The 71,443-nt window shown below is 42.2% G+C and overlaps 3 protein-coding genes across 8 annotated transcripts in view; 1 reads left to right on the top strand and 2 right to left on the bottom strand.

Moving 5' to 3' along the window:
- ADNP (activity dependent neuroprotector homeobox) overlaps positions 1–21,858 on the bottom strand; it is a 36,227-nt gene extending 14,369 nt beyond the window's left edge. The window contains exons 1-3 of one of the 3 annotated variants that reach the window (XM_060185323.1): positions 21,020–21,858; positions 17,883–18,986; positions 16,858–16,911 (exon numbers count right to left, since the gene is read on the bottom strand). In XM_060185323.1, the coding sequence (XP_060041306.1) occupies positions 16,858–16,876 (19 nt within the window). In that variant the 5' untranslated portion in view covers positions 16,877–16,911; positions 17,883–18,986; positions 21,020–21,858. The remainder of the gene's footprint in view (positions 1–16,857; positions 16,912–17,882; positions 18,987–21,019) is intronic. The other 2 variants (XM_060185315.1, XM_060185331.1) reach the window with 2 other exon arrangements.
- A 3,845-nt stretch (positions 21,859–25,703) lies between these two features.
- DPM1 (dolichyl-phosphate mannosyltransferase subunit 1, catalytic) lies at positions 25,704–46,784 on the bottom strand. 4 transcript variants are annotated; one of them, XM_060185298.1, is made up of 9 exons: positions 46,592–46,782; positions 45,515–45,614; positions 41,796–41,829; positions 39,825–39,901; positions 39,713–39,738; positions 36,485–36,580; positions 31,730–31,798; positions 26,785–26,894; positions 25,704–25,875 (listed from the first exon to the last, which is right to left on the bottom strand). In XM_060185298.1, the coding sequence occupies exons 1-9, from the start codon at positions 46,750–46,752 to the stop codon at positions 25,841–25,843; spliced, it is 708 nt and encodes a 235-aa protein (XP_060041281.1). In that variant the 5' UTR covers positions 46,753–46,782; the 3' UTR covers positions 25,704–25,840. The 4 variants fall into 4 exon arrangements, with proteins under 4 accessions (XP_060041281.1, XP_007533143.1, XP_060041287.1 ...); XM_007533081.3 differs by having other exon boundaries at positions 26,780–26,894; positions 46,592–46,780; XM_060185304.1 differs by lacking the exon at positions 31,730–31,798 and having other exon boundaries at positions 46,592–46,784.
- A 204-nt stretch (positions 46,785–46,988) lies between these two features.
- On the top strand, positions 46,989–48,546 carry MOCS3 (molybdenum cofactor synthesis 3). Its single transcript, XM_007533093.3, has one exon. The coding sequence runs from the start codon at positions 47,048–47,050 to the stop codon at positions 48,422–48,424; it is 1,377 nt and encodes a 458-aa protein (XP_007533155.1). The 5' UTR covers positions 46,989–47,047; the 3' UTR covers positions 48,425–48,546.
- Positions 48,547–71,443: the final 22,897 nt, after the last annotated feature.

The following is a 71,443-nucleotide window of genomic DNA, read 5'->3' as shown; positions in this document are numbered from 1 at the left end:
CCACAGATGATGATGTGGTGCTCTGATGTTTCCTTCCCTCAGTCATCAAAAAGTAAAGTCAAGTAAAACCAAGAAACACAGAACCCAACTGTAATATACAGTAGAAATGAATGACCCTAAATAACCACATGGTCAGGAGGTGGTGCAGTGGTTTAATTCTGTATTTCCAAGCATGAGGTCCCCAGATTGAACTCTGGCATTTCTCTCTCATGAAATAAATCTTAAAGCACACTATGTTTTAATGCTTTCTACATTTCTAATAAGAGTATAAGGTTAAGAATCTAATATGCTAGAAAACTCTGAAGTCAATGCGATAGTGTGTTTTAGTTTTCATCAGTGAGTTTCCCTGCTTACTTTCTAATGTTTTGGAGGTGAAATCTGAACACATACCAGTATCCTAGTGAAAGCAAATATTTAATTTTCATATGAAAAATATATCTAACACCCACTGAAAGCAAGAAAAAGGGCGCTTACTTATTCTTACTAAGAACAAAATGTGTCAAAGGTTTTTAATATTCACCCCCTGCCCTATTATAAAGGAGTGACACCTTTATTTCTAAAGATACTGTAACAAAATATATATTTAAAGATACTATAGTTGAAATACAAGCTCAGGCTGAAATGGAGAATAGGAAAAAGAAAAAGTTCTGCTCCAAGTTATCTCTTGGAAATAGCTAGTAGTTAAACCAAACCCACAGTGCAATTTAAGTCAAGGTGGCAATCTACTGAAATCAGAACAGCTATCACCAAAACATGAAGTTTGATTACTTAGCTATAGCAACATTCCAAGTTTACTGAAAAATCTTTCCTCAATAAAATTACAGTCTGGGGAGTCAATGGTAGCACAGCGGGTTAAGTGCACATGGCGCAAAGTGCCAAGGACTGGCATGAGAATCCCGCTTCGAGCCCCCCAGCTCCCCACCTGCAGGGGAGTTGCTTCACAGGTAATGAAGCAGGTCTGCAGGTGTCTTTCTCTCTCCCTCTCTGTCTTTCCCTCCTCTTTCCATTTCTCTCTGTCCTATCCAACAATGACATCAATTACAACAATAAAACAAGGGCAACAAAAAGTAAGTAAATAAATATTAAAAAATCTTTTAAAAAACCATAGTCTGACTAGAATATGATTATAGGAAGCCAATAGTAAGTCTAAGAACTAGAACACAGCGCTATTTTGCTAGCCCTGAACATCATCTTTTAAACAGTGAATTTTATACTATGCCTTATGAACATTAGTGCTCTAACGGAAAATACAGCCTACCCTTTACTTGGGGAGGAAGAAAAAAAGAGAGTGGGGGTGGGGAGAGGGGCTGGCAATGATGCTATTGCTCTTGTTAGAGAACCAGACATCATTCTTGTACATGTGCTGCCAGGGATGGAACTCAAAGACCTCAAGCTTGAAAGTCTTAATGCTTTATCCACTGTGCCACCTCCCGGACCACTGCAATTTCATTTTTTGGTAGCAACATTAACTGAAATTAAAATGGAAGAAATTCAGCTCCTTGATAATTAACACACAAGTACGTCAATTAATGTTGATGCAAGTGCACTGGAGTTTAAGAAAGAGAGATTTGTGGTGTTTCTTTAAGCCACTGAACAAAAACAAACAGACAAAACCCATGTAAAGTTATCTAACACATTTTCTAAAAGGAATAGGCATTTAAAAAAGAATCTTGGGGGAGGCAGGCTGGGGAAATAGTATAACTGTTGTGCAAAAAATTTTTTCAGTTAATGTCACAGGTCCCCATCCCCAACCCCCATACCAGTGCTAGTCAGAGCTGAGCACTGCTCTAGTAAAAAATAATAAAATAAATCTTGGAAAGAGAATCAAAATACCAGGGAGTTGGGTGGGGATGCACCAGTTGAGCATATACTCCACTATGAGTTTTAGCCTGGGGCCCCCCACCTGGGGGGGGAAAGTAGGTCTATAGGTGTCTTTCTCCCCACCTCTCATCTCAGTTTCTTTCTGTCCTATAAAAAAAGGGGGGGGGGGAGAATATGAATCAAAATATCCAGCTGCTTCACTGATACCCATGATGGTACCTTTTGTCCTTTCTTAACTGATTTTTGAGATATTTCCATGAAAACATTTAGGATCTATTAGCCAAGAAGAGAACACTCATATTTATGCACTCTTCCTCCTCCCACTAACTACCCAAACCTATTTAATACTTAGTAATATTATTTACTGTATAAAGTAGTAGACATCATAAAACTTTTTTTGTACAACCAGTAAGTACTCATCTTTTCAAAAACTCTAAGGGCATAACTAAATTCTAAATTTAAATTAAACTAGTTGTAAAAAGGCTAACATAGGAACTGGTGGTGGTAATGGCACCTGGTAAAACATACATACTGTCATGCACAAGGACCTACATTCAAGCTTCCAGTTCCCACCTGCAGTACAGTAGGCAGAGTAGGTAGGCGTCTCTCCAAACAAAAGGCAAAGTTTGGTTTCCCCTAATCTGATCAAATATGCGCAATATTTGAGGCTAAAGCACACACAGTGTGTATATGGGGCTGGCAAGGAAACTTCATGGGTAATGAAGCAGAGCTGCAAGTGGCTCTCTCCTCTCTCTGATATCAAATAATAATAATAGATGCTGGGAACAGTGGAGTTATACTAGCATCAAGCCCTAGCAGTAACCTTGCTGACAAAAAGGGAAATTACTTAAAAAAGACTCATTTAGGGAGTCGGGCTGTAGCACAGCGGGTTAAGCACAGGTGGCGCAAAGCACAAGGACTGGCATAAGGATACCGTTCGAACCCTGGCTCGAACCCCGGCTCCCCACCTGCAGGGGAGTCGCTTCACAGGCAGTGAAGCAGGTCTGCAGGTGTCTATCTTTCTCTCCTCCTCTCTGTCTTTCCCTCCTCTCTCCATTTCTCTGTCCTATCCAACAACGACAACAACAATAATAACTACAATAAAACAAGGGCAACAAAAGGGAATAAATAAATAAATATTAAAAAAAAAAAAGAATAAAAAAAAAAAAGACTCATTTATGGGGGTTGGGCAGTAGCGCAGCAGATTAAGTGCAGGTGGCGCGAAGTTTAAGGGTTGGAGTAAGGATCCTGGTTCAAGCCCCCGGTTCCCCACCTGCAGAGGGGTCACTTCACAAGTGGTGAAGCAGGTCTGCAAGTGTCTTTCTCTCCCTCTCTCTGTCTTCCCCTGCTCTCCCTGTCCTATACAACAATAGCAATGACAACAAGAACAACAACATGGGCAACAAAATGGGAAAAATGGCCTCCAGGAGCAGCGGACCTGTAGTGCAGGCAACGAGCCCCAACAATAACCCTGGAGGCAAAAAAAAAAAATTTGAAAAAGTAAATATATATATTCATTTATTTATTGGTGAGGGGGGTAGTAAGGGGGAAAGGATCATAGCATCATGCTGGCACCTGTGCTATAGAGGACTGAACTCAGGATCTCTTGCTCCACAGAGGCCAAGGCTTTACCCACTGTGCTTTCTTCCAGGTGCAAGAAAGTACTTTTCAAATGACGACAAACTTGTACTAAAATCTGAATTTGAATAATGAATGTCAATTACATTGCTTAGGATAATCATATCACAACACTGTTAGTAAAGATCAGCATGCAGGAAATGCAACCAGTATCTCTTCTCCTTTCCTTCCTCCCTTAGACAGAGAGGAAGAAAGAATATGAAAGAGACCACAGCACCAAAGTTTCCTTCAATGTGGTAGGAGTTAGCCTCAAACCTGAGTTAGACACATGACAAAGCAGCACCCTATCCAAGAGAGTTATTTCACCAGCTCTGTTTTCTTTGTTAACTACTAAGTTGTATTCGATGTTAACTACTTTCCTAGTTTGAAAATAAAAGACCAATTAGGTAAAATGTCAAATGCAAAACTACTACTCCCACAGAGAAGAAAATACTTGATTTTTCAGTTTTCAAAATATTAAATACTTTTCTATAACCATTGTGGGGGTCCACCCCCCCCAACTCTGCTCTAAGATCTATCTCTCACCAACAAGGCAAGGAGAGCACAAACCCTACCAGGGAATCCAGTCTATATTGAATGGCTGCTCACAAGTTTACTGCTACTTCTTGATCTCTCTCTCTTTAAAAAAAAAAAAAAAATTTATTCCCTTTTGTTGCCCTTGTTGTTTTATTGTTGTAGTTATTATTGATGTTGTTGTTAGATAGGACAGAGAAAAATGTAGAGAGGAGGGGAAGACAGAGAGGAGGAGAGAAAGATAAGACACCTGCAGACCTGCTTCACCACTTATGAAGTGATTCCCCTGCAAGTGGGGAGCTGGGGGTTCAAACCGGGATCCTTATGCCGGTCCTTGTGCTTTGCACCACGTGCACTTAACCTACTGTGCTACTGCTCGACTCCCCTCTCTCTTTTTTAACATTTTGTTTATTTATTGGATAGAGACAGAGATAATTTGCAAGGGATGGGGAGAGAAGGGGGGAATGAATGACACCCCTGTTTCATAGCTCATGAAGCTTCTCCCCTCTATAGGTAGGGCCTGGGGCTTAAACCTGTGTCTATGCATGGGAACATGTACACTCAACCTCCAATCATTTCACTACCCCTTTATTATAATCTTCAACATCAATAATTTAATTTTTCTGCATATGTGTTATCCTTTTCATTATTAGCTGACTCAAGTGAAAAATAAAGTGGTGGTAGTTCCACGATTTTTAAAAAAGATTTTATTTATTTATGAGAAAGATAGGAGAGAGAAAGAACCAGACATCACTCTGGCACATGTGCTGCTGGGGATTAAACTCAGGACCTCACGCTTGATAGTCCGAAGCTTTACCACTGCACCACCTCCTGGATCACAGATAGTTCCATAATTTTGTGACTGTATTTAAATATCAAGGAATGTGTATGCTTAAAGTTTCATGTTGTCTATTTTAACATAATAAAATGTTGTTTTTGGAGGTTGGGCGGTGGCACACTGGGTTAAGCACACATAGTACAAAGTGAGAGGACCTGTGCAAGGGTCTGGGTTGGAGCCTCTGGCTCCCCACCTGCAGGGAGGCCACTTCACAAGTGGTGAAGCAGGTCTGCAGATGTTTATCTTTCTCTCCCATCCCTCCCCTCTCAATTTCTCTGTCCTATCCAATAAAACAGAAAAAAAAAAAAAAAAGCCAACAGGATTTGTAATGTTGGCACTGAGCCCCACCAATAACCTGGGAGGTAAATAATAAAATATTAAATTAAAATAAAATGTTGCTTTGAGGCTGGATGGTGGCACACTTGGCTGAGCGCACGTATTACAATGCGCTAGGACCCAGGTTCAAGCCCCTGTCCCCACCTGCAGGAGGAAAGCTTTGAGAGTGGTGAAGTAGTCCCGCAGGTGTCTCTCTCCCTCTCTATCACCCTCGATTTCTGGCTGTCTCTATCCAATAAATAAAGATAATAAAATAAAATAAAATGTTGCTTTTTAAAATGACGAACTGCTTGTTTCTTATCCCTGAAAATAGGCTCCGACTGAGGACTGAACAAAACTGAGGCACTAATAAAGAAACTAGTTTCTTCGAGGAGTATTAATACAGAGTTTCTCTTTGCAGAGACATCCTTAAAGACCTATCTCTTAGGGGCCAGGTAGTGGCACACCTGGCTGAGTGCACATGGACCCAAGTTCAAGCCCCTGGTCCCCACCTGCAGGGGGAAAGCTTCACGAGTAGTGAGGCAGGGCTGCAGGCGTCTGTCACTGTCTTCCCCTCCCCTCTCAATTTCTGCCTGTCTCTATCCAATAAATAAATGATATTAAAATTAAGAAAAAAAAAAAGACCTAGTTCTTTTGAGCCAAGCACAAAACTGAGAAAATAGATATCTGCACTGAATCATGTTTGGTTATAAGGAAAATAATTACCAATAATCTTTAATTGTCTTTCTAAACTAAAGGGGTGTGGACACTGATAGCAAAATGGAAAAACAAAGCAAAGCCAAAAGTGGGGGGCAAACAAGTGTCCAGCACAAGTCTTAGGAAAGACAAGAGACTGGCTTATATTGCAAATAAAAGTGTGAACTGAAGTGTTATGAGAAAGGAGAACTTTTAATCACCAAGAAAAAAAAATCCATGAGTTGCCTAATCTAAACTCTTCTCATTTTACAGATTAGCAACAGAAGTGAAACAACAGCTCTAAGAACAATCAGCATGCTAGTGACAAATCTGGGCCTCAATGTCACCTACCATCTCTCCAGGTCTATGATGTAGTGCTTCTGCCATTACCCAAATCCAAAGCTCTGCCCCTGACATTAATTAAAAGCAAATAACAGTAAGTTACATTTATATGCCTGAAAATGTCAGAATTTCAATATCCAAGGTTGAAATGACCTTAAATCCAGCCCAAACCAGTGTTGTTGGATACGACAGACAGAAATTGAGAGAGGAGGGGAAGACAGAGAAGGGGAGAGAAAGATAAACACCTGCAGACCTGCTTCACCACTTGTGAAGTGACCCCCTTGGAGGTAGGGAAGCGGAGACTCGAACCGGGATTCTTATGCCAGTCCATGTGCTTTGCGCCATGTGCGCTTAACCCGCTGCACTACCGCCTGGACCCCCTTAAAGTATATTTTTCTGAAAAGTGTTCAGGAGAGTCAAGATTCTAGTTCTTTTATCTTCTGGAGGATGGGGGGGGGGCACAGAAAACTAGTCAGAAAATGACAATTACTGTATGATTCCACTAATAAGAGCTACTAAGAATAATCAAATCACAAAGAATGTAGGAGGGCTGCCAAAAGAAGAATGAGAATGTAATGTATAGTGGGGAGTTTCAGTTTTATAAGATGATAAAGGATCTGGAGATAGTGGTCTGGGACCCGGTGGCAGTGTGGATAAAGTACTTAACTCTCAATATGAGGTGCCTAGTCTAATCCCCAGCAGTACATGTGCCACGGTGAAGTTTAGTTCTCCCTATCCTCCTATCTTTCTCATTACTAAATCTTAAAAAATCTGGAGATGAAGGTAATAAAAGTACAATGTCACAGAACTGTGTATGTAAAAGTGGCTATGAGAGGGAGTCGGGTGGTAGCACAGCAGGTTAAGCACTCCGAAAAGCTCAAGTACCATTGTTAAGGATAGCTGTCGGAGCCCCGGCTCCCCACCTGCAGAGGAGTCACTTCACAGGCGGTGAAGCATGTCAGCAGGTGTCTATCTTTCTCTCCCTCTGTCTTCCCCCCCCCCTCCATTTCTCTCTGTCCTATCTAATAACATCAATAACAACAATAGCTACAACAATAAAAAAGTGGCTAGGACAGTAAACTCTTGCATTTTTAAAGATTTATTACACGAGAGTGTAACACAAGGCAGACAAAAACCAACGCACTATTCCAATACACACGGGTGCTAGGAATCAGAACAAAAACCTCAGGCATGACAAACCAAAGCTCTACCAGTTGAGCTATTTTTCCAGCCATGTTATGTTTATTTCACAAATATATATAGTAAGCTTTGCCAACTGCAAAATTTAAAGCAACAGTCATGGATGTGGACTTAGGAAAGGTTTGCCTATAATGTTATCAAGTGTTACTAGATTCAAAATTAGTGATATTCATCACTGATGGTGTCCTTGCCAAAACTATTAACATAAAGCACACGTTAAGAGTTCTCTGAACAGGATATACCCTTTAGAGCAAGTTCTGGATGTACTATAGAAACTGTGGAAGGCGGGAGTCTGGCAGTAGCGCAACGGGTTAAGCGCACATGGCACAAAGCCAAGGACCGGTATAAAGATCTTGGTTCGAGCCCGACTCCCCACCTGCAGGGTAATCGCTTCACAGGCGGTGGGTGAAGCAGGTCTGCAGGTGTCTTTCCCCATCTTCCCCTCCCCTCTCCATTTCTCTCTGTCCTAACAATGACATCAATAACAACAACAATTAAAAAAAAGGCAATAAAAGGGAAAATAATAAATGTAAAAAAACTAAAAAAAAAATACTTTGGAAGGCATTACACAATTTCCAATCATTTGTATACTATTAAATGAGTGGCTATGGTAATGGATCAGTGGTCCCTAAACTGTTAAAATGCTTAAAATCTTACTGAAATTCATTTGTCTATCAAGTTTGTTCTACTTCCAAGAAGGAAAGAACAGTGTACTTACTGAAATACTTTTTTTTTAAAAATTTATTTCCTTTTGTTGCCGTTTTTCTATTGTTGTTGTTGATGTCATCGTTGGATAGACAGAGATAAATGTATAGAGGGGAAAACAGAGAAGGGGAGAGAAAGATAAGACACCTGCAGACCTGCTTCGCCGCTTGTGAAGCAACTCCCCTGCAGGTGGGGAGCGGGGGGTTCAAACTGGGATTCTTACTATCGTTCTTGGGCTTTGCGCCACCTGCACTTAACCCGCTGTGCTACCTCTTGACTCTGTGTAATACTTTTGTCAATGTAAAAAATCCTATGTCAGGGCTGGGGAGACAATGTATTAGTTATACAAAAGACTTTCATGTCTGAGGCTATAAGGTTCCAGGTTCAATTCCCAGCACCACAAGCCAGAGTTGAGCAGTGCTAGGGTCTTTATCTCTCTCGTTAAAAGAAAATAAATAAACAAAAACAACCTGACTCATGTTGCCTTAATAGATTTTATTCAGCTGGAGTAACTTTTTTTGTATTTATTTTCTTTCAATGTTGCATACTTGTAGGATTTCACTGCTTTCAGGGGACATTCCCCCTTTCAATCTAAATCGAAATAAAGCAAAACACACACACACACACACACATATACATGCACACGCAAGAACACCACTTTGGCATGTGAAGTTTGGGTACCTAAGACCTAACTCAGAACCTCATGCTTGTAAGTATATGGTTTATCATTGTGCCACCCCCAGACCCACAGGAATTTTTTTGTTAATGTTGCACAGAAGCATGAAATTAGGATTTTGCACAAGGGAGATACTACAGATGAGCAGACTGCATGGGCCCCCTTTATTTTCTTCCATTTTCTTATTTTTGAGAGAACAAGAGAGACATTATAGCACTGGTCCTCCCGCCCTCACCTAAGATTCATGACGCTGGAGCTCAGGGCTTTAGGTGAGCTATTTCCCGCTCAATAACCACCCCCCCATTTAGGGTACCTTTAATGAGTTCAACTACTCTTTATTTTGCAAAACCAGAAATGAATTCTTGAGCATGTGGCAGCAACATTTTCATGGATTTCCCATGTATTGCAACTCCAACCCATCTAATATATCTTGAGCACATGCTCAAGGATCTTGGTTCAAGTCCCTAGTCTGCATCTGCAGGGGTTTCATGAATGGTGACGCAGTGCTGCAGATCCCCTTTTTATTACCTTTATTTATTTATTGGATAGACAACCAGAAATCAAGAGGGAAGGAGGTGAGAGACAGACACCTGTACCCCTGCTTCACCACTCATGAAGCTTTCCCCCTGCAGGTGGGGACTGGGGCTTGAACCTGGGGGCCTTGCACACTGTAACATGTGTACTCAAACAGGTGTGCCACCACCCGGCCCTTTGGCTCTCATTTCTTTTTTCTTCTATAAAAAACACAAAAACCAGTGTCTTAAGGATAGAAATAAAATTTAATTTTTAGTACTTTAAGCAAATTTTGTCTTCTTATGTGTTGATGTGGCTCATTAATATCCAAACAAAAATCTAACAGAAGATAAACACACTGGTCCATCACATCATTAGTCACCAAAATTCTAGTCACACCATGACTTTTAAGTTAATTTATTTTTAATGCTCAACACAGATGAATTAAGAGATTTAATAAAATTATGACCTCAAGCTGTAATTGATAAAAGTATTTTGTTAGATACAGTCACTTTAAGTCAATCCTTCAGCAGAGATCAATTTTTCTAATCTTAACTCATGAATGAAGTTATCAAAATATGCAGGGTATTGGTGTATTACACCAAAGTAAAAGACAGGGGGGTGGTGTCCAGTCCTGGGACATGACAGCAGAGAAGGACCTAGTGTGGGGGGGGAATAGATAGCATAATGGTTATGTAGAGACTCTCATGCCTGAGGCTCCAAAGTCCCAGGTTCAATCCCTTGCACCACCATACGCCAGAGATGATCAATACTCTGATAAAATAAAAAAAACAAACTGGGAAATGTTATGCATGTACAAACTATTGTATTTTACTGTTGACTATAAACTATTAATCCCCAACAAAGAAATTTTTAAAAAAGACTATAATATCTTAAAAAAAAAAAAAAGCAGGGTACACCAAAATAAGGCACATTTAAAAGAACGTTCTTTTCTGGATGAGCCAGGGTATGATTTCAAAGTTCCCACTTCCTGCTGCTTTTCACTCAGAAATGCCACTCAATGGCAAGGTAGGCACTCTACCCAGTGAACTCTCCAGCCCTCAGTCTTCAACCCCACATAAGCCTAGCATTCACATCTGTGGCTGGCACATAGTAGGCTGAGTAGTTCCTACTTAGAAAGGGTTTACAAATGATACCTGATATCTACAATAGTTAAAAAAATATATATATCATAATAAAATGTGCATTGTGTCACACATTTGTGTCCTAAGAGGAAGAGATCATTATTAGCACAGGTGAGGATAGGGTGGGTCAAAGTAGCTGCAGAACAGGGGTCACTAAGTTGAGAATATGCATGTATGCAAAGAATTAGCTGGCAAGGCTCCTGAAGTAGGTTAATGAGGAGGGGCAGAATGGCTACCATGTTGAGCTTGTAAGTAATTAGTAATAAAAACAAGGTTGGAAAGGGAAGTTGGAGACTGGGTGGAGGCCTTGGTTGGGCATGAAGCTAGAGCCCGAACCGTATCTGGTAATCATTGAGGAGATGCTACAGTTTGAGGAGATGCTACAGTATGGATGTAGAAATATGACACAGAAAATCCAAATAGAAATTTAATAATTAAGCTGCTTCTGCTGGGCAGGTTTCATTAAAAAAGGTCTGGAAGACCCGGTGGTAGGGCTCAGACCTTGCATGCTGGAGGCCCCAGGTCCCGTCTCTGGCACTGCAAATACCCAGAGCTGAGTGGTAGTCTAGTCTAAATAAAAGTTTAGAAGAAGCTGATGACAAGTGGGTATACTGCTTTGCAAATTATTAGGATTACCTGAGGACATTCATGACCATCCTGCACATTCCCAACTGAAAGATTACCAGAGTCATACAAAGATACTGAATTAACAAAACAGAATATGGCTCAAAGGCCTGAAAGATAATGCCATCAAAAGCGCAACAGATCGAGGCACAAAAGGTCCTTCCTAGGTTCAATCCCTGGCACCACAACATGCCAGAGCTGAGCAGTTTTCTGTTGGAAAAAAAGGAAGGAAGGAAGGAAGGAAGAAAGGAAGGAAGGAAGGAAGGAGAGAGGCGGGCTGGTGAAATAGCTCACTTGGATACTATGCTGCTCTGCCCGTGTGTGACCCAGATTCGAGCCCGGCCCCTACTGTGTTGAAGGAAGCTTCCATGCTGTGGTCTCTTTCACTTTCTCTCTGCCTCTTTGTCCCAACCAAAATAAAATATAACAAACCAATCTGTTTTCCAACAGGACTATATATTATCTTCCTTCTCTTCCTCCTTTTTTTTAGAGGTTGCTGGGACTTCATCATTCCAGGTAGAGATAGGGACAGGAAGAAATACATCATAGCACTGAAGCTTCCCCACTGTGGTGGGGGGTGGGCTTGAAATTGGCAGGGCCTTACGTAGTTGCTAAGAATATAGTTATAAAACTGGAGAGACAGATCTGCATTTAACCCTATGCTGTGCCACTCATTAGCTTTACAATCTCTACAATATTACCTAACACCTGGAGGTCAGATTCCTTATGGGCATATACAAGCAGGACACAGTTCCAATGTTCATTATTAGAATGATCATATGAGATGATGCTAGCTAATGTGCTTAAAAGTAGCTATCATTATTACTTACCTAAAACCAGATCAGATACTAGAATAACTACTTTGAAAATCCTGAGTTCAGTGGCCTGGGAGGTGACACGGTGACTAGAGCTCTCCAGTATCTCATAAGCCATCTGGTTAGAGCAAATTCTGCAAATTCAAAGTTCTACCAGGGCATAGTTTGGAAAAACCTTGCCTATTTTATTATTCCCAAGAGTCAAATATGGTTGCCTGGTTGCCAAAGATCTGTTCACACACACAATGTGCATTCACACTTACATACTTATATTTAAAAAATATATATATATATTTTAGAGAGGAAGAGAGACAGACACTGCTCAGCTTTGGCATATAGTAGTGCTAGGGATGGAAACTGGGGCTTCAGGCATGCAGATATGCTGAGATATCTCTCAACACTGTACAACACTTTAAATTCATTAATGTGAAACATCTCTGAATTAGCATATTCTCAGCTTTACAAATTCAGTGGCACTCAAAGCTTTTTCATTCTTTTTATTTCAGATAGAGGCAGAGATGCCAGAGCACTACAGCTTTCCCTAATGCCATGCCACTTCATGGGGTGCAGGGGCTTGAAACCAGGTCACACACATTAGTATGACATGCACTCTACAGCATTCTAGTGAGGCAGGAAAACATTGTAGAGTGAATCCAGCACTTTGTTGCCTAAACATGCACTCCATAGACTCAGAGCTTAGTTGTCAATATAGGTCAATCATCTGACTTATGAAAATGTGAAAAAAGGAAATCAATTTATGTGAGGATACAATTTCTATGGAGACATCAGTAAATGTCCGTTTGTAATAGTTCCAAAAGCACACCAATTATTTTGCACCTAGTGGAATAAAAAGGACATTATCTTATATTCTTTTTTTATTGTTTAATTATCTTTATTTATTGGATAGACAGAAATAGAGAGAGAGAGACAGACAGACATTTGCAGCCCTACTTTACCACTCACAAAGCTTTCTCTCTGTGGGTGGGGACAAGGAGCTTGAACCCAGGTCCTTGTGCACTGTGTATGCTTAACAAGGTGTGCCACCGTCTGGTTCCTTATCTTATATTCTTAATTAAACTTTTATGTTTTGCTTTTATCAAACCTACTCAGAAAGAACTTTACCATAGTAATTGGGATATGGGCTTTTCCCACCATTTTTGAATAACAGGAAAAGTTCCTTGATTCATCTTCAAGTTTTCTTAGGGTCAAAAGTTTAACCAAAATATTTTTTGCATCATGTTTTGTGACAGCTAAATTCTTATATTTTACCCACAGATTAAAAGTTATTTAAATGACACAGACACACACCCACACACACCCCTACCTACCTCAGCTGACTTATGGTGCTGATGGGACATTGGGAGTCTCAGGCATGAAACTCTTTTTGCATAATCACTATACGGTTTCACTAGCCCTACCCACAAATATTAGCTGTGGAAAATAGCTCAAATAAGTGCACTACACAAAAGACTGGAGAAGGCACACATTGAGACCTGGTTCATAATGGAGGGATAGGGCTGAAGTTGGGGATGAGAATATTTTGCAGACTCCAGCCATGCAAAATGAAAACTGCACCTGTGTGTTAACAACTGTACTGTATTATTTATTTTAAATACATCTTTTATTTGATAGGTGAGAAATTAAGAGGAGAAGGGGGATGAGGGAGGGAAAGAGACAAAAGAGATACTTGCAATACTGCTCACTATTTGAAAGCTTCCTCATTGCATGTGGGGACTAAGGATTTTTTTTGTTTTTGTAAATACTTATTTATTCCCTTTTGTTGCCCTTGTTTTTTTGTTATAGTTATTGTTGTCGTTGTTGGATAGGACAGAGAGAAATGGAGAGAGGAGGGGAAGACAGAGAAGGGAGAGAAAGACACCTGTAGACCTGCTTCACTGCCTGTGAAGCGACTCCCCTGAAGGCAGGGAGCCAGGGGCTTGAACCAGGATCCTTATGTGGGTCCTTGTGCTTTGTGCCATATACGCATAACCCACTGTGCTACTGGCCGACTCCCGGGACTAAGGATTTGAACCTTAGTCCTAGTGCCTGGTAATGTGTGCACTCAACCAGGTATGCCACCACCTGCCTTCTACTGTATTAGTTATTTTTACCAGAGCACTCCTAAGTTCTGGCTTATATAGGTGTGGGGGACTAAATCTGGGCTTTGGAGCCTCATGCAGGAGAATCTCTTTGCATAATCATTATGCTATCCCCTCTCCCAACTGTAAAACACCTCCCCCATTAAAAAACATAGCTCAACCGGTTGAGCGCTGGATGTGCATGATGAAATCCACACTTTGATCCCTGGTACCACATACACCAGAAGGGAGCTGTAGCTTGTATGAAACTTTCTCATATGTAATAAATGAGTCATTAAAAAAATAAAACAAACCCAAATTAAATTCTAATAAATTCTGACACTGTCATTACAAGTTTCTTCAGTTATGCCACCAGGTTTTAAAAGAGATCACTTTACAAGAGATTATCAATTATCAACTTGCAGCAGAAAACTTTTAGTTTTTTTAAAGGAAGGACAGGTTTCAAATAAACTCTTAAATAAAGCACACAAGGCTCAGAAAAGGAAATAAAAAAACACAACAAAAACAAACACAAAAGGAGGGGGAAGAGATGCAAAAGGAATAGGGAGAAGGGCAAAGCCAGCAATTATCTGCTTGAGTAAAAATAACTACCCAGAGAAGGTACAAGACTGTCCTAAACCTAAGCAGTGGGGAAAAGCAATGGGACCATAAGCAATATGTCTTTTTATACTGTCAAACAACTTCAAAACAGACACATGCTATGCTACTTCAACCAACCACAATTTTCACCAGCACTTTTCTGTTTGGGTGTGGCTAGCTTCCATTTGTAATCTTTGGGTATCAGCTGATTTATCAACAGAAACACAAAACATTACTACAAATGAAAGCTATGAAGCATTCATTTGAGCCCTCATTAGCCAAACAGTGCACAGGAGCACTATAAAAATCCTTGCCTAGACACAACTGCATATGGTAGTGCCTTGATTTCCCTACTTGGAAAGAACAGTCCTGGGAGACTGGAGAATGCTTATAAAGTGCTAGGGAAACCAAAAGGAAAGTTTTTTTTTTTTCTTTCCCCCATCTTACAACACCACAAAAGCCAGCAAGGGTGGGGGAATGTCTTTAAACTTACAAGTCATCTTTATCCAAGATATCAACCAAATCACACAAGTAACACATACACACAAATCAAGAGATAAACAACTCAATTATAAATCTTTATTGAATTAAAATGTGTATTATTACATATTTAATTTTTTTTGTTAAGAGTCAGCGTTTCATCACTGACAGAAAAGGAGACAGAGAAAGGGAGGGAGACCACAGCACCAAGCTTCCCCCAGTGTCACAGGGCTCAAATCTAGGTCAGCTGTATGACAAAAGGGGGGAGGCGTCTTTCCAGGTGAGTTATCCTACAAACCCAGCACATGAACTATATTTTTGAGTTAAATCTTAAATTGCAGTGCATGTTCAGGACAGTCTTCTTACTAAGTCTTTCATGTTCTCCTGTTTCCAAATCTCTATTTCTAGAACACTGTTGGAATTCCTGAAAGACTGCAGAATTTTTTTTTTTTTACCTCTATCAGAGAGAGTACCGCTCAGCTCTGGTGGTACTGGGGATTGAATCTGGGATTTCAGAGCTTCAGGCATAAGAGTCGTTTGCATTACTATTATGCTATCTTCCCAGTCCAATTCAAAGATTTTTCTACCTACAGTCTTACAACCAAGGTAGGGACCAATAAAACTAAGGAAGTTTGTTAACTGCCATCTCAATGAACTTGTAATTGGGAGGACAAAGAGTGCATACAAAGAGATGAAGGAACAAAGAACTGAAAAAGTTAAAGGAATCGGGGTTCAGTGGCAGCACACCTTGTAAAGAGTATATACATTACAGTGTACAAGGAACCCAGTTCAAGCTGCGCCCCATTCCCACTTGCCAGGGTGGGTGGGTAGGGAGCTTCATGGGTAGTGAAGCAGTGCTGCAGGTCCGTCTTTCTTTTTGTATTTCTTCCTTTTTGTTGCCCTTGTCGTCATTGTTGGATAGGACAGAGAGAAATAGAAGAGGGGAAGACAGAGAGAAGGAGAGAAAGATAAGACACCTGCAGACCTGCTTCACCGATTATGAAGTGACTCCCCTGCAGGTGGGGAGCTGGGGGGTCAAACCGGGATCCTTACACTGGTCCTTGTGCTTTGTGCCACCTGTGCTTAACCCACTGAGTTACCACCTGATTCCCTCCATCTTTCTTTCTGTTTACCCCTTCCCTAGTCATTTCTGTCTCTCCAAAATAATTACGTTAAAAAAAACACACCTGGCGGGAGTTGGGTGGTAGCACAGGGGGTTAAGTGCAGGTGGCACAAAGTGCAAGGACTAGAGGAAGGATCCTGGTTCGAACCCCCAGCTCCCCACCTGCCAGGGAGTCGCTTCACAAGCAGTGAAGCAGGTCTGCAGGTGTCTATCTTTCTCTCCCCCTCTTCATTTCTCTCTGTCCTATAAAAAAACAAAACAACAACAAAAAACCCACCTGATGATATATATTCCAATTTAAGGAGCCTGGTAATGTGAGAAGAGCTCTCTCCTTCCAATGAAACAGAAAATGAATTCTCCCATTGACAGCTAAGCTGTCAGATAAGCGAACTTAACATGATGAAAACATAGATACCAAGACACCAAGAGAATGAGGAAGCACAATCCTCCTGTCCAATATTAACAGGGTCAGAAGAGCAAGTCATAAAGTTACAATGGCCACTCAAGCCAGGCAAACCCTGATGGTTTCTTTTATAAATTGTCTGTCACCAATGTAGAAAATGAAAATATACAAGTAAGCAGCTTTTACACTCAAAATATCAATCTAGTTGATAAATGAAGGTGGGGATTTTAGTTCATAGCAAATTCAAATGCCGAGTTTCAAAACTAACAACATAAAATATGCTGTTAGTGTGCGTGTCTGTGTATATATATATAAATATAAAATATATTTACCATCAGCAAAATACAGCATTTGCTTCAGGCCTAATACTGCGAGGCTTTGCAAAACTATGGGAGGAAAAAACTTTGTTTAAAATTTCAAAATACTTAGATTTTTAATAACACCTTTAAATGTGTAAGAAGCAACAAAGAAAGCCACAATTTCATACATAGCGAACCTTAAATAATTATGCACTTAGTAATGACACACATATATATGGATGTTACAATGAAAATTGACTGCCAAAACCCAGGAGGTGGCAAAGTGTTTGATAAAGCCTTGGACAACCAGTGATGCTCTGGTTCTCTCTCCCTTTCTTCTCATAAATATATCTAAAAAAAAAAAAAAAATTAAAATTAAAACTCTTTTAGTTAACAAAGGCTCAATCATTATTTGGAAGCAAGCACATTTTCACAAAAAGATCTGCTTTGATCAAAAGAACACTTATTGTTTACTTATTCATTATTTTTAAAAGAAATCACCAACCTTGAGATTGGTTCTGCAAAACAATAGCAATTAAGAACTTATTTGAAACTTATTCAGGTCCACATAGTGACTACTTATATTATAGTCTAAGTAGTATTAAGAGCTTTTCCTATACTCTGGTTTTAAGACAAAAAAAGAGATTTTAAGTAAAACCAAGTCTCTATGTTTAAAACCATCTAAGATAGGTCAGTGCTCTAGAGGTTTACTCAGTGTGATACATATACTTACTGAGAATCAGAACATCACTCTGACAGATGAGATGATGGGGACTGAACTCAGAACCTCATGTTTCACAGTCCAAAGCTTTGTCTACTGAACCACCTCCTGGGCCCCCAACATACTATATTATTAATAGATTATAAAGAAACAAACAAAAAAAATTAAAATTAATTTAATGTAGACAAAGAAGCTTCCATAAAGTAGTCTCCAGAAAGTTTTCAACGTGCATCAAAGTAGAGAAGAAACAACTTGTGGTTTGGGAGGTGGCGCAGTAGATAAAGCACTAGACCTTCAGACAAGAAGACCTGAGTTTGATCCTCAACAGCATATGTACCAGAGTGATGTCTGGTACTTTCTCTCCTATCTTCCTCATTAATAAATAAATAAAATCTTAAAAAAAAAGAGAGAGACTACTTTAGTATCTAATACCTATTCCCTACACTCCAAGTGAAGCTGTTAGCAATCTTTCTTCACAGTTCATCCAAATCCCAGTCTTTATGCTTATTGTTTAACCTTTTTTTTTTTTTTTTTTTTTTTTTTTACTTGAGAGTCAAAGCTAGGAAATCTTTGAAACTCTGTAAGATATGGACTTTCTAAGGACTCGGAGAAAGTTTTCCTAAGTAGGGGAGAATAGCTATTGGTACTAAGGACATCAGTTTTTAACACTATCTTATGCATAATTTGCTAAACCAAACAAAAACACCTTTGTAAACTTCACCTCCACATACTCCCAAATAAGCTGTCTTCAAATTACTCACTTAAAAAACTTGACTAACTTCTGAAGAACAAATACAAGTCAAAATTGGATCAGCTTATCTAATACTAAACAGTACTCAAAGTTAAAAATACTATTTTAGATTTACTATCTGATTCTGTTTACTAAAAAAATTACAAAAGCAGTATAGTCAGTTTCTAAGGGACTGTTTTAATCAAGCTGCCTCCTTTTCACTGACAATGTTATCTGGTGGCAAATGCTCAATGAAATAAGGACCAAATGGCTATCTGAATATACCCAACTAAGCTTGCAAATTAATCTTGATATATCTATTCAGTTATTTGTAACTGAGAGTACCAACAACTGTCAACTGTTGGTAGCAAATACGCGTTCATGGAAGAGCCTGTTCAGAGCAGAGAATCTTTCAAGTGTTTAGAAGCTCAGTAACTGTTGAGATATAAGTTGCAATTTCTCTGTTCAGAACCCACTAGTGTAATCAGCTCCAGTGGATTCCTGGAGGAGTGAGGTTAAGTCACCATTTTGGAAGTGTTGGCTTTGGTAATGATAAAGGAGGAAGAAGTCTCTGAGTTCCCTGTGGCTGCAGTTTCCAACTTCCAAGTAAATATATCCACTGGTGTGACCTGACAATGTGTTCCAAAGAACAAGGCAGGCATGGAATCCAGATCGTCAAAGTGGTAGTTCAGGGCATAAACACTAGGCCACCTATGAGTAGAGTACAAAAAGTATGACCTTGTGCCTCAAGGTGCAAAAGTTAGGTCCTAGGTTTCACACTGTGTTATCTATCATCTGTGGAAACAAGAGGAGTAAATTCTATAGAAATCAACACTCTAAGAAGGTGGGTGGCTTACAGAAGACTGGTGCCAACACTGAGCTAATCAGATGCTGAACAATGATGATGAGCCCTAAGATAGAAGAAAACAAAATTTTGCAATCAACTGTGTTGAGTTTGACAATGAAGAACTCAACATGGGCTTGATGTTTACCAACAAGACTTGGTAAATCATGACACTTTTCCACATGCTTATGAAAATTATCCCACAAACATCTAACATCTCTCAAGAAGCTCTTAACTCTCAAAGAGTTGAGAAGATTTGGGTCATGAAGAAGGGATATAATCAGCACTAGCCCCAAACCCATTCTCAGGCTTTCCACTTTCCCTTTTACTACCTGACCCTGGAAGGTGATGACATATTCAAAGTTTAAGATGAATTTACTGCTGAGGATAAATCTGTGTACCAAGGATGAGTCAAGGTGATATGTCAAGAACAAATATGGGTCAAGTTTTGATTAAGTAAAGAGACAAGTTCTGAAATACAGGGTGGATTCCTTAAAAGAAGAAAAATCACTGCTCTCGACTCACTTATTCCTTCGCCATGTTGCTGTCAGCTCTCCAACTGAAGAGTGCAGAGAGTGTGTCTTGCTGGGCCCATTTTCCCATGGTCTGTAGAAGGCGCTGTGAAGCACATCCTGTTCTAGCTCTGGGGCCCTTCCCCCCATCTGCAGCCTTACCCAGTGCAGGGAATGCGCCCCCTACTGATCCCAACACTCATCGCCTTTAGCCGACTTGGCTGCGGTGCATTTTGGGTGGGGGCTGGTATTTTCTTCATGGCCATAAACCAGAAGCAACAATGCAGATTTCTAAAGAAACTGTATCAAGCCACCCAGAAGTAGTAGTACTTGTCACGATCTGAAGGCTGAAGACACTGGCACAAGAAGCTTCTGGGATAGGAACTGGGTGTGTGAGGATGAATAACATTAAAATGCAAGCACAGAAAACAGTTTGGTTCTTTTCCCCTCCTAAGCCTTTGTCTGAGAAATGGGATTATGGCAAGAACTGTCCAAAGGAATGGGTGAATGCAAGAGCACCCGGAAGACTTAGTGTGGGTTGTGTGTAGCTAGAAAGGATCATTAGACGTTAGCGCCAGTCTCGGCAGAAGAGGAAGAGAAGCACTCGCGCCTTTTCCAGCAGACAGACATCCAGGTTGGGGGGGAGGGGTGGGGAAGGCAGGCAGGCAGGCAGCCCGAAGGAAAGAAGAGGTGAATAGAAGATACTCGAAGAACTACTCCCCTTTCTTTTCATTGCATTAAAAACCAATCTCTCCCAGCTCTCTGGGTCGCCGTTTCCTATCACCTAGTTACAAAGTTGGGCTTCAGGGTGCTTTGTAAGAAAGCGGTCGTGCTGATCAGGTACTAAGCCTGAGGAGAAGGGGGTGGTGGAAGTCTCTGGTCAGGGCAAAAGGGGAGCAGGTCTGGAGAGGAGAAGGGTCGCACAGGCGAGGCGAAGACTTTCACTCCAAGCCATGCATGCTCCCCGCCCCCCGCACCCCCCCAGCTAAGGGTGGGTAGACCTGGCGGAAGGCTGGTCCCAGGCACTGGGGGTGTGCGTGGGGGGCTCGTTTTCGGGGGGCGGGAGGCAGGGATTAGTTTCTAGGGTGGGAGAAGCGTTTGCTGGGGGCGGGGTGGAGGGAGATGCCATTAGCGGCTCAGGCTCGGCCGGCGGGGCGGGCTGCCGGCCTTGGCGGGCTGGCGGGGGTCGGGCTGCAGGAGGCGGCGGCCGGCCCCCGAGGCGGCCGGCAGGTAGCGGTCCGCGCGGGGCCGTGCAGGCGGAGCCGCGCGCGGCCGCAGGGCTGCGGACGGACAATGCGCGCCGCGCCGCGCCGCGCCGGGACGGACGGGCGGGCGGCTGTGGGAGCGGCTCGGGCGGCTCGGTCCGCGCGGCGGCCGCCGGGGCTTACCTTCAGTCGGCCTCGAGGCGCGCGCGGGGCCGGCGTGCTCGGGGGCCGGGCGGCGGCGGCGGGCGGGCGGCGGCACGGCGGTGGCGAGGGCGCGCCCGGGGCCTCGGCGGGCGCCGGTTCGGGGGTCTCGGCGGACTCCGGCTCGCGCCGCGGCCGCGGCTGCTGCCGGGGGGCGCGGCGGGCGCAGCAGAGCGGCGGGCGGCGGCAGCGGCGGCGCGAGCGGCTCCCTCCAGTCCCCGCGCAGGCGGTGGCGGCGGCGGCGGCAGCGTCGTCGAGCGGTGCAGACAAAGGAGGGGCGGAGGGAGGAGACGGAGGGTGTGCGCGAGGCGGCTTCACCGGCGCGGGCGGGCGGGCGGCGGCGGCCGCGCTCCTGTAGCTCCTCAGCAGCCGGGGCCGAGAGAGGGAGCTGTGTCTGAGGAGACGCCAAAATCCCCCTTAGCGCTGCCTGCGGGAGGGGGAGGGGGCACAAGATGGCGGCGGCCTTGTGGGGGGGGCGGGAATTCAGCTCATGGATCCCGGCGGGCGGCGGAGGGGAGACCGGGCCGGCGGAGGCGGTGGCGGCAACGGGCGGGGGAGGGGGCTGATCCCGCGTCTCCCCTCAGCAGACAATACAAGCGTCTCAGAGCGAGTTCCCGAACCTGCCCTAGCCAAAATGGCGGCCGAGAAAGAGCGGAAGTGACGTAAGCGCTCATTAGCATAAGAGGACTCATTGTCCAGCTAAGTAGGGGGGCAGTGGGGGCCAGTACCCTTTCCCTCCCTGTAGCCCAGGAACAACTTTCTTACTCTCACCTGTGCTTGCACCTAACTTTCAGAGGAAGGGTGGCACCAACACTCCCACCCCACCTAGGGGGGAATTATATAATACCCACTTGAGAAGGAACTCTCGCGAGAACCAAAAGAATTTGCCATTGACCCACTAGGAGGCGCCGCGGATAATGGCCGCAGTGCGCTTCCCGGGCCGGTGTGCACAGCAGACGCCTTCTTCTGGCCGCAGCGCCGGCGGCGGAGGCACAAGCAACGAGCCGCAGGACGCCCTGCACTCAGTCAGGTGGCCATGCTGGAGATCCTTGCGCGGGCCCAACTGGGCCTGGACTACATCTGGCGGGAGGGGGTTGTGCAGGCAGCCGGGAGGCTGCACGTGCTGGGAGGCTGGAGTTCTCACGGGCTGGACAGCAGCGGGAAGGGGCAGGGACATCCTCATGCCTGAGGCCTCCTGCCATAAACGAGGTGTGAGGGCCTCGTGCCTCACACCAACTTGTGACACCACCTCAAGGACACCTGTCTCATTCCTAATTGGGCGGACAGGGTCTGGGTTTTGCAGAAGGCAGGCTCTAAGTAACCCTGGGGCTTGACTTGTAAGAGCCAGTCATGGGTTCTGGAGGGAAAACAAAAAAAGGAAACCTAACATTTTGAAAACACAGAACTGGTGAAGCCTAATGACGAATGATGTTGTCAAGTGGTCTCGAAAAGTCTATAGTAGTGCCCCCCAAACTGAACAGCACATTTTATGTTTGTAAAGTTAGGTCAACCCCAACCAGCCCATTATCTCAACATTTTTGTTTGGAATACACTTTTCAAAGAGTACAACACAATTCTGCCAAAGAATATGAAAACTGAACATAAACTGGGGAGAAAGTTTAAGTTATTGACTTTCATAATTTAATCCCTGGTTCTAGGTTCAACGCTCCGTACACCACAGTTTAAACAGTGTTCCGGTTTAAAAACAAAAGAAGAAATGTTAATGACTGGGGTCCCAAAGTCAATAAAATGAAATAAAATGAATTAAATTAAAATGAAATAAAAATACACTTGTGTGGTCCGGGAGGTGGCGCAGTGGTAAAGCTTTGAACTCTCAAGCATGAGGTCCCAGAGTTCTATCCCCAGGGGAGCACATGTGCTTCCTTTCTCATAAATAAAATCTTTAAATATATATTTAAAAAAACATAAAAATTGCAAATTTATACAAATTTTCAAATTGTGTTTACTTATAGCTCGGTATCTATGACTTTAGCAACTTTGAAAAACTGTTCCATCCAACACAGTATTGCACTAATTTTTGAAACTGCTAAAGTTTAAAATGAACAAGATGTAGAAAAAAGAAATCTAGAAGATTAAAAGGGAAAACAGTATCTGCAAGAAAGTAGGGGGGCATCTGAATAAGAAAGATGAAATTATTATATGTTGGAAATAGGCAAAAGCTAGGGCCAGGTGATGGCCCACCTGGTTATGTACACACATTACAGTGCATAAGGACCAAGGTTCAAGCCCCCAGTCCCCACCTGCAGAGGGGAAAACTTCACAAGCAGTGAAGCAGGGGTGCAGGTGTCTCTGTCTCCCTCTCTATCTCTCACTTCACTCTCAATTTCTCTTTGTTTGATCAAGTAAAATAAATAAAAAGATAAAATAGGCAACAGGAATATGAATTAAGTTTTAATTTTCCTTAGATCTCATAGTGATAATACAAAGGACATCTGGATTTCACCTTTGGGCTCATTTGCAAAGTAAAAATCAATGCTGGATCCATTCACATGTAAATGTTTGAAAAAAATTTACGGTATTTTAAGTTGCCAGATTTTCTACGAAAACTCATCCAAGTATTGCAAATTCTTTTCTAAACAAATTTCAAATGATGGATGTCCTCATTGCTCAAATACTTTGCTGTACATTCTAATAGTGATAATATTGTGATGTTTGTGAGGTAAGAATCTAAACAAGTAAAAAGGCAAAAAGAAAGGTGTCTTCTAGTGAGGACTGAGGAAACGATACTTTATGATGTTTCACTGAGGTGGTTGATCTTCTCCACAACTTGACAAAGAAAACTTGTGATTTAGATGAAAAATAAGGACTTTTAAAAAATAGTTCATTTCTATTATGTTAGCTCAGTTCTAATTTTGCATCAAATAGTGATAAATTTTGTAGTTATTATTAATGATGAAAGTAGTTATTTCCCCAAAGAAGGTTTGTCCCTGATGAGTCGGTTGCAAAGCTGTGGATTAAAGTGAAATAGAAATTTGGAATATGTACTATGGCTTCATCTATGGAATTGGTAATACTCAAGTGGTACCAAAGCTGCTGTCATATTACTTTTTAGTATGAAGTTCTGTTAGGAATACAAATGGAAAATCAAGACTTAAATTTTTTTAGCAGGCAAATGTAATTAGGAGTGCTGTTCGTTACTAAGTAACTTGAGACATCTTTCCCTTTTATTTGTAAAATAAACATGCTCTTCATCTTAACTTGCTCAAAAACATCTTACCCAAAATTTGAAAGATGCTGTATGATCTAAAAGCTACGTTACAGTTAAAAAACATATTTTTGGGCTGGGGAGACAGCATAATGTTTATGCAAAAGGCTTTCATGACTGAGGCTCTGAGGTCCCAGGTTCAATTCCCAGCACTACTATAAACCAGAGCAGAGCAGTATTCTTATCTCCCTCTTTCATTAAAAATAAATAATAAAGTAAAATGTTAAAAAAATTATCTTTTTGAAGTACCTACTCTTAAGAGAATGTAAACAGTATGTTCACAGTAGCTTTATTAAACCACCTGTATGTGGAAAAGCACTTTTGTGAATGGGAAGAACTATAGTAAAAGGATTTTTGTTTTATTAGTATAAATGTATGCTTTGATGAGAATCCTAGCATAATATGAAAATGTTTTGAGGAAACTAGTTAATTTTATAAGATGGTTACAAATTACTAGAGTAGCTAAATTTAAGCAATATTTTTTCCTTTAATAGAAATTGCTCAGAAAATAACATTATTAACTATTGCCAAACTGTGTCCAGTTAACAGTGTGTGTGTGTGTGTGTATGTATATGCATATATATATATATATATATATATATATATATATATATATATATTTTTTTTTTTTTTTTGCCTCCAGGTTTATTGCTGGGGCTTGGTGCTTGCACCACGAATCCACTGCTCCTGGAGGCCATTTTTTTTTCCCTTTTTTACTTCTGGTTGTTTCTATCGTTGTTGTGGTTATTATTATCGTTGCTATTGATGTTGTTGGATAGGACAGAGAAATGGAGAGAGGAGGGGAAGACAGTGAGGGGGAGAGAAAGATATAGACACCTGAAGACCTGCTTCACTGCCTGTGAAGCAACTCCCCTGCAGGTGGGGAGCCGGGGGCTCGAACTGGGAGCCTTAAGCCCGGTCCTTGCACTGCCTGACCCCCAACAGTATATATTTTAAGTAGATTTGCTTTGATAAAAGAAGTGTTTCATCAACTCAACAGCTGTAAAGAACCAAACTTTATAAAATTGTGCTGTCAGGTCTAAGATATTTGAGGTATAGTTTTAAAGAAGGGCATGGGTGTTTTTTTTTTTTTTTTTTAATTCATAGAGACATTTATTTTTTAAATATAATTAGCATTCTTATTTTGACATCTGTTAGATACAAAAAGCTATGAAACCAGTTTTTGTAAAGAATATCTCCAAATTTTCTCCAGTAAGAAATTCTGCAGTCATATCTTTTATATGTAAACAATGTTTTGCGAAAAAAAAGTATATACATTTTATAGTTCTTAATACAGCAAAAAGTAAATGAAAATTGAGAACATGCTCATTTTTCTAATTTAAAATTTAACCAGAGTTTCTACCAAGAAAAAGAAAGATATCCATGAAATATACCTTACCTTATAATTTATGTTCTAAGGATACATTAAAAAAAACAAAAAACAGCAACCAGGCTTCTTTTATGTTAAAATTGAAATGAACATGATAAATACAAAAGAATTTAACTTTTATGTAGTTGCAAAAAGAGTCAACAATCCTTTCAAGAAAGAGACTACTTCATTTCCTCCCAACTTGGATTCACCATAAACTCGATCCACAAATGATATTGGAACCTAGATGAAAAATACAGGTTTGTCAATTTTCAGGAAAGTTGGGAAGCACAGCAGACACACAACACAATTTCAATAAGAAGTTCTTCAACTAGATTCAGGATTAAAGGATCTGACAATGGTGTGCACCTACCTCTAAGTTTAAAATTACACATTTTATTGTCTAAAACTAGATCATATAAACAAATTACCACTACTTGAGAAGTACTGACTAATTATTCATTTACTTATGTTTCAGACTTCATTTCAATAAAAAAATTAATACCCAAGGTAAAATGGCCTTCCACTTAATTTTTTCAGTAGTCATCAAATTTAGCTGCTTAATGTTTTAGTATGAAGTTAAAAACCCTGTTAACCTTCATAATGGACATTTTAGGTCCACTATTTTCTTGCTCTGAATAAGATTATTAGTGCTGAATCAGAAAGTCATCTTAGCTAGCTGTAAATATTAGGACACAGCCTCACTTCCCTGGTTCCTGTCCTTTTCATCCCAGAAAATAAGCAAATGGGATTCATCATTTTAATGCAGGGTGGCTGTAGGCTGTGGTCAAGAGAAAGTACAGCAGACCGGCTTAATGCTGACTAGTCAGAAGGGCAGGGATAGAGAAAGTACCAATAACATATACTTAAATTGTTCATGGTAAAAATCTTGGTAGGTCAAATACTAACTTGAAAGGGATGTAAATTTTCATCCCTTAATGCAGGAGACATGCTGCCTGCAAATTCATTTGGTCTGGCCTTCCTGAGACAACTCCAAATTCAATAAATCCAGGAGACATTTTTCATAGCAACAGTAATTTTTCCTCATTATTTTTTATTCTATTTGACAGGAAAGAAATTGAGAGGAGAACTAAACTTTACTTTCTTTTTAATGTGGGAAATAACACACACTTGATCAATTGCATACCTCACCAATTGTGTAGTTCAATTGTCTTGCTCGAACAATCATCTCCATCTGGAAGACATAGCCTTTAGATACACAGTTTTCTATTAATTTCTGCAGAACTTCTTTTCGGTATAATCTGTAAGAAATTATACATACACATATATATGTATATGAACACCTGCATAAATACATTTATTTATGTGCCTCATTTGTCTTTCAAAAAATTTATTGGATATTGATAAAATTTTATAAAAATATGGTAAAGTAAAATAATCTGAGGTAGAGTCAACCATTAATTTTTTGCTCCCCACCCTCAGGGGTGACACTTTACAAGTAGTGAAGCAGATCTGCAGGTGTTTCTCTCCTTTCCCTCTCAATTTCTGTCCTATAGTAGAAAAGAAAAAAATGGGTGGGGGTGAAGAGTGCTAGTAGTAGTCAATTTGTTATGCAGGCCTAGTAATAACCCAGGTGGCAATAGAAGAGAGAAAAAAGAGGGAAGGGGAAACAAAACAAAAACAACTGGGGTTAGGCTATAAACTCTTTTCCCCAAGTCTCTTTCGTAAAGCCAGTGGAAGAGTAGTAGTAGTGTGTTGAGTAGTGTGTTGCTTTGCCATGTATGTGACCCATGTTTGTACACAGCCCCCACTGCACTGAAGGAAGCTTCAGTGCTGTGTTGTGTCTCAATCCCAACCTCCCCACCTTCCCCCTCCCCCCCCCACACAGAAAGAATTTCTCTGAAAGATTTATTTCTCTTGGAGGCTGATAGGTGGAACACCTGGTTAAGTGCACATATTACCAAATGCAGGGACCTGGGTTCAATCCCCTGCTCCCTACATGCAGGAAGACGCTTTATAAGTGGTGAAGAAGGTCTGCAGGTGTCTCTCCCCATTCTCTCAATTTCTTTCTGTCCTATCTTAAAAAAAAAAGTCCTCAGGGGCCTGATTGTAGTGCAGTGGGTTAAGTGCACATGGCACAAGGATGGTGTAAGGCTGCCGGTTTGAGCCCCCAGCTCCCCACCTGCAGGGGATTTGCTTCACAGGTAGTGAAGCAGGTCTTCAGGTGTCTACCTTTCTCTTCTCCTCTCTGTCTCCCCATCTCTCTCCAATTCTCTCTGTCCTATCCAACAATGACTATATCAATAGCAACAACAATAATAACTAAGATAATAAAACAAGGGCAACAAACGGGAAAATAAATTTTAAAAAAATTCTCTTTATCATTACCCCCATCTTTCCTACCAGAGTATCTTTAAAATTATGACTAGGACTTGGAGGTGACACTGAATGAAGCATTGGATTCTCAAGCATGAGATTCCGAGTTCAACACCTAATATCTTATGTGCCAGGATGATGATTCTCTCTCTCCCTTTCTCTTATTAATAAGTCTAATAAAAGAAAAAAAAGCTATTTTGCTATCGGTACAAAATTATATATATGGATCTATGAGCCAAAAAAATAATTACAACCAAAGTGGTCTTTGTTATTAAGTGGACTTATATAAAATTGCAATCTTTTGGGGTTCCCTTTATTTTGTGAAAAGAGACATGTCTTGTAAGAATCTAGTAATAGTTAATGAACTAATTTTCTAATGAGAAGTTGAATTTTAGTGCATGTGTAATGTAAATATATTATTACATTTATGAGATACAGAACTTTAAGAAGCAATGGTTTCAGTAGTGTTGCTTATCTGTGTGTAAAAATGAAAACTCCCTTACTCTGTTATTTGCACAGAATACACACAAGCACTGTTCTCACTTCTTAAAATCCAGAGATCCCAGTCAGCTTTCTTCCTCGCAGCTTCTACTCCTTCACATGGTTCTGGTGGCAGTGAGGCAACCTCACTCCTGACTTTCCCTGCTGTGTTTTTCTCCACAGCATAATCCCCACGTGACGCTGCATCAACCTTATGTAGTTTTATGCCTCATTTCCTCAGAATCTACAAACTCCACAAGGACAGGACTTTTAACTTGTTTAGTGTTGGGTCACAATAGGCACTCAGTATCTTTGAATCTGGAAAGAATCACATTGATAACACATTCTCACACGTTGTCTTCACAAATATAGAAAGGATGCACAACTTTTAAAAAGTGAAGGAATCCTTTGATAAAGTAACTACTGGAGTTAGGCAGAAAAGCAAAGATCCTATTTCCACAGCCTTGGAGATACCTCAAGCCTTCATTTGAAATAATCACACTTGAACTGTGAGGTACATGTCACCCACTTCTTTTTCTTTCTTTTTTAATACTTTGTTTTATTTAATGAGAGATACAGAGACCACAGCACATATCAGCTCTGGTTTATGGTGATGCAGGGGACTGAATCTGGGACCACAGAGCCTCAGGCATAAAAGTCTTTCGCAACCATTATGCTGTCTCCCCAACCCATATCCATTCCCTCTATACAGAACTTGGTATGCACAGTACTATTCATATAGCTATAATCTTAAGAACTGTAAGTACTGAAGTCCTTTATCTTAAAGTAATGAACTGAAGGAATGTGTCTCTTTTAAAACTATTTTTAATTATCTTTATTTATTGAATGCATAGAGAGAGAAGTTGAGAAGGGAGGGAAAGATAGAGGAAGAGAGACAGAGAGACACCTACAGTTCTGCTTTATCACTCGCAAATCTTTCCCCCTGCAGGCGGGGACCAATGTTGTGCATTGTAACGTGTGTTCAACCAAGTGCACCATCACCTGGCCCCTTGTGTCTATCTTTTATAAGGTTTGTATTCCGACATTAAGAAGATGCTTGGGGCTGGTGAGATAGCTCATCAGGAACGGTGCGAAGTAAGTTTGAGCCCCACCCCCACCGCATTGGGAGAGGCTTCATGCAGTTGTGCTTTCTCCTCTACCTGTCTCTTTTCACTCTGTTGGAAAATGTTGGCCTGAAACAGTGAAGATCTACCTGCGAACAAGCCCTGGCCCTCTCAACTTACATTGAAAATGGATTCCAGAAGAATTTAAAGACGGGTGCTGTCTTTGTTGATCTCACAGCAGTCTATGACACGGTCTGGCACCGTGGTCTCCTAGTCAAGATCTCAAGATGCCTGCCTCCATGGGTGGCCAACACTATATCGTTTCTTCTCCAAAACAGAAGATTCCGGGTACATCTGGGTGACAAGTCTAGCAGATGGAGACTTGTCTCAAGTGGCCTCCCCCAGGGCTCTGTTCTGGCTCCTACGCTATTTAATATTTACATTAATGACCTTCCAGAAACTTCTTCAAGGAAGTTCATCTACGCCGATGACATCTGCTGTGCAACTCAGGCATCCAAGTTCGACATCCTCGAGGAAACACTCACGAAAGACATGTCTCTGATATCTGATTACTGTAAAAAAATGGCGACTAATCCCTAGCACTGCAAAAACGGTATCATCTGTTTTCCATCTACACCATGCCTCGGCCTCGCGTGAGCTTAATGTGCAGCTTGGCGATACGAGAATCCGGCATGAAGCCCAGCCAGTCTATCTTGGCGTTACTCTCGATTGCACTCTGTCATTTCACGAACATCTCATAAAAATTGCAGCAAAGGTGGGTGTGAGGAATAACATCATTGCAAGACTGGCCAGCTCCTCATGGGGCGCTTCCACACTACAATCATCCTCTCTGGCATTATGCTATTCCACTGCAGAATACTGTGCCCCAGTATGGTTCCGTAACCCCCATGTCCACTTGGTTGATTCCAAATTATATTCCTCCATGAGGATAATTTCTGGAACCATCCATTCCACTCCGGTTCCATGGCTACCAGTCCTTAGCAACATCGCCCCGCCAGATATTTGTCGGGATGCGGCATCATCTAAGTTCATTTCCCACGTCTACGCTCGACCGGACCTGCCAATATACGTGGATATCTTGGCCCACCCTGTTCAATGCGTCACCCCATCTGGTCCCCTATGCCTACACTGAACTTCTCTGTTCCAGACTCTTGGAAACAGAGTTGGCAGTCAGCTGAGGTAAAGAACAAACACCTCATCACAGACCCCTGCAAGCGTCAACCCGGCTTTGACCTAGCATGTTATGATTGGGCCCTCCTCAATCGCTACCGAACAGGCCATGGCCGGTGCGCCGCTATGTTCCATCGCTGGGGAGCCAGAGACGACCCGAACTGCCCCTGCGGCTACAGACAGACTATGACCCACATAGTCAACGACTGCCCCCTCTCCAGATTCAAAGGAGGTCTCGAAACTTTACATCAGGCTCAACCTGATGCTGTTGACTGGCTACGGAAGAAGGGCAAACGCTAGATGTTTAGATTTTTAGTTTCTAAAGAACACCCTGCATTTTTATGGACTTCTATCTATTGGATAGAGACAGACATCAAGGGTGGGGGTGGGGGATAGAGAAAGAAAAACACCTGGGGTGGGGGTAGACACCATAATGGTTATGCAGAGACTCTTATGCCTGAGGCTCCAAGCTTCCAGGTTCAATCCACTGCACCACCATAAACCAGAGCTGAGCAGTGCTCTGGTTAAATAAACAAGGGGGGAGGGAGGAGAGTGCCACCAAGACCTGCAGCACTGCTTCACTACTAGTGAAACTGGGGACAGAAGGCTTGAACCCAGGTCCTTACGTATAGTAATGTGTGCATCCGAGTATGCCACTCCATTTTTAATGTCCCAGAACAAAATTCTTTGGAAACATAAATTAAGAAAATTGGGAGTCGGGCGGTAGCAAAGGCAGTTAAGTGCAGGTGGTGTAAAGCTCAAGACCAGCCCCCGGCTCCCCATCTGCAGGGGATTCACTTCACAAGCGGTGAAGCAGGTCTGCAGGTGTCTATCTTTCTCTCCCCCTCTGTCTTCCCCTCCTTTCTCCATTTCTCTCTGTCCTATGCAACAACAACAACATCAATAACTACAACCATAAAATAACAAGGGCAACAAAAGGAAATACATAAACATAAAAAAATACATTAAGAAAATTAAATACAAAGTTCTAATAGAAAACATAAAATTACATATTTTTACTATACCTGTAACTTCCTGTTAAGTCAGATGCTCCTGGTCTCAGCAAAATCTGAGTTATGAAATTAGCCCCACGACTGTCAAATAAAACAAGCAGATTCTAAACAGATTGCTAGCATGCTACAAAATATAACACTATACGCACATACAGTCAATTCTATAGAACAGATATTTTTAGTCAGTAAAAGGAGATCTGGCATTTTTCATTATAAAATTTTCGTTTCATATTCATTTTGAATGTGACATTTAAGAAAGGACCTATATAGCACCATCCTTTCAAACTTTAGGTAGGAATAACAGATCTCTAACTCAATATGCTTATTTGACAACACTTATCTAGAATCAAGAACCTCCCGAGAACTGGCAAGTAGCTCACTTGAATACAGTGTGCCTTTACCATGTGCGTGACCCAGGTTGGAGCCCAGCTACTACATCACTGAAGGAAGTTTTGGTGCTGTGGTTTCTTTCCCTCTCTCTCTGCCTATGTCTGTCTGGAAAAGAAAAAAAGAAGGAACAACAATAATAGTAATAAAAAAGATCATCTGTCAGACAGCAAATGCAAAAGGATCAAGGATTTTGGAGTTAAAAAAAATCTTTTTTTTTTAAATATTTATTCATTCCATTTTGTTGTCCTTGTTGTTTTACTGTTGTAGTTATTATTGTTATTGATGTCGTCATTATTGGATAGGACAGAGAGAAATGGACAGAGGAGGGGAAGACAGAGGGGGAGAGAAAGATAAACACCTGCAGACCTGCTTCACCACCTGTGAAGCGACTCCCCATGCTTCACTGTCTGGGGTTCAAACAGGATTCTTATGCCCTGCGCTACTGCCTGACTCCCGGAGTTTTGTTTTTTTTTTAATTTTTAAAAAATATTTATTTATTTATTTATTTTCCCTTCTGTTGCCCTTTTTTTTTTGTTGTTTTACTGTTGTAGTTATTATTGTTGTTGTTACTGATGTCATCGTTGTTAGATAGGACAAAGAGAAATGGAGAGAGAAGGGGAAGACAGAGAGGGGGAGAGAAAGATAAACACCTGCAGACCTGCTTCACCACCTGTGAAGCGACTCCCCTGCAGGTGGGGAGCCGGGGCTTGAACCGGGATCCTTAAGTCGGTCCTTGTGCTTTGTGCCACGTGAACTTAACCCGCTGCTTTACCACCCGACTCCCCCAAAGTATGTTTTTAATTGACTCCAGGGTTACTGCTGTGGCTTAAATTCACCACTCCTTGCAGCCTCCTCCCACCCTTTAGATAAAAGAGAGGGACAGAGGACACCTGTACTGCTTCACCATTCATGAAGCCTTTCACCTTGCAGGAGGGGACCTGGGTCCTTGCACGTGGTAATAAGTGCGAGCTTTACTGGGTGTGACACTGCCTGGCCCCTGGAGTTTGCTTTTTAGACTGTAAAAGCGTTACGTGACGGCTGTGTCATTTAGATTTCAGGTCTGCAAAAACATGCCATACTTTTCTAAAAGAATAGTTACATATGTGGGAGAGCTTTTACACTCAGCACTAGCCATCAATTCCACCATTATCTTAATACACACTGCTGTATAATAAAATATCAGTAGAGCATGTGGCTCAAACAGCAGATATTGCTTAGGTCTGGTGGGTGGTCCAAGACTGAGATGCATGCAGACTCGGTTCCTGTTGAGAACCCTTTTCCGGGCTTACTGATAGTTGCCTTCTGGCCAGATGCACAAACTAGGGTGGTCTGGAGGGGTGGGAACTAACCTGCTCAGTCATCTCATAACAGTAAGTCCACCTTGAGGGCCCTGTACTTGGGACCTCATCTAACCCTAATTACCTCCCAAAGGTCTCCAGCTAAGTACCTTTTAGGGGAAAAGTACTTTAGATATAAGAATTTTGAGAAGTACATTGAGCCCACAACAGTGACTTTTGGGTGTGTGCTGCAATCACAACTAAGAACAGTCAATTACAAGTTATTATGTGATTAACAGACATCAACATTTCAAAAGAATGTGAAATACCACTTGGAAAAAGTGATTTACATGGTGAAGCTGCTTTAGTGTGCTGAGATTAAGAAAAACATTTTTTCTTAATCTTGGTCCAGGAGGTAATTAAGTGCTGGACTTTCAAGCCTGAGGTCTTGAGTTTGGTCCCTGGAATTACATGTGCCAGAGTGATGCTCTAGTTTTCTTTTTTCCTCCTTCACCTCCTATGGTAAATACTTGTTTAAAGAGTTATCAGTGTGGGTGGGCGGGGGTATGGAGAGAGAAAGCTAGAGCACCACTCTGGCACATGCACTGTCAGGGACTGAACTCAGAACCTCTTACTTCAGAGTCCAGTGCTTTATCTATTGTGCTACCTCCCAGGCTGCTCTGTATCATACATAATCCTTTAAAAGATAAAAACAAAAGTATTTTCTGTGAGGTCTGGAGAGAACAGCTATCCAAATCTAAGGTAACAGGGGTCTGCGCAGTGGCACACCCATTAGAGTGCACGCTACAATGCTCAAGCACCCAGGTTCAAGCACCCAGTATATATCTATAGGGAAAAGCTTCGTGAGTGGTAAGGCTGTGCTGCGAATGTCTCTTCCTCCTCTCTATCTCCCACTTACCTCAATATCTGTGTCTCTATCCAATAAATAAATATTTAATTTATATGTATATATAAAGTATTAAAAAGAATCTAACAGGTTCCAATGGAGTCACTTGTACTAGTCCCCACATCAGTAGACAAAGATGCATCATCTAATTGTAATTTCAAACTTTTCTAGGAATATAGTATTATTTCATTTAAAAAAAGGACTTATTTATTGTAGGTCCAGCAAGAAAGCTCACTGGTGAGCATCCCTGCAAGTGCAAAACCCAGGCTGCAGCCCAAACCCACTGCACTGGAGACTGGCTTAGGTGCTACAGCACCTGTCTTTCTATTTGAAAAAGAAAATGTTGGCTCAGAGCACATGTTTCCATGCAAGAACTTAGGTTCAAGCTCCCCCCTGCCTCTCCAAGCCACTCCGTCTCAACCTATAAGTGGGAAGCTTCACAAGTAGTAAAGTAGTGCTGCAGGTGTCTCTCTGGATCCCTGATTCTTCCCGTTCCCTCTCAAATTCTCTGTCCTACTAAAAACAAAACAAAAACACGGCATCAGTGAAACACACACTAGGAAAAAACAGCTGTTGGGAGTAGCACTGAGCCCCAGCAATAACTGTGGTGATGAGTGAAGGGTGTAAGGGGGGAGGGGGGAGAGAAAGGAGTTGGCTTAGTAAAATCCTAGTGAAAAGATTATCTATTGGGAGAGGGTGAGTAGGCATGAAGATAGCATAACATGCAAAAGACTTTAACATTTGAGGCTTTGAGGTCCCAGGTTCAATCTCTACACTATAAGCCAGAGTTGAGAAGTGCTCTGGTCAAACCAAACCAAACCAAGCCAAGCCAAGCCAAGCCAAGCCAAGCCAAGCCAAGCCAAACCAGTGGGAGGAGAGAAGTAGAGCAGTGGTCTGGCATATAGGATGTTGGGGATGGACCTTAGGACTTCAAGCATGCAAGTCTAGTGCTCTATTTGCTGCAGCACCACCCAGGAATATAATCTTAACCAATCAGTCAGGAATGCTGGGGTCAAACAATCACCTATAGACATCTCAAGAGAAGGTAAGGTACTATCACCGAGAACAATCTACTGTCCTTTTTTTTTTTTTTTTTTAAATCCACTATCTTATCTTCTGTGTCATCACCTTAAATGTCTTCTAATTTAGTGGTCTAGGAGGTGGTGCCGTAGTATTGGACTCTCAAGCATGAGGTCCTAAATTCAATCCCCAGCACATGTACCAGAGTGATGTCTCGTTCATTCTCTCTCTCCTTTTAACTCTCTCATTAATTCTTAAAAAAAAAAAAAAAAACCCTCTTCTAATTTGTATACCTCTTTAGAGAAACTGTTACCTGATTCATTAATCCCTTAATAAGTCTTTTTTTTTTTTATCTTTTAAATTTACTCAGGTGGATGTTATTTCTAACCACATATATTTGTTGTTATTCAAGGTAATATATATACTTTTTTTAAAAACATGTTTTTAAAAACAAAACAAAAAAACATCTTATAGGGGGCCAGGCGGTGGTGCACCTGGTTGAGCACAAGTTACAATGCACAAGGACGAGGGTTCAACCCCCTGGTCCCCACTTGCAGGGGGGGAAGCTTCAATAGATGGTGAAGCAGGGCTGCAGGGGTCTCTCTCTTTCCATCTCTGTCTTGCCCTTCCTCTCAACTTCTGGCTGTCTCTATCCAATAAATAAATATTAAAAAAACCATTTTATGAGAAAGCATATAATCTCAGTGCACTGGTAGGGAAGAAAGAAGAAAAGGAGAAAGAACGGGAAAGGAAGGGAAAAAGCATTTCTTGGTCTTTCTCTTTGAATCTCACTAAATTACAATAAAAGAAACTTATGTTTACTCTATATATTGTGGTATATGTGTGAAAAATGTTAGGTCTGAAAATAGTTTGCAAACTTAATAAAAAGTCTGCGACATGAAGTAAGTGAATACGAGAAAAATGACATTGATAGACTTAACTAGTATTAACACAGGGTTGTCACAAATCTCTGACTTGTAAACAAATGCAGTTTCTGTGAAGTGTAATACAGCAAGGTACAGCTACACAGCCAAATACAACTAAATGACCTGAGTAAAGAATTATACATTTTTCTGATTGGATCTGTTCATAATATCTTCATAATATAATCTTCATAATATAGTCAAAATAACTGTCAAAAATAACTTAGAAATAACTATAACTGATAAATACCTGATTATTTTTCTTTTTAAATCCCAGCCATATACACCTCCATTTCCCTTGTATCGTGTTCCAGAGACAATGTCAAAATTACCCTCCTTTTGTTTCCTGTAGGAAAAAGTTAATCATCACTTAGAAAAAGTAAATTAATCTTTAATAGTTACTTTTATGGATTATATAAATTTCAAGACAGAAAAAAAGAAAGAAGAGCCAGATACTCCTCTAAATATTTTTCTTTGCTTCTAGAAAGACAACTTAAAGACCCCTTGCCTCCCCCACCCCTGCCCCATTTTGCTTTTATAAAACTGGAAGGCAAGAAAGTACATTTTGCAATTTTCTTTTTGTTTATTAGCAGTATCGTCATGGGATCATGGATATGTTAGAAGTTCACAGATAATTTCTAAGTTCTTTTTAATAGCTGAAAAATATGTCAGAGCCCTACCATAAAACAGAATTGAGAAGTAATCTGGTTAAAATCCAAGTAGATTAAAAAAATTGCTAAGCTGATGAAATAGCTCACTTGTATAGTATGCTGCCTTGTCATGCACTTGAACCAGGCTTGAGTCCAGTCCCTACTGTGCTGAAAGAAAGTTTTTGTGTTGTGGTCACTCTTCATTCTCTCTTTATCTGCCACAACCAGCCCAGGAGATGGCACAGAGACTAGAACTTTGTATTTCAAAGCATGAGGTACCAAGTTAGATCTCTGGCCTTGCATATGCCGGAGTGGGAGTGGTGCTCTAGCTCTCTCCCCCATTTCATACTAATAAATACGTAAATAAATAAATCTTAAAACAAACAAAAATTCCATATAGTAGCCCAGGATGTGGCAAAGTTTCCATCTGCAGAGTGAAAGGTTCAGGAGCAGTGATGCAAGTTTTGCAGGTCTCTCTCTCCTCTATCTCCCCATCCCATTTCAATTTCTTTCTCGCCTATCAAATGGGGGGTTCGGGGGTGGAGTGGGGAAGAAATAGCCACCAGGAGTAGTGGATTCATCATGCAAGCACCAAGCCCCAGCCTTGGTGGCAATAAAAAATAAATAAATAAATAAATAAATAAATAAAATAAAATAAGAGTTGGACTCTCAAGCATGAGATTTTGATTCTGACTCCTGGCACCATGTGTACCCTAGTAATGCTGTTTCTCTCTCTCCCCTACCATTTCTATTATTAAATAAAAACAAAAATAAAAAATTTTTAAATGTACCATAAAATATTGAATTAAGATATTCCTATAAGGTTTTTTTTCATAGTGGGTCTCCTTAAACCACAACCAAAGTGGTATCTAAACTGCTAAAACAAGTTTATGAGTACTTTATTTATCTATTTACTTTTTAGCAGAGCACTGTTCAGCCCTGGCTGAGGGACTGGGGACTGGTTATGTGTACTTTTAATATCAATAGATATGACCAAAAATTACTTTCCCAAAATATTATAGCAACTCATACTTCAACAATATATGAGTATGTCTATTTTCTACCATCTTACTGATGCTGGGTTTATATTTCCATATGGTTTAATATTAACAGATAGCAAACAGGAGCATTTTAATATACATTTTCCTAACGATGTCCCAGTATAGGCAGTGTAATATAAATTTCATACTTTGCTGACTCCTTTTCCTTATATCAGAAGGTCTTTTTGTGCTGTAGTTATTTAAACAATGGAGGCATATCTGAGGTCACTTGATGTGGAGTCAAAGGATGAGAAGCAGTTAGCTACTAAGGAGAAAGGAAAGAACAGGCCTTTTTTGAAAGTCAAAGGAGTATATTCGTAGCATAGAGAGCAAAATGGAGAGCCAAAGGATGAGGGTAGAAAGAGGTAGGGTTGCCCAAAGGTGTAATAGTGGATAAAGTGTTGGACCCTCAAACATGAGGTACAGAGTTCAATCCCCAGCACATGTGCCACAACGATGTTCCAGTTTTCTTTCTTATAAATACATTTGTTAAAAGAAAAGGCAGGGGGAGAATAGAAGGAAAAAAAAAAAGTAGATACCAATAACAGCCACTTGAGGGGCACGGAAAGAAATATGGGGTTTCTCCTAAAACTGCTAAATGGAACTTTCTGAAATTTTATTTTCTTCTACTTAATGAAAGATTAGAGAGAAAGACAGAGACCAGAACACTGCTCAGTTCTAGCTTATGGTGGTGCTGGGGATTGAACTTGGGCTCTCAGAACTTCAGAGTCATGAGTCTTTTTGCATAACCATTATGCTGTCTCTTCAACCCAAAGTATTCTAATTTGAGGAGGGACAACAATGAATTTTGTCTTAGTGTATGTATCAGGACAATTCCAAATTCATATTATTTTGGGAGAGCTTGTGAATCTCTTTGATATTCAAGGAATATTTATACCAAATTCTTATCTAATTACATTACTTAAAATTTTCATGTTTAATGATAGTTGGTATGCTCAAGTTGATGAGTTTATTGGAAATGAGTAGGTATTTTACCATTCAGTAAAATGCTTGTATACTGGCTCATTTTTATCATGTTTAGCTGGTTTCCTTCCATTTCTACCTTAAGGTTCTTATTAGAAATGAACAGTAGCAGTGGTTGGTAAGTGGTACAGTGGATAAAGTAATCTTGATACTGCATGCACCAAAGTGATGCTCTGGGCCTTTCCCTCATCCCGTCACAAATAAAAAAATCTTAAAAAAATTATTTTTATTACTTAGTTATTAGATAGAGACAGAAATTGAGAGGGGAGAAGACAGAGAGCGAGAGAGACAGAGACACCTGCAGCCCTGCTTCACCATTTGTGATGCTTTCCCCCTGCAGATGGGGACCAGGGGCTTGAACCTGGGTCCTTGCATACTGTAATGCTGTGTGCTTAGCCAGGTGTGCTACTGCCTGGTCCCTGGTCTGTAGATGGGGCTGGGTAGTGGGCACCTGGTTAAGTACACAAGGACCCCAGTTCTAGTCTCTGGTCCTCACCTGCAGAAGGGAAGTTTCCTGAGTGGTGGAGCAGGGTTGCAGGTGTCTGTCTCTCTTCCTATCATCCCCTTCTTTCTCAATTTCTGGCTGTTTCTATCCAGTAAATAAATAAAGATAATTTTTTTAAAAAGTCTTTAGAAATGTGTTGTTAATTTTATCAACAGCATTAGTAAACTTAATTTATATCCAGAAGTCTCAAATCTATATGTTGGTGTTCTGATAGCAATCTTAAAATAGCATGTGCATTTTAAATTGTCCAAATATAAGAAAAATGCATAGTAATTTTTTCATATATTAGAAATACCTACCTGATGAATTCAGGAATAAATTTTGGCTGAAATTTAGAAAAAGAATAAACAGTAAGTCAGTAAAATAAGCCAAGACCATCATAAGTAGCTACTAAAGCTATATACCACTTACATGATGTGAGAGATCTGCATCCATGATGATTATATAGTTTCCTGTGGCATGTTTCATTCCATGAATATATGCAGTCCCTAAAAATGAAAACATCTACACGTTTCATTCCATGAATATATGCAGTCCTTAAAAATGAAAATATCTATATCTACTAAAGAAACTTTAAATGTTGATACATTTTTTTCCCCTAAAAAAACCGCTGAGCACTGAAAAACACCTATTTATTAGTCCTCTATGATATTGAAATTATGTAACTAAATCCTCTTGATTTCCAAAATCACCTCAGTCCCAGGTACCAGTTTCTGATGGCTAGATTTCTACTTAACAAATCGACTTGCTTCTGTTCTTCCCATCACTAGTTTCCATAAAAACTACCCAGCAAGTGTCTTCAATAAACCAAGTCTGGTACACTAGATCCCTGCTCTGGTGTTTGAAATCAAAAGTGCAACTACAAATCACTTAGCAAGGGCCAGACGCAAGATCTGGGAATTCCTGTATTTTCAAGCTTAAGCTACCAATACATCTTGTTAGCAAGACTGATTTCCTCTAGGAGTTTTTTGTTTTTAGAGGAATTATTCACTCTCATGCCTGAGGTTCTGTCATCCCAGGTTCAATCCCCCGCACCACCGTATATCAGAGCTGATCAGTGCTGTGGTAAAAAAAAAAAAAAGTAATTATTCACATTGGGGCCAAGAAGTGTTGTACCTGGTAGAGTAAAAGTAGTATCATGTGCAAGTTTATGGGTTCAAGCCCACAGTCCCCACCTGCAGAGGGGCAACTTCACAAGTAGTAAAGCAGTGCTGTATGTGTCTCTCCCTCTCAGTTTCTCTCTGTATCTTTCAGGTAAATATTAAAAAAAAAAAAAAAGGAGTGACTATCTACCACTTTCTGAATATACTAATGACTGGACAGTAACTCTGGGTTGCTTTTATTGTAGTCTCAAGATTATTTCAATATCGAGGAACCTTCTAGATTTAAATTCAGATATCTGATGATGCTGGGGGGGGTGATGGTCTATGTTCCTCACAAATTTCAGCAAAATCACTTAATTTTTCAACAAGAGTAACTGTGACCAATAACAGATCTAAAGGCTTTGAGATTTTCATTTTAGAATGACTGTGCTCATCTGAGACTATTTAAAGTAGAATAACCTCACTTTTCAAACTTGCAACTTAATGAAGTGTTCTAAGGTTTACAGTTACAACTGTGTGTTGACTCTCAATGTTTGCCCTAGGATCACTTCTCTGGCTTTTCCCTTCTTCTACCTCTTACACTGTAGAGAACTATATTTCTCACCTTCTCTTTCAGAATTATCTTCTAAACAGCCTTGAAGGCATAGGGGCAACTGAAAACAAAGGAGGAGGAAAGCTGAAGTGTTCTCTGTCTTATTCTGTATCCCCGTACAGACTGGATTTTTTTATAGCTCTAACTTCTACCAAGTATGCTCCCCTCCATCATCCTAGCTCCTTCTGGGTAACCCAGTTTCCTAAATATTCCACCTCCTAGTGCTGTTCCATCCTAAGGGTGACCTTCAGTTACTACTAATCTCTGAGTAGTCTTATTCTTTCATTTGGCATCTCAGTGACTCCTTCACCTATGTAACCAGATTTAAAAAAAAAAAAAAATTATTTTCCAGGCATTGAAAGACTCAACAGTGTTTTCTGACATCCTGAATGGGCTTTGATTGATGTAGACAACTCATGTTACACTATTTAAATCTCTTTTTTTTCCTTTTTTAAATCAATCATTGCTCAGCTCTGGCTTATGGTGATGTGGGGGATTGAGCCTGAGCACTCAGGTATGAAAGTCATTTTTGCATAATCATTGTGCTACCCTCCCCCATTTAAATGTCATTAAGAATATTAAATATCTCCACAAGTCACCACAAAGTGACACTGCTGTAAACTGGGAAATAACTGATAATCTTATCCAGGCAAGGAACAGGTATGTGGAGTAAAAGGCTCTACTTACCAAGTCCCAATTTTTTTTCTCGTGGTCTTAGAAGCTGTAATAAGAAACACCATTTTACTACAAACAAAAATTCTGTTAAAAACATTTTTATTTGTTTCAGTTGTCTATTCATTTTAACAGAAATATAGCTCATTGATTACACCTTAAAATAGTGTGCTAAACAATTTGTCCTAGTTAAAATAGTAACAAAAATAAACACAGTTTAACAGCACTTAAGGATGTTATATTCTTTTACCCTAATGCCACAAATAGATTTTAAGTATTTTCTTTAGTGCTATCCACCAGAACACAATTTGTAAACAATATATTTTCTTTTCTAGTTTTTTGATAAATAATTTAAAAATATCTTTATGTATTTATTATTGGATAGAGACAAAGAAACTGAGATGGAAGGGGTAGACAGAGCACTGATTCACCAACTGTGAAATTTCCCCTGCAGACAGGGACTGGGGGCTTGAACCTGGGTACTTGTGTATGGTAATATGTGTCCTTAACTAGGTGCACCACTACCAAACAACTCTACAATATATTTTCTCTTAATTACGTACTTTATAGTATTTGTAAACCTTTAACTTGAGCTTTATATATATTTTTATCAGAGTGCTGCTATATTCCAGTTTATGGTAGTACTGGAATTGAATCTGGGATCTCTGGTGCCTCAGGTATTAGTCTTTATTTTAATAAACACTAAAATTTTAATTATGTAATTATTTATTTATGGATAGAGTAAGAGGGCAGGGGGGATAGAGAGGATGAGAGAGACACCTGCAGCACTGCTTTCTGGCTCCTGAATCATCCCCTTTGCAGGTGGGGACTGGGGCTTGAAGCTGGGTCCTTCTGCATGCTATGATAATTTGTGTGTTCAACCACGTGTGTGCCACTGCCCAGCCCTGATGAAAGTCTCAACCCCCACCACACACACACCTCCAGGGTTATTGCTGGGGCCAGGTGCCTACACTACAGATCCACTGCTCCTATGGCTTTGTTTTTTTTATAGGACAGAGAGAAATTGGGGGGTGGGGGAGATACAGAAGGGAAGAGAAAGACAGATACTTGCAGTCTTGCTTCACTGTTTGTCAAGTGACTCCCCTGAAGGTGGGGAGCCAGGGGCTCAAACCGGGATCCATTTGAATATCCTTTCGCTTTGTACTATGTGCACTTAACCAGGTGTGCTACTGCCCAGCCCACTGAAAGTCTTTTTTGGATAACCACCATGCTATCACTCTAGCCCTTAATCCAAAATTTTATAAGATTCTTTACGTATTTACTCATAACATGACAGAGAGAACACCAGAGCATTACTTTGGCATATGAATTTTTTTTTGAGGACTTTTTTTTTTTTTTTTTAAGAACTAAGAGGTCAATTTAGCGGCAGGTGTCTCAGTGGGAAAGTACAGGACATGTACCCTAGTTTTTTCATTAAACAAATAAATTTGGAGGGGGCGGGAGGTCAATTTAGCAGGCATTTCCTAACATCATTATTCTTAAAACTGAAGTTTCTTCTATCAAGAAAGAGTTCAGAATATAGTCAAGCTGATGATTCTAAGACAAATAGTAGGGTACAACTCAAGAGCATTCTGTACACAGTAAACATGAACCAGTCTAAAACTTCTCAAAGAAAATCTGAGGGTGAGAGACAGCATAGTTGTTATTAAAAGACTTTCATGCTTGTGGCTATGGCTCTGAAGTCCCAAATTCAATTCCTTGCACATCATTTAAAGCTAGAACTGAAAGGTGTTCTAAAGCAAGAAAAAAGAAAGGAAGGGGAGGAAGAGAAGAGGGAAGGGAAGACTGACTGGCTCAGGAGGTGGCACAACGGATAAATCACTATTCTCAAGCATGATGTCTCAGTTCATTTCCTTGCATTGTATGCTTGTATGTGCCACAGCAATGCTCTGGCATCTCTCTGTCTCCATTCTTCCCTCTTTCATTAATAAATAAATCTTAATTTAAAAAAAGAAAGAAAAACTGAGCAACTGTTAGTCCAGGAAAATGAAGGAAGGGGTGGGGCAGCGGCAGAGAGGTTGAGCGCACACATTAAGTGTTTGAGGACCTGGTTCAACCCCCCCCCCCAACCTCCACCTGCAGCAGGGAAACTTCACTTGAGGTGAAACAGTGCTGCAGCCGTGTCCTCTTCTCTCTTGTGCCCCTTTTCCCTCTCCCATTTGTTTACTATCCTAAGTAAACAAATCAATTAGTAAGAAATGTAAAGTGAAGGAAACTTCAGTGCTGCGATTTCTCTGTGCTCACCTGCCCCACTTCTATTTTGCTCTTCTGCCTGAAAGTCACCATGCAGCTGGGAAGCCCCCATGACAAAAAAGGAAAAAACAAACAAACAAACAAACAAACAAAACGGAGGAAGGGCTGGTGACACAGTTCATTTGGACAGTGTGCTGTTTTGCCATATAGATGACCCAAGTTTGAGCTCAGACCCTACAACATTGGATGAAACTTTAGTGCTGTGGTCTCTTTCACTCTGTCTCTCTCTCTGCCCATCTTAAAAAGCAAAACAAAAACAAGCAACAATAACGTAGGAGATTAAATTTAACAATAATCAGACAACCAGAGCAGTTGCCACATTTGGCAGTTACTACTGGTACCTAGTTCATCTAGTTAGTAGAACCCAAGGATGTTACTATATCTTATATAAATATACAGGACAGTGTCCACAGTAAACAATTACTGGATTCCAAATGTCAAGAAGTTGAGAAATTGCAGTAACTGCTATACAAACAATGTTCAAAATGTTCTATATAATTTTGCACTTAGTTCTGTGCTTTTGACCCGAGTTATTCACAGAAGCTGAAGATACAAGTTTAGACCTATGAATTGAAATGAGTGATCAAAACCAAAACTTACAGGGGAAAAAAAAAAATCACTTTAATAATAGTGGGATTTTGTTTGTTTTTGAAATGACCTTGGTTTTTAAGCCTATAAATATTTAGAAGTTCAATGAAATTTATGAAATCATTATTGGTCTCCCAGATTTAACTGCAATGCTCTAGTCTCTCTTGTTCTGTTCCTGTCATGAAACTAAATCTAGAAACAACACTATTCAAGATACAGTGGGGAAATCGAAAGTTTCAAACTCAGTGAGTCTTTTACTCCCCCAAAATTGTTCTGCAAATATAGTATTAAGTGCTCTGAAAAGTCATTCATGGCTCACATAAAAACAGCTAACTTTGCCAGCCGTAAGTGTTTAGCTGTAGGCATACTCTCTCTACTAAGAGTCTGAAAATATGTAGATCAAGACACATCAATGGCACACCTAGCACAGTGCACGCTACAATGCACAAGGATAGGGTTCAAGCCCCTGTCCCCGCCTGCATGGGAAAAGCTTTACAAGAGTCTTTTTCTCCCTATCTCCTTCTTCTCTCTGTCTCTATCCAATAAGTAATATTAAATAAAAAACACACCAATAACCACAACCTAGAATGGTAATATTCCCATTCAAATTATTATCATGTGTTAGCTTGGCCCTTCAAAATATTTACCTGCATAATTCATTATAAAAAGGGTTCACCCAAAGACTCACTAGTTGGCTGTACAATCTGTCTTTCTATTTTAGATTATGTAAAAGCTACAACAAAAATGAAGTTAAATATGCATGGGTTAAACAGGTTACTCTTTGTATTTTCACTTCTTTATACAAACTCATGTCTCACCTTTCCACTATGTAAACACAACTGATATGAAAGCAAAATGTTCATATGACTTACAATTTTATCTGACCCATAGATCTTCTCCAATTGTTCAGCAACATCCCTTGTTCCATCTGGGCTTCCATCATCTATGATTATAATTTCATAATTGATTCCACTAAAATCAAAATACATGAAATCTAGGTTAGTGTTTGACTTTGTAATCTCAAATTCTTACATTTCTAGCTCCTCACCAGTATAAGTGAAATCTACTGCCATTCTAATCACTAAGGAAAATTTTAATTATCAAATAAAACAGATGTTAACTAGAAGCCTGAGAAATGACTCAACGGTTAGAGCTTTGGACACGATCCAGTTAACTATAATCTAGCCGTACTGATTTTCCAAAATAACTTCCTAAGTTTGTAGATGTGAGATGGAAACATCTCCAGAGTTTGACAGCATGATCCCACTTGTGTAAATTTAAACAAGCTAATTAAAGTGGTGGCAGCCTTTTTTTTTTCTTTCAAAAAATGTATACTACCTTCAAATTAAAACGTCCACACCCCAAGCCCATTTCTAAGAACCCCATTAGACTAAACATCAGTCAAGTAGCCCTCCTGCTGTCCCCCAGAAAGGCTGTCCAGCCCAGCGGCTGCTCCTTAACTCGCAGAGACCAAACCTCAGGCTTACATAAGCAGTCGGCACGGGGGCGGGGAGACAGTGAGCTCGCTGGCGACTCCTGGCTCCTGCTGCAGATCCAGGCAGCCTAGAGGGGCCAGGGGAAGACCTCGCCCGAGGTAAAAAAAAGAAAAAGAAAAACAAAGTTTGACAGCCCATCTAAGGGGCGGGAGAGGGGGAGTGGCGCGTTGTGTTTGGTGTGGTGGAGTGATTGATGGTGAAAGGGAAGGAAGAGTGTACACAGTGACAAAGGTGGAGCGTCACAAAACCCAAGGGCAAGGATGAGAACCCGAGATTAAGGAGAGAACCCCAGAATCTGCCGCCTGTGCTTTCCTCGTAGGTCTCCTCCCCAAGGCTTCCCGCCCGAGTGGAAGAGAAACGTGGCACAGCCGCCGCGTGCTGCCAACCGCCGACAGCCAGCCGGGGGAAGCCAGCTCAGCTCTCTCTGTCGGGGAGGACGTCAGGGCTCGCTACCTGTCGGAGAAGCTTTTCACCAGCAGCCATACGATGAGCGGCAGGTTCTCACGTTCGTTGTAGGTAGGTAAAAGCACTGAATACTTGTCCTGAGCCGGGCCGCGTACCTCAGTCTGCTTTAGAGACCTCGGAGAGTTAGGCTTCGTTCTCTTGGAGGCCATGACGGAACTGCGCAAGTTGCCGGAAGAGGAAGTATGTAAGGCTTGGTTGGACCATACCACACTCGGGAAAGGGGGGTGGCTCTGTGGTTGAGTTATAGTTTTCTTAGGGTCTATAGGAAATATTCAGGATTCGTACATCACTGATGTTGAATGTGAAGATTTCTTTGGGAAATAGGTGTCGATTTACTGTCATTTTCCAAACTTCAGAAAGACTGTTTTTAGTTTACTCCGGTCGCTAGGCGACGGAAAGCCGGAAACGGAAATGTCACCTTGAGGACTTCCGGAAGAAGTCGGCATGGCTGCCAGGGAGGAGGTTCTCGCTCTTCAGGCTGAAGTTGCCCAACGGGAAAAGGAGCTGAGTTCTCTGAAGCAGAAACTAGCGGCAGCTCTCACTGCGGAGCAGGAGCCGGAGCAGCTAGTTCCAGTGTCGCCATTGCCGCCGAAGGCCACCTTGTCCCGAGATGAGATTCTACGCTACAGCCGGCAGCTAATGCTGCCGGAGCTTGGTGTGCGCGGACAGCTGCGTCTGGCCACCGCTTCTGTGTTAATCGTGGGCTGCGGCGGGCTCGGCTGCCCACTGGCGCAGTATCTGGCAGCGGCCGGCGTGGGTCGCCTTGGCCTTGTGGACTACGATGTGGTAGAAATGAGCAACTTGCCCCGTCAAGTGCTGCATGGGGAGGAATTGGCTGGCCAGGCCAAGGTCTTTTCTGCCGCCGCCTCGCTGCACCGTCTCAATTCGGCTGTGCAGTGCGTGCCTTACGCTCAGGCACTTACGCCTACCACAGCGCTCGACATAGTGCGCCGCTATGATGTCGTGGCTGATTGCTCAGATAACGTGCCCACTCGCTACTTGGTTAACGACGCCTGTGTGCTGACTGGCCGGCCTCTCGTGTCAGCAAGCGCCCTGCGCTTCGAGGGTCAGATCACCGTCTACCATTATGACGGTGGTCCTTGCTATCGATGCGTGTTCCCCCGTCCACCTCCAGCAGAGACAGTGACTAATTGCGCGGACGGTGGGGTACTCGGTGTCGTAACTGGAGTCCTGGGCTGCCTACAGGCTCTGGAAGTGTTGAAGATCGCTTCAGGTCTGGGCCCCTCTTACAGTGGCAGCCTGTTGCTTTTTGATGCCCTCAAAGGACACTTCCGCTCTATTCGTCTGCGGGGCCGAAGGCCTGACTGTGCAGCGTGCGGAGAGACACCCACAGTAAAGCATCTGCTGGACTATGAAGCTTTCTGTGGTTCCTCTGCCACGGACAAGTGCCGCTCTCTACAATTGCTGAGCCCAGAGGAGCGAGTTTCAGTCGCTGACTACAAGCAAATTCTGGATTCTGGGTTACCCCACCTGTTGCTGGACGTCAGGCCTCAAGTGGAGGTGGACATCTGTCGTTTGCCTCACGCCCTACACATTCCTTTGAAGCATTTGGAACGGAGGGATGCAGAGAGCCTGAAGCTCTTAGGAGAAACAATCTGGGAAGGGAAGCAGGGCACACAGGAAGGGGCAGCTCTTCCCATTTATGTCATTTGCAAATTGGGCAATGACTCTCAGAAAGCCGTGAAGGTCCTACAAACCTTGACAGCAGCCCAGGAATTAGACTCCGTACAGGTTCAGGATGTTGTGGGGGGCCTCATGGCCTGGGCTGCCAAAATCGATGGAACATTTCCAAAGTACTAAGGCGTCTGGGATAGCCTGGTTTGAGAAATGTGTTAATTGCCATATTGCCTCAAAGATGTCTTGTTTTGCTTTTAAGACTCCAAGTTTTTGACAGCAATTGAATAAATGGGCTTATTGTTGAATTGACCTTTTTTTTTTTCTTTTTTTGCCACCAGGGTTATCGCTGAGTCTCGAAGTCTGCAGCTCCCAGCGGCCCTCTTCTTCTTTTTTATTTTTTTTTTATTATCTTTATTTATTGGATAGAGACAGTCAGAAATCTAGAGGGAAGGGGGTGATAGAGTGGGTGAGAGGCACCTGCAGCACTGCTTCACCACTTGCAAGGCTTTTCCCCTGCAGGTGGGAGGCTGGGGGCTTGAACCTGCTGGGTCCTTGAGAATTGTAACGTGTGCTCAACCAGGTGCACCACCACCTGGCCCTCGGCCACCTCCTCCTCCTGTTATTTTTTTCTATATATTTTTTTAATTAGATTGGACAGAGAGAAATTGAGAGAGGGAGGGGAGATATAGGGAGAGAAAGATAGACACCTGCAGACCTGCTTCACTGCTCCTGAAACAGACCTTGTGCAGGTTGGAGCAGGGGCTTGAACCCGCTTCCTTGTGCACTGTAATGTGTGCACTTAATCACCTGCGCCACCACCCGGCCCCCCATGGGCTTATTTTTGTAAGGAACTTTGGTGTTGTAAATTATTGTATGCCCTATTTATTTATGGGTTTGTTTTATGGGTGGTGTTGTTTTTTGAGAATTTTCTTGTGTTCGGCTCTTCGAATATGCCTTAAACTGCCCATTATTTGACTTCCCTGCTTTTTCCCTACTTCCTCCAATCAAAAAGCTCTCTAAATTGGCCACTTTTATGCCTGGAAAGTTATGGTGAACTTAGTCTTACTAAGGTGGACAGACAGCAGAGTTATAGTTACAGTTAATTTACTAAGACTCTGGGTCCTTTGCTTCAAATGGTAGATTATCCTACTGAAGTTTAAAATGCTGATTGTTCTGGGCAGAGGAGATTATTATGCAAAAGACTCACACCTGAGGCTCCAAAGTCTCAGATTCAGTTCCCCCACCAACAGAGTTGAGCAGTGCTCTGGTTAAATAAGTAAATAAAAGTCAATTTTAAAAATAAAATACAGGGAGTCAGGCAGAAGCACAGCGGGTTAAGCATACGTGGCACAAAGCGCAAGGACTGGTGTAAGGATCCCAGTTCAAGCCCCCGGCTCCCCACCTGCTTCAGGAGCAAGAATCACTTCACAAGTGGTGAAGCAGGTCTGCAGGTGTCTCTCTTTCTCTCCCCCTCTCTGTCTTCCCCTCCTCTTTCCATTTCTCTCTGTCCTGTCCAACAATGACGACATCAATAACAACAACAATAATAACTACAACAATATAACAAGGGCAACAAAAGGGAATAAATAAATATTTTAAAAAATAAAATACAGATTGTTTTAATCACCTGGGAAGTGGTCATTCTCTTAAAGTGAGAGAGAGAAAAAAATCCACCACCTTTGTAGTCTGTCACTTTCTCATAAATTGCTGATTTTTTTTTCCTCCTTTAAGGTTATCTTTGGAGAGCAATGGGGAGATAGCACAATGGTTTTCAAAAGACTAGTATCTGAGGCTCAGAGGTACCAGGCTCAATCCCCAGCACCACCATAAGCCAAAGGTGACCAGTGCTCTGGTCAGTTTCTTTCTCTCACTCTAGCTCTCTTGCTATATCTCTCTTAATAAGTTTTTTTTTTTTTAACTTTGGGGTCTACTTTATATTTTACACATAAACCATTTTCTAAATTGTATGCTATAGATTGACTCTGAATCTTCAAATCCAACCCCCAATGTTCAGACCTCCCATTCCCTCCCCTACTAGCCTATTTCTCTTTTATTTGACTTTTGGCAGCCCAAATCTTATATTTGGATTTGGCAGTCCAGGACACCGAGTATAATACAGAATTAATGTGGAATAGTGAACAGTTTTATTATCTTCACTTTCTCATGAAGAACTATGTGTTTGAACTATATTATTATGATTAAAGAGTTTCCCTTTTGATTTTAGCTTTTTTGTTTTTTATGATTTATTATTAAGATGAGAACCAGAACATAACTGGCATATGCAATGCTGGGGCTCCCTTGGTGTTACTGTCCATGGTGATTCTCTGGTTCTGGGGCTCCCGTAGAGCCTCGCACAGTAGAACATACACTCTACCCAGTGCTCTATTTCCTGACACTCCCTCCCCCAATATATCACTCTAGTAAATCCCTTTACCACTTTACCAGTCAGCTTCTACTGTCTGTCCAACTGGCAGCCAGGTTTATAGGAACTATAAAAACTAACTTCACAATATCAGTCTTCACAATAAGATTGCAAGCAGTTCCTATTCCTATTTGCATGTGTGAGGTCCCTAAGCACTATGACTCAGTAAAAAAAATGTGAAAAAAAAAAAAGATTTTAACATGAGAGAGAACCACCACATCACTGTAGCACATGGGATGCCAGGGATTGAACTCAGGAGCTCATGCATCCAAGTTTAGTGTCCTGCTCACTGTGCCACTGCCTGGACCCTAAAGTTGCTTTATATGCTTGCTTTCTTGCACTATATATATAATTTTATTTAGAGAAGACCAGGACACTGCTCAGCTCTTGATTTATGGTGGGTCTGTGCCCAACCCCAGAGAGCATTTCTATTATATCTGAAATACAAGTTCTTCCCATTCTGTGATTATCAGAGAGCATAGATCGTCCACAAAGAAAGCATATAATGGCCGGGGAGACAGCATAATGGCTATACAAAACACTTTGATGCCTGAAGCTTTGAGGTCCCAGGTTCAATCTCATATACCACCATAAGCCAGAGCTGAGCAGTGCTCTGGAAAAGGAGAAGAAAAGGGTGGGAGGAAGCAAGCAAAGAGAAGGGAAAGGAAGAAAGAACATTCTGATGCACATAGCTTGCATACCTGTCTTCGGGAGGAACATAGAGTGTGTATTCAGCAACACATATACGGACTGAAATCTCTGGAAACCCTGACACCCATGGATCACATGGGTAATGCCTAGCTGGTGAGTCACTTTAGTCTCGGAGGGTGAGGACAGTGCTGGTAAAGAGAAGGCTTGCCAAGAACCGTGGTCGAAGATGGCCTGAAGTTACCTGCGACTGTCCCCTTAGGAGAGGAGTCCCTCTTTCTAAACATGCTTACTCTGAGGTCCTTCTCACATTGGACTTAATTTTTTAAAAATTTATTTTATTAGTGATTTAATAATGATTGATGAAATTGTGGGATAGGAGGGGTACGATTCCGTACAATTCCCAGCACCAGATTTCCATATCCCTTCCCCTCTATTGGAAGCTTCCTTTTTTTTTTTTTTTTTTTTTTTTTTTTAATCTCTCTGGTATTATGGACCAAAGATCTTTATGGGATGCAGAAGCTGTGAGGTCTGGCTTCTGTAATTGCTTCTCAGCACTGACAGGTCAATCCATACCCCCGGCCTGTTTCTCTTTCCCTAGTAGGGAGCAGACTTAATTTTGTGACACTTCCCTCTGGAGATGGGTACTGATGGCTAGATCTTGGCTCCTGCACATTGTAACATGCTCAACCAGGTCCGCCATCAACCAACCCCTTTTATTCTAAAGGCACATTTATTTATTATGAAAGAGATAATAAAGGGGCTGGTTGGTGGCACACCTGGTTGAGCACATTACAATGTGCAAGGACCCTGATTCAAGCCCTGGTTCCCACCTGCAGGGGGAAATCTCCACTAGTGGTCAATTAGTTCTGCAGGTCTCTCTCCCTCCTGTATTACCTCCTTCCCTCTCGATTTCTCTCTGTCTCTAGCCAATACGTAAATAAAATATTTTTAAACAATATATTATGTAGCAGGCACTGGCCTGGTTCTGAGGATTCAAAATTATTAGGACATGGGACTTGCCTTCTAGGAGTTCACATCTCACTTTACAACTTTATACATGCAGGTTACAGTGTTTTCCCACCTACATTATTTAATTTAATCCTCCAACCACTGTGAGATATAGGGAACTATCTCTACTTGTTCATGGGCTCCTCTTCTATGTACTTGCCAACAACAGAAACAACCAAACTAGCAGGAAGCCTTGTTCTCAAAGTGAAATCCTATTGCCAGTGAAACCAGGCTCTGCTACCCCTGTGTGGGACTTCAGAAGCAATTCTATTATGGTGGGCTGGGTGAAATTTTAAGATGCTCCCAAGTAGTCTTGATCTTCATTAGAAAATCTTCTTTTGGGTAGGGGAGACAGCATAATGGTTATGCAAATAGACTCTCATGCCTGAGGCTCCTAAGTCCCAGGTTCAAGCCCCTGCCCCACCATAAGCCTCTCTCTCTCTCTCTCTCTCTCTCTCTGTGTGTCTGCATCTCTCTCAAAAATAAAATTAATTAAAATTTTTTTAAAAATCTTCTTTCTATGGAGCTGTAGGGGGACATGGTGTGTGCTATGAACTGCCACTATAATGAATGAGGCTTCTATCCTATGGGACCATCATTTATGGTCTCCAGATGGGGTTACATCAGTTTAGTGTGGTTGGAGTCAGGGCACTTGGTACACCCAGACCTTTAACCAAGTATAATTTTTCCCCACCAGGGTTTTTGCTTAGTGTTTTTTTCTCCCCCTCTCTCCCCTCTCCCATTTCCTCTCTGCTCCTCAATTCTCCCCTTCTCTCCCCCTCCCCTACCCTCCCTTCTTGCCCCTCCCCTCTCCTCACCCCTGCCCTCCCCTCTCCCCTCCCCTCTCCATCCCTTTCCCTCTCCTCCCCCTTTCCTCTCTCCCTTCCCCTTTCCTCCCTCCCCCTCTCCTCTCTCCTTTCCTCTCTCCTCCCCTCCCTTCTCTCCCCTCTCCTCCTCTATCCTCTCCTTCCCTCCCCCTCTCCCTTCCCCTCCCTCTCCCCTCCCTTCTCCCCCTCCCCCTCTCCCCTCACTCCTCTCCTCCCCTCCTTTTTATTTTCCTTTTTTTTTTCTTCCTCTTTTGTTTTTATGAGAGAGACTGAATAATATAAGGAAAGAGAGTAAGACACCTGAGACAGTGGGTAGATAGCATAATGGTTATGGAAAGAGACTCTTGCCTGAGGCTCTAATGTCCCAGGTTCAATCCCCCACCACCACCACTATAAGCCAGAACTGGGCAGTGCTCTGGTAAACAAACAAGAATACCTGCAACACTGCTCCAACTTTTGTGAAGATCTTCCCCTTTCAGGGCCAGGTGTTGGCTCACCTGGTTAAGTGCACACATTACAGAGCGCAAGGATGTGGGTTCAAGCCCCTGGTCGTCATCTGCAGGGGAAAACTTCCAGGTGTATCACTGGGGCTTGGTGCCTGCACTACCAATCCACTGCTCCTAGGGCTATCTTTTTTTCCCCCATTGTTGTTGTTGCTATTGGATAGGACAGAGAAATTGAGAGAGGAGGGGAAGACAGAGAGGAGAGAAAGATACCTGTGAACCTGCTTCACTGCTTGTGAAGTGATGCCCCTGCAGATGGGGAGCAGGGGGCTTGAACCAGGATCCTTGCGCTGGTCCCTATGCTTGGCACTATGTGCGCTTATCCCTGTGCATTACTGCCTGGCCCCCAGTGCTTTAATTTTGTTTAGGTCTAAAGCAACTTGAAGGTTTTGGTATTAGAAACTCTTGGAAGTAATAAAAATAATGCGAAAGAAAAACTGAACACAGGACTTTTTTTTTTCTTTCTCAGAATATAGCTCAGCTCTGACTTCTGGTGGTATAAGAGATTGAACCTGGGGCAGCAGGGTCTTAGGCATTAACCTTTATGTTATCTCCCACACCTTTGATTCTTTAAAATATTTTTATTTATATATTTATTTGATAGAGATAGAAAGTGAGAGAGAAGGGGGAGATAGAGAAATGGAGGCACTTACAATCAGTAGTGAAGCTTCCCCACACCCCATAGATGGGATTGGGAGCTTGAGCCCTGGGTCCTTGTGTATTGTAATATGCTCACTCAACAAGATGTGCCACTGCCTGCACATTATTTTAACAAATGCTTTTTAAAATTTCTTTATTGGAGGATTAATGGTTTACAGTCGACAGTAAAATACAATAGTTTGTACATGCATAACATTTCCACATAACAATACACCCCCCACCAGGTCCTCCTCTGCCAGCAGGTTCCAGGACCTGATCCCTCCCCACCACCCCAGAGTCTGACATTGGTGCAGTACAATACTTCTATTTTTTACTTGTTTATTTTTTTTTAACAGAGCACTGCTCAATTTTGGTTTATGGTGGTGCAGGGGATTGAGCCTAGGACTTCAGAGCTTGAGGCATGAAAATCTTTTGTATTAGCATTAAGCTGTCTTCCCTGCCCCTGGGCCTGCCTTCCTGAATACCAGTCTCACCCAAAGCTTTTTAATTGGTCCTCCTGGACTGACTGACTCCGGCAATGTTCTGGCAACATGGAGTTCTTTGAATCAACATGGGGAAGTCTGCTCAGAGCTCCTCACTGGCGATGAATTCCCAGTTTCCTTTCGTATCTCTAATCGTGCTCAGAATTGCTATCTAATGGACTCATCAAGGCTTTAGACATAAGACCGTAGTAGTCCAGGAGGTGGTGCAGTGGATAAAGCACTGGACTCTGGGAGCATGAGGTCCTGAGTTCAATCCCTGGAAGCACATGTATCATGTACTAGAGTGATGTCTGGTTCTTTCTCTTCTCCTATGTTTCTCATTAGTAAGATAAACAAAATATTTTTAAAATGATTGGCTTTCACACAAATTGACTTAAAAAAAATGAGGCTGGGAGTTGGGCGGTGTTGGTATGCATGAGACCCCTTCTGTTTCATTTGGTTTAAATCCCCCCTGCTTAACACTATTCTATTTACATAACCACTGCATTCTATTTACATAAACCACTGTTAACAAGCACCACCCTCCCTCCAGGGCACTGGTGGTTCAGTGATAGGATTCTCGCCTGCTCTGCCCCCTCCTTGTCACACTCTGATTTTCACCAGTCACTTTTCTCTCCACCCTCTCTATGTCACATCCTGTTTCCACCCTACTTGGCAAGTATATATAAAAGACAGCATTGTGAGTTTTAGGGTACCTTTAGCTTAGCTCAGCTGAGATTGTGCTGCGTCTTGCATGAATAAAGAGATACTGCCTACAGCTCAACCATGAGTCCCCGGTTGTCTGTTACCCGCCCGTGAAGCCAGCCTGGTGAAAACAACAGGGCGGTAGCGCAGCGGGTTAAGTGCACGTGGTGCGAAGTGCAAGGACCAGCATAAGGATCCTGGTTCGAGCCTCCGACTCCCCACCTGCAGGGGATTCACTTCACAAGCGGTGAAGCAGGTCTGCAGGTGTCTATCTTTCTCTCCCCCTCTCTGTCTTCCCCTCCTCTCTTCATTGCTCTCCGTCCTATCCAACAACAATAACATCAATAACAATAATAACTATAACAACAATAAAAACAACAAGGGCAACAAAAGGGAAATTAAATAAATATAAAAAAGAACATATATAAAAATGGGGCTATATATCTTCTCAGAACAAAAGCCAACAGTGTATTACCACTCTCCTTCCACCTCTCACCCCCCCCATGCAATACAAAACCTTTCTTTATGATATCTCCTGGGATAAATTAATGTTCACAGATTCCTTGTAACTGTGCAAGTTAATTGAAGGCTAAAGGAAGTAAAGACTGAGCCCAAATCTGCTGGACCATATGAACTGAAAGACTAAAGCAAGTAGGGTCCTGGTTCTTCTCTCCCCAGCATCAGATTCTGTTGTCTCCATCCTGTGGTGTCTGAGTTGGTCTTTCAGCAGCTGCAGCTGGCTGTTTCCCCCCTGAACATCGTCTCAGAGATTAAATCAGCCTCCTGAGAGTTCTTGTTTAAAGGGCTAGAAGAGGAAACTTGAACAAGGAGATGCCAGTCCCAGCCGCATTCCGGAGGGTCTTGTAAGGCAGCTGATTCCAACTCAAGTACAGCTCTGAAAGCAACTGAGCCCACCTGCAAGGCCCACAGCTGCTTGAATCTGCTGCTGTGAAGTGAAAGCAGGTACAGAAAAACCTTAGTGGAAGGCAGGACTGTATTGTATTCAGTAATAACACTTTTTGGGGACTGAACAGTGACTCAACAGCAAAAGTGCACACGTTACCATGCATGAAGACCCAGAATCAAGCCCCTGGTCCCCACCTACAAGGAGAATCACACGTGATGAGATAGTGCTGCAGGTGTCTCACCTCCTCTCTGGTTTTCTCTTTGTCTCTACTGGATGATTTCAGCAGGCTTGGGGGGCACAGATTCTGTTCCAAGTTGTCTGCCTTGAGGTGATTAGGGTAGATCAATGGGGCCCAAGAACCTAACAAAGGAGGTGGTCTGGGGGTGGGCTCTAGATTGGTTGACTTACATTTGCAAAATACATTTCTGGGGAGTTGGGCGGTAGCACAGCGGGTTAAGCGCACGTGGCGCAAAGCGTAAGGATCTCTGCAGGGGAGTCACTTCACAGGCGGTGAAGCAGGTCTGCAGGTGTCAATCTTTCTCTCCCCCTCTCTGTCTTCCCCTGCTCTCTCCATTTCTCTCTGTCCTATCCAACAACAACGACATCAATAATAACTATAACAATAAAACAAGGGCAACAAAAGGGAATAAATAAATATAAAAAAATACATTTCTGAGTAAGTGAGTTTACTGTGTCCAGCTAGCTCTGGGAGGGGCAGTCCTCCCTTGGTCAACAAGATCCCCAAATGCCAAAGCATTACAAAATGCATAATTAAAAGATGTAACCAGTTTTCCAAGTAAAAATACAGTTTCAGTAGGCAGAAGTGCACGTTAATCATGACAGAAATACAGTCACATCTTATTTATTTATTTATTTATTTTAAAGGAAGTGAGTGGGAGCACCACTCTGGCACACGTGATACCAGGAATCAAGACTCAGGACCTCCTATTTGAGAATTCAATGCTTTATCCACTGCACCACATCCTGGACCATCCCAGTTACTACTGACTCTAAATGAGGATTTGATTTAGTCACTTTCCTTTTTTTTTTTTTTTTCTGCTTCTTTTACATTTCTACATTTTAATTTAATTTATTTATTTATTGAATAGAGAGAGAGAGAAATCAAGAGGGATGAGGAAGATAGTGAGGAAGAGAGACAGAGACATCTGTAGCCTTGCTTCACCACTTGCAAAGCTTTCGCCCTACAGGTGGGGACTGGGGTCCTTGAACCTGGGTCCTTGACCATTGTTAACACATGTGCTCAACCAGGTGTGCCATCACCTGGCCCTCTAATTATTTTTAAATTTTTATTTCTTTTAAAAAGACACCTGAGTGTCTTTTTAAAAAGACATTTACCTGGGAGTGCCTATCGGAGGAGACTTCAGTACTGGTGGGGTGGTACTATGGCGTCTCTCCTCTGTCTGTCTCTCTCCCGCATCCTGTATCTAGAGGGGGAAAAAGACCTCCTAGAGTGATGGAAAGTCAGTCAGGGCCAGGTGGTGGCACACTTGATTAAGTGCACACATTACAGTGCACAAGAACCCAGGTTCAAGCCCTGTGCCCACCTGCAGGTGGAAAGCTTCACGAGTGGTGAAGTAGTGCTGCAGGTGTCTCTCTCCCTGTCTTCCCCACCCCTTGTAACTTATCTGTCTCTATCCAATAATTTAAAAAATAAGTAAAAAGATTTTGTGGTCTGGGAGGTGGCACAGTGAATAAAGCATTGGATTTTCAAGCATGAGGTCCCAAGTTCAATCCCTGGCAGCACATGTACCAAAGTGATATCTGGTTCTTTCTCTCCTCCTATCTTTCTCATTACTAAATAAAATCTTTTTATTTTAAAAAAAGACATTTAATTAATTTATTTGTTTAAAATTTTTATTTATAAAAAGGAAACACTGACAAAACCATGGGATCAGAGGGGTACAACTCCACACAATTCTCACCACCAGAACTCCGTATCTAATCCCCTCCTCTGACAGCTTCCCTATTCTTTATCCCTCTGGGAGTATGGGCCCAGGGTCATTATGGGGGGCAGAAGGTGGAAGGTCTGGCTTCTGTAGTTGCTTTCCCACTGAACATGGGCGTAGGCACATCCATCCATACTCCCAGCCTGTCTCTCTCTTTCCCTAGTGGGGCAGGGCTCTGGGGAAGCGGGGCTCCAGGACAAATTGGTGGGGTCGTCTGCCCAGGGAAGTCTGGTTGGCATCATGGGAGCATCTGGAACCTGGTGGCTTCTTCGAGGATCCCATGTTGAAGCAGTTTCCTTGCAGAGCTCACACCAGGTGTTGTCTCTAAGCCGCCATCTTGGCTCCGCCTCCAACACCTGTATTTTTTAAAAAATGTTTATTTATTAATGAGAAAGATAAGAGGAGAGAGAGAAAGAACCAGACATCATTCTGGTACATGTGCTGCCAGGGATCAAATGCAGAACTCATGCTTGAGAGTCCAACACTTTATCCACTGTGCCATCTCCCGGACCACCTGCTTTTTTTTTTTTTATAGCCAGAGTACTGCTCAGCTTTAGCTTATGATGGTGCTGGGGATTGAACCTGGAGCATTTGGGGCCTCAGGCATGCAAGTTTTTATGCATAGCCATTGAGCTGGCTCCCCAGTCTCATTTAGTCAGTTTCTATTCTCTACATTCCAGATGGACCATCAACATCTTGTCACTGGGATTTCCTGTAATCTCTGACAGTATGCCCAGGTCCACCCCCTACCCCCTTAGCTTCTGGTCCTAGGTTGCTGTTTCCCAGCCTCTGTATCTGCCTCTGCCATTCATTCCAGATCACAGTTGAGAAAAGCTAACAGTTGACTGTGGCTGCAGTTTTCACTCCCCCTGGCACTGAGCCCTCTTGTTTCATTTAAAGTCTATCCAGAAACAGTGCCTGCTGTTGCCAGGAGTAGAGGTTGATTGGAGCCATTTCAGATGTTTGTTTCCCAGAGTCTTCAGCACCCCCCCTCCCCCATCTTCACCTCAGGGACACAGCATCAGGCAGAGAGATAACACCACAGGGCATCTGCTACCCAGACTGTCGCTTTCAGCTGCTTATGGGACTTTGCCCCTTTTTGTTCCCACCTGCTTGCCTCTCCAGGAAACTGGGTATTCATTTGAAGGCACCTCCTTTGTAACTGAACTGAGATGGAAGGGAAAGCTGGTTACTCTGGCTCTGTGCAGTAGCCTCCCCCAGCTGGAGGCTGTGTGCACCATGCTTGTCCTTCTCTTCCTTCCAGCAATCCATTTTTCTTTTCTCTTTCTCCTTCTCTTTCAGATTGAGACAGAGGTGACAGAGAGACAAAGAGAAAGGGGCCACAGTATTGAAACTTCCTCCAGTGCTATAGGGACCAGACTTGAACCTAGGTTGTATATACTATCCAAGTGAACTATTTCACCAGCCCGTAATTACTTAATTGAAATAATTTAATTATCAGGGAGTTGGGGAGAAACATAGTGGATATGTGAAAGATACTTGTTTCCGAGGCTCTGAGATCCCAGGATCAGTATCGGACACCACCATATGCCAGAGCTGAATAGTATTCTGGCAATCAAAACAAAACAACCCAATCATTGGACTCTCAAGTATGAGGTCCCAAGTTTCATCCTTGGCATCTCATGTGCCAGAGTAAGGCTCTACTTCTTTCACCATTTCACTGTCTCATTACTAAATACATACATCTTTAAAAATAATTTAATTAAGGGGCTGGGTGGTTGCACACCTGGTTGAGCCCACATGTTACAGTATGCAAGGACTCTGGTTCAAGCCCCCAGTCCCCACCTTCAGGGGGAAAGCTTCACCAGTAGTGAAGTGTTGTTTTCGCCGGGCTGGCTTCACGGGCGGGTAACAGATGACCAGGGACTCATGGTTGAGCTGTATCTCTTTATTCATGCAGGACGCAGCACAATCTAAGACGAGCTAAGCTAAACTCAAGTACCCTAAAACTCACAATGCTGTCTTTATATATACTTGCCAAGTAGGGTGGAAACAGGATGTGACATAGAGAGGGTGGAGAGAAAAGTGACTGGTGAAAATCAGAGTGTGACAAGGAGGGGGCAGAGCAGGCGAGAATCCTATCACTGAACCACCAATGCCCTGGAGTGCTTTAAGTAAATGTAAAAGTGATTTATGTAAATAGACCAAAGCTTTGAATGGGATTAAATCTATCCCTATATAGGCATATGGTTAAGCAGAAGCCAGGGGGAGCTGGCATACTATCCAGCAGTGAAGTAGGGCTTTAGGTATCTCTCTGTCTCTCTCCCTCTCTATCTCCCCCTTCCTCTCAATTTCTGGCTATCTCTATCCAAAAAAATAAAGATAATTAAAAAATTTACAAGAAATAATTTAATTAAAATAGTTCATTTTTATTTCTATTTTTTAAAAAAATTACCAGGGCATCACTCAACTCTGCCTTATGGTGGTGTGGGGAATTGAATCTGAGACCTAGCAGCCTCAGGCATGAAAGTCTTTTTGCATAACTGATATGCTATGCCCCCCACTTACACTTTATTTATTTATTAAGGGGGGTGAGAGGAGAACACTAGAACATCACCCTGGTACATACAACACCAGGGGTTGAACTTGGGACCTCATGCATTAAATCCATTGTTCTCACTGTGCCACTTCCAGGGTTGCAGATCATTTGCATTTTGAACCTGGAGTGTCAAATCTTCCCTCCCCTCTGACTCTTGCTTTGCTTTTCTCTGTGGATGTCACCCTCTAACATGCTGTATTTTTCCCTGTTTATTCATGGACTGTCTGTCTCCACTCAAGAGCTCACCAACTCTAGGAGGACAAAGGCTTTCATCTGTCTCGTTCCCAGTTGTATCCTAGTGTCTACAGCACAGTAGATGATCCATAAATATTTGCCACACAATTGAATCATTTTGACAGTCATCTTCTGGTTTGAATAAGGGTCTGGAATGGTTGGTGACTCCTGCAAAAAATGTGTCTGAGTTTTGAGTCTGTCCATGGGTTTTATCCTGGACTGTCAGAGACAGTTCACTCATTAGTTTGGTGGCTGAGGGAATGTGCAGCCTGTTACTCTTGTGAGGGAAAAAGTTCCATTGCTACTGTGAATGCACATTCTTTGGAAATGTCAATGGGGGATGAGTCACCAGTTGAGGGACACAGAGCTGGCCTGTGAGCCAGACTGGTGAATGACTCAGTCTCCCCTGTGTGGTGCCATCAGAGCCAGGGACAGCCTCTCCCTAAAAAAAAAAAGGAAAGAGCAGCTTTACTGGCGTGGCAGGACCTGGTCTGGGTGTGGGCGTGGTGGCCCTAGTAGTGTGGCCGTCTTCAAGGGCATGACCTTTAGGGACATTTCTCCTCCTCCTTTTTTAATATTTTTAATTTAATTGATTTATTTTTTTGGATAGAGAAACTGAGAAGGAAGGGGGACATAGGGAGGCAGGTGAGAGGGAGGGAGAAATGAGAGAAAGGGAGAGACCTATAGCATGTTTCACCACTTGTGAAGCTTCCCCTCTACAGGTAGGGACTTGGGACTTGAGTCTGGGTCCCGGATTTTGGCACAATGTAGCATATGTGTGCTCTACCAGGTGCGCCACCACCCAACCTCAGGGACACTTCTAATTGTCCGGCGAATCTCTCCACTTCTTTTTTAAGAATGAGAATATATGCCTTAAAATAAAAAATTATCTTTATTTATTTATTGGATAGAGACAGCCAGAAATTGAGAGGAATGGAGAGATAGAGAGGAGGAGAGACAGAGAGACACTGGTAGCCCTGCTTCACCACTCTCGAAGCTTTGCCCCTGCAGGTTGGGACTGGGGGCTTGAACTGGGGTTCTTGTGCGTTGTAACATGTGCTTAACCAGGTGTGCCACCATCTGGCCCCTATATACTATTTCTTTTTAAATACCTTTTTTTTTTTAATTTTAGTGAGAGAGAAAAAAAGACTGAGACCAGAACACTGCTCAGCTCTGGCTTATGGTGGTGCTGAGGATTGAACCTGGGGCTTCAGAACCTCTGGTACAGAATCCATTTGCATAACTATTATGCTGTCTCTTTAGCCCTTGTCATTTCATTTCTCTGAGTTTCCTTGTGTGCAAAGGGGAGATGCTTTTGCTCAACCTCTGAATAGGGGCTGGAGGTGCTGAGTGAGCCAGACAGATGGCTATGTCATCCCGAGGTCATAGTGAAAGAAGCAAATGGGAGGTGGGAAAGAAAAGAAAGATAATGCCACAAGGGGATCTTCTTCTTCTAGCGTTTGCCCTTCTTCCGTAGCCAGTCAACAGCGTCAGGTTGAGCCTGATGTAAAGTTACGAGACCTCCTTTGGGGATAAAGCAGGGTGGTGGTGGGGATGGTGCATTTTATTTGGGCTGGGGCCCTGTTAGGAGCTGGAGGAGATGGAGCCATGCAGACAGCAGGCAGGGAGCGAGACCTGTGAAAATCTCGGTGGAGAGACCAGCAAGGGTGTAGGCTCCCAGGTGAGGAAAAGCTCCCTGCTGTTCTTAAGGACAGACACCTGGGGAGAGAAGGGACAGACAGGAAATGACAAGGTTAGCTCTGGGTTGGAGGGCCTGGGGGCTGGGAGGACACATTGAGGAAACGGTCCTGTGACTTGTCAGGAGGAAAAATCATGAGGTATGAAGCTCCCAGAAGCAGTCCTAGTCCTTCCCTTTAATGTATCTTGGGGAAGGTGGGCTCCAGCAGGAACCTTTAGAGAGCAGGAAGGCCTCTTTGTGAGTTTTCCTGGGGGGAGGCCTTACAGTCTGCAGACATTTCCTGAGAAAACCGGGCTGTTTGAGCCAGGACTTGGTTGGAAACTGGAGAGAATCTCTGAGTGGCTGTGGGATGGTGATGGTAGCTGTATCTGGGTTGCCTTTTACCTGAGCAGCATTGACTTTTTAATTCCATTTGAACAAAAGTGATATGGTGAGGCTGGGGAGGTAGCATACTGGTTATGCAAGAATATTTTAATTCTTGAGGAACCAGAACTCCCAGCTTAGTACCCTGTCTTAGGGCTTAAGAAGGCAATAGATAGTTATTGCTATAACCAAATTATTTGGCAGTTGGGTTAACTTTGAAAATCCCATTGTTAGGCTTTGCTGTATCATGCAAGACTCAACATAATTTATGTCCTTTTATGCTATTTACATATAGCTGTGTCTTATAAAGTAATGCCACCAGTTGCTTCTGTTCTCCCTGGTCTAAGCTTTTAGGAGATTTACTATTTCAAAAACAAGTCATTATTAGGAATGTATTAACAATTTGAGCCCACTGTCAAAATTCAATCTAATTACCAATTTGAAGTTCTAAGTCCTTAGATTGAGGGAACATATACTCAGAGCTATGGTCTATATGCACCAAAAAGTTTGAGACATTAAATCCATTTCCGCCCTCTCATATTAATTAGTTATTTGTGAGACTATAAGTTAATAAGAGTGTATATTAACACCAAAGGAGTGTATTCCTACCACCAAAGGACTGTGTCACCCTCCCCCCCCCACCATTGAAGCTGAACATCTACCCTCATCCTCCATCCAGGGATTTTTACTTTGGTTTCATACTCCAGACTCAGTCAGTTTCTGCTTCTTAAACCCTAAGACAGCAGGAACCTTCCCTTTTCTCTATAAAGCCCATGTTTTTCCCTGTCGTGGAACCTGTAGGGTGGGGCTCACTTTCCTGCATGCTTCTCTCAATTCAAATCAGCTGACACTGCATCTGCTGATCCCAGCCTATTCAATGAAACCAGTACCACCTCGGCATGCTGCATTTCGGACTGTGTCCAGAGACGTCAGGCGAGGAATTTCAACCCTTCAGCTTCATGTTTCTGGTGAGACCTTTCCTAGCTCATAGGACTCCATAATTCTATTTCAGGTGGCACACTTAACAAAACCTCAAAACCTAGATAGAGACGAGGGCCCATGAGATAGGGTAGATGTACACATATCCATCAGTTAGGGGAAAATATATACCTTGTAGCAAAAGTGCACAATAATTTGCAGTGAGTCAATAAATGAAGCAAGCAATTAGACCTAACAAGGCACCTTAAAGTGCCTAATGAAACAGTTTCTACTTAGACCTAGATACCCTCCCCACTGACCTCCCATTACATGTCCCTCATTTACTCCAAAGCTAACCTTGTCAGACAAAGTAAGAACTACAAAAGCTGAATAAGGACAAGAGAATGGCATACATTAATGATGACTCTTTTTTTAAATTTTTTATTTAAGAAAGGATTAGTGAACAAAAACATAAGGTAGGAGGGGTACAACTCCACACAATTCCCACCGCCAAATCCCCATAACCCACCCCCTCCCATGGTAGCTTTCCCATTCTCTATCCCTCTGGGAGCATGGACCCAGGGTCATTGAGGGTTGCAGAAGGTAGAAGGTCTGGCTTCTGTAATTGCTTCCCCACTGAACATGGGCGTTGACTGGTCGGTCCATACTCCCAGTCTGCCTCTCTCTTTCCCTAGTAAGGTGTGTCTCTGGGGAAGCTGAGCTCCAGGACACATTGGTGGGGTCTTCAATCCAGGGAAGCCTAACCAGCATCCTGGTGGCATCTGGAACCTGGTGATTGAAAAGAGAGTTAACATATGAAGCCAAACAATTTGTTGAGCAATCATGGATCCCAAGCTTGGAATAGTGGAGAAGAAGTGTTAGGGAGGTACTCACTGCAAACTCTAGTGTACTTCTGCTTTCAGGTATATATTTTGCAGTAGTTTATGGATACGTGTGCACATAAGCTCTCTCTCACAGAAACTGGTGTATATCTAGATTATGGGACTTTGTTAGAAAGTGAACTACCAGAGATGAAATTAGAGTGTACTATAAAAGGAAAGGTCTCACCCGAGTAATGAAGTTGAAGGGTTGTCATTCCACACGTGAAGTCTCTGGATACAGTCTGAGGTGAAGCATGTTGAGGTGGCAATCGTTGCTTTGGTTAGGTTGTGATCGGCGGATGCAATATTATTTGGTTTGGATTGGGAGATGCATAAGGGAAAGTGGGCCCTATCCAAGGGTTCCAGGACTGGGGGAAGTAGGGGCTCTATAGTGAAGATGTGAGGTTCATGCTGTCTTAGGGTTCAAGAAGACAATCGATAGTTAATGTTATCATCACATTATTTGTTAATTGGGTTAACTTTGAAAAGTCCCTTTGTTATGGTTTGCTGTACAGTACCCAGTATCTTGTATATAGCTGTGCTATTGGATGCTTCTAATCTACTTGGTCTAGGCTTTTGAGAGAGTCCGCATATCAAATACATAGCCTATATATTAAAAAGATTCAGTTTGTCTTTTGAGAAACTTTGAGACATACAATTGATTTCCCCCTCTCATATTAATTAACTACTGATTTATATGTCTACATTTTGCTAGGAGTGTACATAAACACCATTCCCACCACCAAAGGACTGTGACCCATCCCTCCCGCCCACTCCCACCCCCCACTGGCCCAGGAAGCTACATGTCTACCCCTCACCACTGGGTTTTTACTTTGGTGCCTTACTTACAATTTGATCAGGTCCTGCTTTTAGTTTCCCTTTCAGATCTTCTTAGTCAGCTTCTGTTGATGAGTGGGATCATCCCATACTCATCTTTATCTTTCTGACTTAGTTCACTTAACATAATTCCTTCTAGCTCTGTCCAAGATGGGTCAGAGAAGGTGGGTTCATTGTTCTTGATAGCTGCAGACTCTTTTTTTTTTTTTAAATTTATTTATTTATTCCATTTTGTTGCCCTTGTCTTATTGTTGTAATTATTATTGTTGTTGTTATTGATGTCATTGTTGTTGTGGATAGGACAGAGAGAAATGGAGAGAGGAGGGGAAGACAGAGAGGGGGAGAGAAAGACACCTGCAGACCTGCTTCACTGCTTATGAAGCAACTCCCCTGCAAGTAGGGGAGACGAGGGCTGGAATTGGGATCCTTACGCTGGTCCTTGAGCTTTGCGCCACCTGTGCTTAACCCGCTGCGCTACTGCCCGACTCCCAGTGATGACTCTTTAGTCACTACCAGACCACCCATCACCTGGGGCCTTAGTCAGGGAGTCCTGCAATTCCTACACAGACATGATGGGCCTAGACCTCTAACAGATCCCTCTCACCACTGTCACTGGTCATCTCCACCAGGAACAACATAATTGACCCCTTTGTGGGCCCATACAGGACTTTGCCCTTAATGTGGATCAACAATGGTAGGGAATGTTCCATTCTCTGAAGGGAGGTTGGACAACATACTGACTACCACCTGAGGAAGATGGGTCCTGAAATTAGTGCAGCTTGGAATGTTCCTAGCCATGACCACAGAACTGTGAGCTCAGACCTAAGGGATGCAAAGGTTACAGAGGCTCCTGTGCTGAATATGGGCCCCAGATCAAATTGATGGTGATTATAGTTAACAATATTTATATACTTTCCCCATATTTGGGAGCTAGTCTCTTCCCTGATCCATCTTTCTAGCCATTTTCCCAGCTATGACACTGTCTCCCCAGACAATAACCTGGGTCCACCTGTATATTAGATTTCTTTTTTTTAAAATTTTTTTATTTAAGAAAGGATTAATTAACAAAACCATAGGGTAGGAGGGGTACAACTCCACACAATTCCCACTGCCAAATCTCCATATCCCACCCCCTCCCCAGTAGCTTTCCCATTCTCTATCCCTCTGGGAGCATGGACCCAGGGTCGTTGAGGGTTGCAGAAGGTAGAAGGTCTGGCTTCTGTAATTGCTTCCCCACTGAACATGGGCGTTGACTGGTCGGTCCATACTCCCAGTCTGCCTCTCTCTTTCCCTAGTAGGGTGTGTCTCTGGGGAAGCTGAGCTCCAGGACACATTGGTGGGGTCTTCAATCCAGGGAAGCCTGGCTAGCATCCTGATGGCATCTGGAACCTGGTGACTGAAAAGAGAGTTAACATACAAAGCCAAACAAATTGTTGAGCAATCATGGACCCAAAGCTTGGAATAGTGGAGAGGAAGTGTTAGGGGAGGGTACTCACTGCAAACTCTAGTGTACTTCTGCTTTCCTACTTTGGTGCCATAATGTATATTAGATTTCTGATGCAAGCAAAATCTAGTGAAGTCATGGCCCCCTTGGAGTATACCTAAAATAGACCTACTAGTTTTTTTTTTTTTTCCAAAATGGAGACCCTAAATCTTCATCGGCAATATTCTTGCCTTTAAGTTCATGATGAGTCAACAATTTGTTCTGCTTTATATCTTAACTCTTTTTCAGTCACCAAGTTCCTGATGATACTATGATGCCAACCTGATATCCCTGGGCAGACCACCCTACCATGTGTCCTGGGGCCCTGCCTCCCCAGAGCCCTGCCCCACTATGGAAATAGAGAGACAGGTTGGTAGTATAGATTGATCTGTCAATTCCCATGTTCAGTGGAGAAGCAATTACAGAAGTCAGACCTTCCACCTTCTGCACCCCACAATGATTCTGGATCCATACTCCCGGAGGAATAAAGACTAGTTAAGTTATCAAGGGAGGGGATTGGATATGGATTTCTGGGGGTGGGAATTGTGTGGAAATGTACCCCTCTTATCCTATAGCCTTGTAAATATTTCCATTTTGTAACTAGAAATTAAAATAATAATAATAATAAAGCATGATCTGTTACTGACAACCTCTGCCTTCAGATTTAGATCAGTAGGGGCATTGCTGCTCCAGTACCAGGAGGGGGCGCTATATAACCAAGAACGTTTTTAATATGTATTTGTACTTAAAAGTGACCATTAAAAAAATCAATTCATGTTAAGTGAAATCAGTCAGAAACAGAAGGATGAATATGGGATGATCTCACTCTCAGGCAGAAGCTGAAAAACAAGATCAGAAGAGAAACACAAGTAGAACCTGAACTGGAATTGGCGTATTGCACCAAAGTAAAAGACTCTGGGGTGGGTGGGGGTGGAGGGGAGAATACAGGTCCAAGAAGGATGATAGAGGACCTAGTGGGGGTTGTATTGTTATATGGAAAAATGGCAAATGTTACACATGTACCAACTATTGTATGTGCTGTTGAATATAAAGCATTAATTCCCCAATAGAGAAATAAAAAAAAAATCAAGATCCAACTCTGACACCATATCCCCAGATAATACCTTTGGTCCACCTGCATGTTAGCTGTTGGGCTCAGGTAAAAATTAGTAAAGTCATGAGCCCCTTGGAATACACCTAAAATAGACCCATTAGCCTTTTCCAAAATGGAGACCCCAAATCTCATGTGTTATATTCTTGCTTTTAGGTTTCTGATTATTAAACAGTTTGTTATGCTTGATATCTTAATGCTTTTTCAACCAGCAAGTTGCAAATGCTACCAGGACACCAACCTGACATCCCTGGGCATACAACCTCACCAATGTGTCCCGGACCCCCACCTCCCAGATCCCCATTCCACTAGGGGAAGAGAGAGACAGGCTGGGAGTATGGATCGACCTGCCAATGCCCATGTCCAGTAGAGAAGCAATTACAGAAACCAGACATTCCACTTTCTGCATCACATAATGGTACTGGGTCCATACTCCCACAGGATAAAGAATAGGAAAGCTTTCAAGGGAGGGGATGGGGTACAGAGCTCTAGTCGTGGGAATTGTATGGACTTGTACCCTTCTTATCCTATGGTATTATCAATATTTCCATTTTATAACTAAACTAAAAAAATCAAGATAGATCTTAGTCTTTTTTTTTATAATGCTATATCCAGAAAATCATAATTTGCTGTACTGGCTGAATTATTTCAATATACATTAAAATAAATGTATCCCAAGCATTGTCTTTAAAAACTTAAATAAAATTTACTTTTACCAGAACACTGCTTAGATTATGGTGGTGCTAAGGACTGAATTTTGGAACTTTGGTAGCTCAGGCATGGAAATCTTTTTGTATAACCATTCTTCTATCTCCCACCACCATCTTTAGATACAGAGAAAGAAAAAGACACCACATCAAAACTTCCTTCAATGTGGTGGGGGCTGGGCTTGAACCTGGGTCTTGCACATGGCAAATGAGCTATTTTGCCAGTCCTGTAGTCTTTTATAAAGCACTTCCCATGCCTGGCACTCAGCTAACAGCTTCTTATTACTAATATGTATTTGACGCCTGCAGCAATCTTAAGGGGTGAAAGTTAGCATGCCCCTGATTTACTTATGAAGAAGTTGAGGTAGTGGTCCATGAGGTGGCACAGTGGATAAAACACTGGATTCTCAACCATGAGGTCCTGAGTAGCAATCCTTGGCAGCACATGTATCAAAATGATGTCTGGTTCTTTCTTTCCTCCCATCTTTCTCATGAATAAATAAATAAATTCTTTTTAAAAAAAGAAGTTGAGGCAGAGGTGAATGGACTTGTTGAGGTGCCACTGTGACAGGCAGGATGTGAAGCCAGGTTCTAGGGTCAGGGTTCTGTCAGCTGCTTTCTTCACAGCTGGGGGAGCAGAGTGGGTCTGTGTGTAGCCCAGGTGTGTGAGGCCTATTTTTAGAGCATGTACCTGCCTTTTTGCAGGCACTGTCATGTGTAGAGCCTGGAGCCAGGGCTGGGATTGTAGATAGCGACCAGGGATTTTTCTGCAAGCAGACCAGGTCCTCCCTTCTTGTGGTGGAGTCTGGGAAGGGAGTCATGTGGCTCTCTGTGGCTTCAGGGTAGACTAAAAGTCTGGTCTGGAGAAAATTCCTGCTCAGGGTCCCATGTTTATATTATTATTATTATTATAATTATTTTTATTGTGTGCTCTCGTGTGTGTGTGTGTGTGTGTGTGTGTGTTTGTGTGTGTGTGTATGCTTTACCAGAGCTTTATTCAGCTCTGGTTTAATGGTGCGGTGAGGGATTGAACCTGGGATTCCAGAATCTCAGGCATGAAAGCCTGTTTGCTTAACCATTATTCTGTCTACATTGCTCTTTATTTTTAATTACAATTTAAGCAATATTTATGTATTTATCCATATGATACAGACCAGAACACTGCTCAGCTCCAGTATAAGATAATACCTGGCATCAAACTTGGTGCCTCTTGCTGAGTGATCTCCCCAGTCCTTCTCAGGTAGAGGAAGCCTAGTGCTGCTCCAGCCAGGGACAGGAGGGACAGGAGGGACAGGAGGGACAGGGGAGCATGAGCTCCTCTTGGGCTAGGGGTGGGGGTGGGTTGGGGAGCACGCTGGCTGAGGAAACAGACCTACCTATCAACTTCACCTTGGTTTTCTTGACAGAAATCAAGTCTGTCTTTTGCCACTTGGGAACCTTTGACCAGAAGAAACAAATAGTCCTTTTTTTTTTTTTTTTTTGCTGAGGCTCCGTACCTGCACTACAAATCCACTGCTCCTGGAGGCTATTTTTTCCCTTTTGTTGGAGCTACTCTCTTATCCAGTCACAGGACAAAATTTCTCAGACTCCAACCACACATGTGGAGGTGGAAAGAAAGTGGCACTCTGTGTTCAGCTCGGGTTGTGCCCAAAGCTTTAATTTTCCCATCTGAAAAACAGAGAGGTTAAACAGGGTCACCTCCACCCTTTTTTCTATGTGTATTTATATGTATATACACACATATACCTTTTTTTTTTTTTGGTTATCATTGGCACTCAGTGCCTGCACTAGGAATCCACTGCTCCTGGAGGCTATTTTTTTTTTCCAATTTTGTTGCCCTTGTTGTTGTTGTTATTGTTGCCATTCTTGTTGTTGTTGGATAGGACATAGAGAAATTGAGGGGAAGGGAAGACAAAAAGGGGGAGAGAAAGATAGACACCTGCAGATCTGCTTCATCGCCCATGAAGCGACCTCCCTGCAGGTGGGGAGCTGAGAACTGGAACCGGGATCTTTATGCAGGTCCTTGGACTTCGCACCACGTGTGTCTAACCCGCTGCACTACTGCTCAACCCCCCCCCCAATATATATCTTGAAATATATATAATGGAATGAGAGATATATAAGGAAATGTATATGATTAAGCATATGTAATTATACAAATGAAATATAAATAAATATATGTATACATATATATGTATTCTGAAGGACAATTCATTTCTCAGAGGGAAATAGGGATAGGGATTATGGACATTCTCCAAATTCAGGTTGTTTGGCCACCCCAAGTGTAATGATTTTGGT

Source organism: Erinaceus europaeus, chromosome 1 (genome assembly GCF_950295315.1).
Source record: "Erinaceus europaeus chromosome 1, mEriEur2.1, whole genome shotgun sequence".
Lineage (NCBI taxonomy): Eukaryota > Metazoa > Chordata > Mammalia > Eulipotyphla > Erinaceidae > Erinaceus > Erinaceus europaeus.
Note: the sequence above shows the minus strand (reverse complement) of the source record. Positions and strands in the feature narration are given on the sequence as shown.

Excerpts from the sequence above, each read along its gene's own strand:
- DPM1 (XM_007533081.3), bottom strand. The coding sequence starts at position 46,752 with ATGGCCTCCAAGAGAACGAAGCCTAACTCTCCGAGGTCTCTAAAGCAG. Across the intron at positions 31,799-36,484 it reads TTAAAAAGAAAAATAATCAG|TCGTGGGGCTAATTTCATAA; the intron begins GTATTTATCAGT and ends TTTATTTGACAG. Across the intron at positions 25,876-26,779 it reads TGAACTACACAATTGGTGAG|GTTCCAATATCATTTGTGGA; the intron begins GTATGCAATTGA and ends TTTTTCATCTAG.
- MOCS3 (XM_007533093.3), top strand. The coding sequence starts at position 47,048 with ATGGCTGCCAGGGAGGAGGTTCTCGCTCTTCAGGCTGAAGTTGCCCAA.